Source organism: Salvia hispanica, chromosome 4, assembly GCF_023119035.1.
Source record: "Salvia hispanica cultivar TCC Black 2014 chromosome 4, UniMelb_Shisp_WGS_1.0, whole genome shotgun sequence".
Taxonomy (NCBI): domain Eukaryota; kingdom Viridiplantae; phylum Streptophyta; class Magnoliopsida; order Lamiales; family Lamiaceae; genus Salvia; species Salvia hispanica.
Window position 1 is genome coordinate 14,500,070 of NC_062968.1, and position 71,563 is coordinate 14,571,632.

The 71,563-nt window shown below is 33.9% G+C and overlaps 6 protein-coding genes and 1 long non-coding RNA gene across 13 annotated transcripts; 4 read left to right on the forward strand and 3 right to left on the reverse strand.

Annotated features, from left to right (window-relative positions):
* Positions 1–3,079: 3,079 nt before the first annotated feature.
* LOC125219598 (ion channel CASTOR-like) lies at positions 3,080–10,394 on the forward strand. 5 transcript variants are annotated; one of them, XM_048121618.1, is made up of 12 exons: positions 3,080–3,570; positions 3,681–3,752; positions 5,253–5,413; positions 5,631–5,813; positions 6,064–6,123; positions 6,226–6,429; positions 6,595–6,843; positions 7,995–8,093; positions 8,312–8,506; positions 8,673–8,765; positions 9,460–9,726; positions 9,839–10,394. In XM_048121618.1, the coding sequence occupies exons 1-12, from the start codon at positions 3,126–3,128 to the stop codon at positions 10,055–10,057; spliced, it is 2,247 nt and encodes a 748-aa protein (XP_047977575.1). In that variant the 5' UTR covers positions 3,080–3,125; the 3' UTR covers positions 10,058–10,394. The 5 variants fall into 5 exon arrangements, with proteins under 5 accessions (XP_047977575.1, XP_047977572.1, XP_047977571.1 ...); XM_048121615.1 differs by lacking the exon at positions 7,995–8,093 and adding an exon at positions 7,839–7,937 and having other exon boundaries at positions 3,080–3,566; positions 4,742–5,413; XM_048121614.1 differs by having other exon boundaries at positions 3,080–3,566; positions 4,742–5,413.
* A 1,198-nt stretch (positions 10,395–11,592) lies between these two features.
* LOC125219599 (protein FAM133-like) lies at positions 11,593–14,916 on the reverse strand. Its single transcript, XM_048121619.1, has 5 exons — positions 14,772–14,916; positions 14,049–14,150; positions 12,790–12,931; positions 12,670–12,716; positions 11,593–11,934 (listed from the first exon to the last, which is right to left on the reverse strand). The coding sequence occupies exons 1-5, from the start codon at positions 14,856–14,858 to the stop codon at positions 11,728–11,730; spliced, it is 585 nt and encodes a 194-aa protein (XP_047977576.1). The 5' UTR covers positions 14,859–14,916; the 3' UTR covers positions 11,593–11,727.
* Positions 14,917–32,606: 17,690 nt separating this feature from the next.
* On the forward strand, positions 32,607–33,042 carry LOC125222480. Its single transcript, XM_048125121.1, has one exon. It carries the CDS (start codon positions 32,759–32,761, stop codon positions 32,939–32,941), a length of 183 nt encoding a protein of 60 aa, XP_047981078.1. The 5' UTR covers positions 32,607–32,758; the 3' UTR covers positions 32,942–33,042.
* A 122-nt stretch (positions 33,043–33,164) lies between these two features.
* LOC125222479 (mitochondrial proton/calcium exchanger protein-like) lies at positions 33,165–40,106 on the reverse strand. 2 transcript variants are annotated; one of them, XM_048125118.1, is made up of 16 exons: positions 39,987–40,106; positions 37,993–38,595; positions 37,596–37,908; positions 37,060–37,206; positions 36,880–36,968; positions 36,699–36,791; positions 35,966–36,092; positions 35,617–35,681; positions 35,341–35,515; positions 35,042–35,236; positions 34,911–34,958; positions 34,383–34,529; positions 34,114–34,196; positions 33,638–33,753; positions 33,402–33,497; positions 33,165–33,293 (listed from the first exon to the last, which is right to left on the reverse strand). In XM_048125118.1, the coding sequence occupies exons 2-15, from the start codon at positions 38,577–38,579 to the stop codon at positions 33,430–33,432; spliced, it is 2,253 nt and encodes a 750-aa protein (XP_047981075.1). In that variant the 5' UTR covers positions 38,580–38,595; positions 39,987–40,106; the 3' UTR covers positions 33,165–33,293; positions 33,402–33,429. The 2 variants fall into 2 exon arrangements, with proteins under 2 accessions (XP_047981075.1, XP_047981076.1); XM_048125119.1 differs by lacking the exons at positions 33,165–33,293; positions 33,402–33,497 and adding an exon at positions 33,854–33,907 and having other exon boundaries at positions 33,663–33,753.
* Positions 40,107–41,986: 1,880 nt separating this feature from the next.
* On the reverse strand, positions 41,987–46,699 carry LOC125217850 (integrin-linked protein kinase 1-like). Of its 2 annotated transcripts, XM_048119409.1 has the most exons (12): positions 45,794–46,697; positions 45,526–45,600; positions 45,343–45,447; positions 44,995–45,080; positions 44,162–44,282; positions 43,777–43,856; positions 43,464–43,526; positions 43,236–43,354; positions 42,965–43,050; positions 42,733–42,860; positions 42,505–42,636; positions 41,987–42,229 (listed from the first exon to the last, which is right to left on the reverse strand). In XM_048119409.1, exons 1-12 carry the CDS (start codon positions 46,223–46,225, stop codon positions 42,223–42,225), a joined length of 1,434 nt encoding a protein of 477 aa, XP_047975366.1. In that variant the 5' UTR covers positions 46,226–46,697; the 3' UTR covers positions 41,987–42,222. The 2 variants fall into 2 exon arrangements, with proteins under 2 accessions (XP_047975366.1, XP_047975365.1); XM_048119408.1 differs by having other exon boundaries at positions 41,987–42,636; positions 45,794–46,699.
* A 2,939-nt stretch (positions 46,700–49,638) lies between these two features.
* Positions 49,639–50,785, forward strand: LOC125218712. The gene is made up of 3 exons (XR_007176006.1): positions 49,639–49,879; positions 49,968–50,068; positions 50,651–50,785. It is a non-coding gene; the product is annotated as an uncharacterized LOC125218712 (long non-coding RNA).
* A 15,619-nt stretch (positions 50,786–66,404) lies between these two features.
* LOC125223829 (polygalacturonase-like) lies at positions 66,405–68,454 on the forward strand. Its single transcript, XM_048127126.1, has 4 exons — positions 66,405–66,860; positions 67,133–67,422; positions 67,616–67,844; positions 67,921–68,454. Exons 1-4 carry the CDS (start codon positions 66,432–66,434, stop codon positions 68,137–68,139), a joined length of 1,167 nt encoding a protein of 388 aa, XP_047983083.1. The 5' UTR covers positions 66,405–66,431; the 3' UTR covers positions 68,140–68,454.
* The last annotated feature ends 3,109 nt before the right edge of the window (positions 68,455–71,563 follow it).

A 71,563-nucleotide genomic window follows, 5' to 3' on the forward strand; every position in this document is an offset into this window, starting at 1 on the left:
ATAAAGTAGAAAACAAGTTGAAGAAGAAGTGGAGAAGTGGGGAGGCGTTTTTCTTCAAGAGAGAGGGGGCGTGTGATTTTATTTCTAGGGTTAGGTTTCTCTCTTATTTATAGAGTGCAAGATATAATATCTTTAATTAAATAAATTAAAGATTTGAGAAGATTTGGAGAGATTTGATAGTAGAAGTTGGCGTGTAATTTGAGAGAAATAAGGGGATTTTCGAATTCTAGGCTATTTAATTAGCCTATGTCTATGATTTTATTTGGATATTTTACGGAGTAGAATAAAATATCATGGAGCAGAATAAAATAATAAATCCTCCCAAATAATTATGGAGTAGGCGATTTTTGCCTAGGATTTAAATTCAAATCCTAATTTAAATAGGATATGACAAGATCCTCTTAGATATGGTAAGATATGCTAGAATAATTTATATTTATTCATGAAAGAGAATAAATAAGGGATCAAATAATATAATAAATAATTCCTTCTTCCCTAAATAAGGGGATTTTCGAAGATCTCCATATAACAAGGTGGGGTTCGAAAATTCCATAGAGGAATTAGAGAGTATTTGAACTTTGGATTTAATTTGGATGATTATCCCAAGCAAATAATTAAATCCAAGAAAAATAAGATTTCTTCTCCAATAATAATAAGGGTCGAAAATTCCAAATAAAAGTGTAGGATATTTATGAAAATCCTATTTAATCTCACTCATCCCTTGGGAAAAATAATTCGTCACAATAAATTTCACCCCGCATCAATTATTCATATGATCATTTCACAATAAATTTCACCCCTCATATTCTCAACACATTGACCTTTCAACGGCCACGTCATATATTCCACATCTTTGACTATTCAACAGTCACGTCATATATTCAACATATTTGACTATTCAATCAATCTCAACTCCAAATCGCAATTAGGTCACAAAGAAATCATGCAATTAAATCACTCATCAATTAATCCGCATACTCCATAGCATCAAAAGCATTTAATGCGAAAATTTTATAACCCGAAAATTAGGGTTCGAAAAAGCGAGGCATTACAGAGATTGTGCCAACCATTTGGCACAATCTCATTGGTTGATATATAGTATGTTTTTTAAAAATTATATATCTTTAATATATATTAAAAAATTATAAAATTATACCAAAATTCATAATTTTTCACCCCCTATAGATAGAGACCACATTTGCTATAGTTTTGCATAAAAAATTAGTATCATATTTTCTCCTCCTATAATCCTTCTTATTTGATATAATTTCATATTTTTTAGTTTCCTTTGTTGCTAACTATGGAGGATGATGAGTTTAATATATTCTCCGGTTCTCCATATTTCAATCCTTCCCAAAACTTCAATCCTTCCCACAATTTCAATCCTTCCCAAGAATATTTCCCTAGCTTTGATGATATTCTGAATTCTGATCAATTTCAAAGTTCATTTTAAAACCAACATTCAAGTCAAGACAAATCACTAACCAACACGAGTGCTTCAAACAATCCTTATGGTTGGAGTGAGCAAGAAGACATGGCATTAATGTTTGCTTAGTGTTTACTGAGCACAAATGCAATTGTTGGCACCAACCAAACTAGTGCCAATTTATGACACAATGTTCTTGATATGTATGAGCAAACAAGAAAAGAAAATCCAAGAATGAGCTAACAAAGAAGTTCGGAGTCATTGAGACAATGCTACAAACGATTCAACACAAATGTCTCAAAGTGGATTGGTGCATACAAACATGCGCATGATCGAGCTACGAGTGACCAGTCTAATGAGGACATTGAGAAAACCGCTCAACAACTATGTGGTAAGAGCAAGTGTACTCACCATAAGGTGTTTGAGGAGGAGATGAGACACAATCCCAAGTGGAAATTAAAATTGAATAGCACCGGTTCAACGCGTTTCCAGCTAGATGAAGATAGTCTTAAAGAAATTCGTGGGAGCTGGAAGAGGTAGAGGACTAGTGAGGAAGGAGGACCTCAAATCGACTCCATTTCTGAGAGTCGTTCTTCAACATTGCAACTACCTATTGGAAGAGATCAAGCTAAGGCTAAGGCTAAGGCTAAAAGAAAAGGCAAAGAAGGTGCAACACCATCATATACAATTCCTAAAGATTTCACTGCAGCACCGCGTGAAATGAGAGTCACACGGGAAAGAGAATGTGTTATTTTGGAACAGAACATCAAGGCAACTATCCTTACTCCGCTGATGGCTAGGAGGGACTTAACTCCAGAAGAAGAAGATCTGAAACGCGATCTAATAGCAGAACTGTTTGGGAAGCGGTCGTAGTTTATCTGTTTTTAATGTATGTTTCTTAGTATGTAACTTTCAACTTCTGTTGCTTAGTATGTCAGCTTCAATTTCCGTTGCTTAGTATGTCAGCTTTAATTTATGTTGCTTAGTGTGTAACCTTTAATTTTCGTTGTTTAGTATGTAACCTTTAATTGCGTTGCTTATGTAACTTCTAGTTTATGTGATAAGCCCTTTAATCAAAACATGAATAGATGAAATGTGCTCACAAGTGGTGAAAGAATCCAATGACATCCCATGTGATCAAGAAAATTAAAGAATGACTAAATGACACGTTATTTTCTATCAGAAGTGGTGGTGGAATCCAATGACATTCCTGTGATCACGAAAATTAAAATATGACTACATGACAAATCATTTTCCATCACAAGTGGTGGTGGAATCCAATGGCAACTCATGTGATCACGAAAATAAAAGTATGAATACATGACAAGTTATTTTCTATTCCAAGTGGTGATGGAATTCTATGACATCCTGATCACGAAAATCAAAGTGTGATTCCATGACAAGTCATTTTTTTTATCACAAAAATGGTGGTGGAATCCTATATTTTTTAGTAAAATAAGATAGACAGAGAAACAAATGATTAAAAATATTTTTAGTAAATCCTATAGTATTATGGAGTAATAAGCTTTTAAAAAGAAAAAGAGAAGTCATAATTTTAAGATCAAAATGAGCGTATCAAAAAATTTAAACTACCTGATTGTGAATGATGTAAGAGGTAGGTTGGTGGATTATTGGTCAATCAATACTAAACATTTTATAGTTATCAAATTACTCTTCGCAGTCTCGTGGAATTCCAAACATGTCCACAAACACCGACGGATCGCCGCCATCGACCTCATCGGCGGCGGCAACCACGACAAGAGACTGGATTTTCCCTTCATACTCATTCGTCCACTCCACGCATAACATCCGGAGAACCCCTAGAAGAAGGAGATTCTCTTCCTACCATCCACCGCCGTCGCAGCAATTCAACTCCACCGCCGCGGCGTCTTCCACCGAAGACGCCTCTAATTCCTTCACCACTATCTCTCCGAGCTATAGACCACAGAGTTCGGAGTTTCGCAATTACCAGAAGTCAACGAGGTTGGTGGCTGGTCGTCCAGACGACCCCGCGCCAGCGCCTGTCAGGTCGAACGACGCCGTTTCTCCGGAGACTCGATCAGCATATTTGGAGAAGACATTTTCGAATTTTTTTAGAGGCGGCTTGAGAATTCGACCGCGGCTTGCCTTTTCTGTTTCAGTGAGTTAGTCCTCTTCTCTACTCCGTGTGTACTTAGCAACGTACAACTCTGATACGCTGAGGTACTACTTTTTATGTCCTCTTATCTTCTGATGTTGATGTTTTGCAATGCAGATAGTGACAACGGTGTTGTCTTCATTGTTGAGCAAAAATTTTACATTGCACAAAGAGGTTACTCAGTTGCAGGTAGTTATGGCAGCTACAAGTTCGTTTAGGTCACGTTTCTCATTTGCATCAATTTGATTTTGTGCTGTGTTATATCATTTCATGGGGATCTTTCACATGAATTTAACAAAATTGAACAACGCAATGTATTAACATACCGAAACAATAGTCGTTTCTATAATTGGCTGTTTGCTATACTATGATGCTACTCAGCTACTGGTGCTTTTTGTAACTTATGCATGATTTATAATGATCCTGTAAATTTGTCTCTATTGATCTCATTTCTTAAACAAAGAATGCTGCTGTAGGTAATATGGAATTATTATTTTCTAATGTAGAGTTCCAATTAATGCATTTGATAGAAAACTTAAAGGCAGAAAAAAACAGTTCTGAATTATGATTTGTTCCATTACTTAGCTGTTAGTACAAGAAGAAGCTACCATTTAAACCAGTTTTATTTGACTATAAGAGTTTGAACTCTGGATGGAAAAAAGTCTATATGCTCCCATCGGTAAGAAACAATATGTTACAGTCCACCATTCTGGTGGAGTTAAACATGTGTTTTTGTGATTAGTTACTTAGATACACAAAATAAGATACACAAACAACAAACTGTACTTGCATTTTCCAACTGTCGTTTTTCATCCTTAATGGATACAGGCTAGTAGGTCCTTTCTGTTTTGAAATTACACGTTACTACTGCCCTTAGATGTCTCGTACCCCGACAAATTGGTTGGAGGGGAAGAGTCTTACTAACTGACTTGAGTTTTGTCAACAATATATATGCTAGTAGTTATCAGTAGTGCTTCTTTATAAAAAGTACTACTCCATTTGAATCGAATTATAAAGAAACTAAGTTCTACAATGAAGTGATTGCATTGCCGGTATATATTCTCTGTCAATTGCAAATCCTTGAGTATAGATGTTCGCATTTTCTGTTACCTTTATGTAATCTCACATATGCTCTCTACTGTACTATCTAATTTTTATTTCTTCACCATCATCTGTAGGGTCAAATTTCCAAGCTTAATGTTAGACTCAAACTATGCAATCTTTTGGACTCCACAGACATATACAACTCGACCCTGCACGATGTTTCTCTTGATCCAAGCAAGAGCCTGAAAATTGCAGCATTACTTGTTTCAATCATGTTACTAGTCCTCCCACTCTTCTTCTTGAAGTATGTTGATTATATTTCAAGCTCAAGAAGACAGATTGATAATAACTCAGAGGAAGTTTCCTTGAACAAGCAGCTAGCATACAGGGTTGATGTCTTTTTATCAGTTACCCCTTATGCTAAGCCTCTAGCATTGTTAGTTGCTACTTTGCTGTTAATATGTCTTGGTGGATTAGCACTGTTTGGTGTGACTGATGACAGTTTAGCTGATTCCCTTTGGTTATCATGGACATACATAGCAGACTCAGGAAATCATGCTAATTCTGAAGGCTTTGGTTCTAGACTAGTGTCTGTATCCATTAGTTTTGGTGGGATGCTTATATTTGCTATGATGCTTGGACTAGTTTCTGATGCGATTTCTGAGAAGTTCGACTCTCTGAGAAAGGGTAGAAGCGAAGTTGTTGAGCGGGATCATACTCTTATACTTGGGTGGAGTGATAAGTTGGTAAGCTCTCGTATTGTGTGCCCTAAACTGAAGAGGAAACCACTCACGTTCATGCTCCTGGTCATTCTTCTGTAGAATGTCTTCAATCATTTTAAAGCACAGTCGTTTCATTCAAACATGGTTCTAAATTTGTATTAAAACTGCTAAATTGATTTTTTTTTTTTTATCGAATTTCATTTCCAGTGATCACTTTCAAATCAACTTACCATGGTTAATGAGAGTTTGTGTGAAGAATTTTGGTTTTATTGATTGTAATGGACACATATTTTGTTTTCAGGGATCACTTTTAAATCAACTTGCCATAGCTAATGAGAGTTTGGGTGGAGGAACCGTGGTTGTGATGGCAGAGCACGACAAAGAAGAAATGGAGCTTGACATTGGTAAAATGGAGTTTGACTTTAGAGGAACATCTGTCATATGCAGAAGTGGAAGCCCTTTAATATTAGCTGACCTAAAAAAGGTATGCTCTTACAATATCTATATTTTAATGCGTATTGTTCCATGACAGTTCTCTATTTCAAACTTAATCTCAGATGCTAGAAATTTACTTATTTAATTTAAGTTGCTTTTGATTTATGACTACACATCTGACTATTTAATGTATATGATCCATGTATTTACTTGTAAATGTTGTGTTTGTTAGTGTGTATCTTATGGCTGGTCTAACATTATAATTTTAATGAGCAAACTAACTGGAAGATGTTCCACAGGTTTCTGTTTCTAAGGCTCGAGCAATAGTTGTCCTTGCTGAAGATGGAAATGCTGACCAGGTTAGTCAAATGGAGAATGAGTGCACCCCAACAATAAAACAATGTAATTTTATTTATTTAGTTTGTAATTTTGCTAACATTTGAGCTTTATGATCCATGTAGAGTGATGCTCGTGCGTTAAGGACAGTTCTAAGCCTTACAGGAGTTAAGGAAGGATTGCAGGCTCACATAGTGGTTGAATTAAGTGATCTGGATAATGAAGTTCTTGTTAAACTCGTTGGAGGGGACCTTGTTGAAACTGTTGTGGCACATGATGTAATTGGAAGGCTGATGATTCAATGTGCTCGGCAGCCAGGGCTCGCACAGGTCACCTTCTACATTACTTCTTGTTTGTATCATTAAACAGAAAAATTGCTGCTTTCAACATCATGTATTGATTGTTAAATGCGACTCCCTGGCACTTCTACATAGTTAATATTTAGCTCTACTTTTCCAATTTTATCTTATTACCTTCTGTAAACCGCAGTGCAGATATGGGAAGACATTCTCGGGTTTGAAAATTGTGAGTTCTATATTAAAAGATGGCCACAGCTGGATGGAATGCAATTTGAGGATGTTTTGATAAGCTTTAAGGAGGCCATTCCTTGTGGGGTGAAGGTAGCATCTAGTGGTGGAAAGATTATTCTGAATCCTGACGATTCTTATGTTCTGCAAGAAGGGGATGAGATTCTTGTTATTGCAGAGGATGATGACACATATTCTCCATCAGATCTGCCAATGGTATTTCTCTTTTCTTTTCTTTGCTAATATTTTAAGTGTATTTTTCTCGGTGGCTTCCTATGAACTATTCTGTCGTAAGAGAATCTAGCTGATAGTCAAATTTGTTGTTCTTTTACCTAACGATAATGTCATCATTTTTCAGAATTAAAGAGAAAGCCATCATTATTTAAGCTAATTATACACTCTAAACTCATAAATAATTAAGTGGCTCTTCGAAAACTTTATAATCGGATGTGAATTCTAACCTGGAATCCATGAGATTCTCTTAGCACTACTCTATTTGTATTTTCTGCATCTACTGAAAAGGTCCATTGATTAATGTAGCATTTCTCTTTCCTTCGATGTGGGCACTATGCTGCTTTCCTTTTCCTTCCTTCAGCATGGGTACCATCTGGTAGCATTTGCATTATAGTCTTCACATGCTCCATATTGTTACTGGTTCATGGGAGAATGAAAGTATGTCACGATAGCTAAAACTTGAATAATGACTGGACTCGTACAAGCATCTTATCTGATAAGCCACACCTCAGCTACATGCTTCAGGCCTATGGATATGCTTTTCTCAACTGTGTTACCAGTTCCATATTGCGCTATGGATATTAAAACCCACAATCATTGTATCAAATGATTATCGAAACCTTTCTGGAAGCAAAGAACTGCTAGGACTTCTGCTATCTAGTTAACTTCAGTAGTTCCAGTTAAATTCCTGCTTTGCCCAATAGATATAACAACAATATACTCTTTTCGAATCAGATTACTTCCAGGAATTCCTATATTCCTCAATTTCTTGTAATGAGAATGACAATCTGGGGAGCTTTTATTTCATAGTGGTATATCACATTAAAGCTGACCTAATAATGAAGAACGTAAAGTGGAATGGTAGGCTGGCAACTGTTGAAAGGCATGGTTTAGGACCAGTTCCTACCATGGAATTCAAGTCAGTGGGGCATACCATGGATCAAACTTACAGACACACAATTAATTTTATTATTCAGGTCAAAGATGCCAAATTCCTACTCGTTACCCCACTGGCAAGGAAGCCTCAGAAGATTCTACTTTGTGGATGGAGGAGAGACATTGATGATATGATTGTGGTAAGCCCTGTTTATAGAAGCTCCTAATTTCTTTTCTTCTTCAACTGAATGCTGCAGGTTCCGGGAGGAAATTTACCGGAGCATGAACTAATTCAAAAGTCTTTTGAGCGGATTCTTCTTTGCGGTTGGCGGAGAGATATGGAAGATATGATAACGGTAGAGAATGCCTTCAGAACTTCTCCAGAAAAGTTGAAATTTCTAGGGAGGCAACTGGCTATTTGCTGTTCTAATAAACTTCCCATCATGTGACTACAGTCCTTCAGTGAAAATATAATCAAATTTTAATCTCATCTATTGTTGTTAATACATCCATTTAAATTTACTAGATTAACACTTTCCGCTATCACAAAAAAACTCGTGTGGGTTTGTTTAAGGTACTGGATGCTTCTCTAGCACATGGGTCTGAGTTATGGATGTTCAATGAGGTTCCTGAGAATGAAAGGGAGAGAAAGCTTACAGATGGTGGCCTTGAGATTGACCGTTTGATGAACATCATACTTGTCCATCGCGAAGGAAATGCTGTCATACGGCGCCACCTAGAAAGTCTTCCATTGGAATCATTTGATTCAGTAAGCTGCATTTACCTTCGCGTACATCTTCAGAAATTATGTACTGACAATTGACATGTTATAATTACAATACCATTGCTTTCTTCAGCAACTGATCATTGTTCACTGCTGCAAACTATGTTTCTTCCTAAAGTTTGTAGTTATCATTGTTGTTTCTACCCTGCAGATATTGATTTTGGCTGATGAATCAGTAGAAGATTCTGCAATTCAGGCAGATTCCAGATCTCTTGCCACACTACTGCTAATACGTGACATTCAGGTAGCATATTGGATAGGGGATCTTCAATGTAGTTGTCATGTGACCTATGAAAATTACACCGACTCTTCATTTATTTTCCATGTTCCCTTGTTGATATTGTGTGAATTTTGATTGCGATTTCTTCATGATATATTTTGCAAATCACAGATTTGGCGCTTAGCAAACTGTCTTTTGCTACTATTTGTTGGATTACTTCTGAAGTCTGGTCACACTCGTAATGAACACGATTTCCAATGCACAATCCTCAAAAATATTTCTGTTGGTCTTAATACCCTCTTGAACTATGCTCAATATTTTGCCTTTGATAAGCAGCTAGGATTTAAGCTATGCAGCTGGTATTACAATATCTACTACAAAGGCCACTTTACCTTTGTCCTTAAACTCATTTACTCATATCTACTACTCCTATGACCTGCTTTTGGCTTTCTTTTGCTTTTTTTTAATGAAAAAAACTTGGTACCTCGTGGACCTTTTCTTTGGAAAAGGATAAAAAGAGACGCATGGATAACTAAAATTGATAAATCGAGCTACCACTGTAAGCGGTTGTGTTGTGCATATGAGCTCAATTTGTGTAGAGAAGATATATAGGATAATGATGAGATCAAAACATATATTTGTTTTCTTTTGGACCTACTTGAAAGCAAAAATGGCTTTTGAGATGAAACTAAACTAAATTTCTGATCTGGGTTTGCAGGCAAAGCGCCTTCCATACAGAGAAGCTATGGCATACCAGACCCATAGAGGTAGCTTCTCGCAAGGCTCATGGATTGGGGAAATGCAGCAGGCTTCGGATAAGTCGGTTATTATCAGCGAGATACTTGATCCGAGGACCAAGAACCTACTATCAATGTCAAAAATCAGTGATTATGTTCTGTCAAACGAGCTTGTCAGCATGGCACTGGCCATGGTTGCAGAAGATCGCCAGATAAATGATGTATTGGAAGAACTTTTTGCTGAAGAGGTAGGTTTCTGCTTGTGAAATCAATGTGGCGCATCCCATCCCGTTTCTCAGTGGAACTTATGTTTTATGTTCCTTTGCAAATAAAATAACAAGAAGCTTTCATTTCTTACAGGGCAATGAGTTGCACATAAGAGCAGCAAACTTATACATTGAGGAAGGTGAAGAATTGAGTTTCTATGAGATTTTATTACGCGCTCGTCAAAGAAGAGAGATTCTGATTGGATACCGCCTGGCTGACACCGAGAAAGCTGTGATCAATCCTCCTGCCAAAGACGAGAGAAAAGTATGGTCACTGAAGGATGTCTTTGTAGTGATAGCTGAGAAGGAATGAGCTACGCTGCTCTATGCGTCGGTATGTGCTCTCCTTTGTACAAGTAACGTGCCTCGAAGGCTTGAGCTCTGGTTGTTGCATCCGAGATATTGAAGTCCGTTGGTTCATAGAGTTGAGTTTGGCTTGAGCAAAAGTGGGCGATCGATCACCTTTTAGAGTGAAAATTCATTTTTGCGTACATCATCACGTATATAACATGCAACACTTGTACAGCATTCATGAGAGGATATAAGATTTGGTTGTAAGTTTTGTGAATTCATTGTCTCCTGCGTCCTGACAACAAAAATACAGTTTTTCGATTCCATCATATATCCACATTTTTACAATTTCATTTTCAGCCTATTGGATTGTCAAACAAGAGCACGAGATTGCATAATGACAACATTTGCACTGACATCAAAATATCAAATCTAACACAAAAACAAATCTTTGATTGGACAAGTATGCGCTCACATAGTAACATCTTTTTTAAATGAGACACTTATTAAGAGGTGGGTGGCAGAATATCGTCGCTGAATAAGCTCACTAACAAAGACGCCAAAGAGTGGGAAGTGAGCATTGCTTGCTTTCTGAGGTTTGCTATCATTGAATTGGGTAACAGGGGCCCCACAAGATTAGACCTTATCACAGAGCAACGGCAACTAATGAAGTCTCAACACCAAATTGAAGCAAAGCCAACAATATTCACAAACCAAATTTCTTGGTGAACGTAAAAATCTCTACTCTTCTAAATCCCCCAAACATAAAACTAGGTACTAAATAACCATGGCCCATATAGTCCCTGTTACTCCCTCAATCTCTACATTCTCTAGAAAAACATCAAATTTCACATATCCATTTCACAAATTCTATGCTTGCACCACTGCAGTTCCACAACAGAAAACAGCTGTGCAAAGAAGGTTTGCATCTACATTTGCTTCTATAATTTTGCACATGCAAACTTTATCAGTACATAAATCATCTAGTGCAAACTCTTAAGATGTTTGGTTCCAATTCAACCTTACTACTATGATTTTGTTGATGGTTGTAAATTTTTAAAACATTTTGCTTTCTAAGTTGAAATATGGAGTGCAGGGATGTTGCACTAGGCTTAGACGGATTGGTGTTGGGACTCAGTATTGTTGGTGGAAAACTGGAAATGCATGGGGTACCGCTAGTCGGCCGCCATGGCCACCACCAGTAGAGAAAAAGGTCCAAATGTGACTGGTTTGGCAGCAAAGGTTCTTGCAAGCAAGAAGAGGAAAGAAGCCATGAGAGACACTATTGCTTAGCTTACAGATAAAGGAAAGGTCATTCAGGATACACCTCAATAGGGCATGTTTACCAGAATTAGCTTGCCTACCTGATTCTGTTCATTGCCAGAAGCTCGCCTGATTGTAGATGAACATGGTAGCATAAGCAAATGAAATGCAAGGGGGAAGAATAACAGCACATAATGGCGCAACCTTCTCGTTGCCAATCTCTTTTACCTACATTAACAATTGCTGGTATTGATATATCACAAAGTTCTGACCTGCAACTTACTGTTCTTAAAATAAGTAAATGGGAGAGTCATATGCAGAGACATTTTGCAACATCATTCAAGACATGTACTTCACATAGGGAAATGGGATGAAGGAATCTTGTGTTAAGAGTGATAAAACAAATATAGTATATCTTGACCAAATATATCAGCCTTTCAGGCTTCCAAAAAATCTAGAAAGGGGCAAGGGGCCATCAGCCTCTTTATCTGCTTTGCTCGAGTGCTTTGATCTTGATCTTGAGCTTTTCCTTTTCTCCTTCTTCCTTCTCCTCGATCTTTTTGCTTCTCTCTCGTCATCGTCAGTGCTTGATGTTTCCGATGAACTTGAACTAGAATCTGACGATCTCCGTGAATGCTACAACCAAGCCAAGTGTTGAGTATTCAGTTTGTAAATAATGCACGTATATACCAAATGATGCAGTGATTTAATGATGCAGTTTGTAACTCGAATATTAATAATGCATGTATACCTAATGATGCAGTGATTTAAAACTCGAATATTCAAATTGTTCAGTATCTCATCAGGTGTAAATGAATATATGGGAGAGGAGAATCACCTATTACTGTAAACTTTCCAAAATACCCAGCAAATCTCACATACTCCATATGATATAACAGGGGCAGGGGTGAAGTTGGCGGGACAAAAGGAAATGTACAAAAAAAATTTGGGGGCTAAATAAATAAGAATACATTTATAACTCCCCTACAATGCCTAAGAAAGATCCATCCTTGCAAATAACCAAAGTTGTTTATGTTGATAGAAGGCTCCCGACATCAGCTATAGCCTATGGTGGCGTTCGGTTGCCATGACTAATAATCATGAGACTATCCATCTAGGATTACGTTGTGGGATTATTTTAGCTGGAGGGGGGAGGGTATGACTAATTATCATGAGACTATCCATCTAAGATTGAGTTGTAGGGTTCAATCTTATGAACCAAACATGATACATATTTAATCATGAGATTTAATCTTGGCAACCGAACACCCCCTATATGTACTATGAAAACACTAATTTCCAATAATTTTTCATGTTATAAACTATGAGATGGCATTTTGGAAAAACTTAGCAGCTAAAAGGTTTATGTACCTTCCGCTTCTTGCTGCTATGCTTTCTCGAATCTCTCTCCTTTTTATCTGCAAGAAGTCAACAACACTCAATAATCAATAATTTCATAAAGCTAGAGGACAAAATTATCCAATTTATTACCCTTTTTGTGGCTTCCTTTGCTGCTTGAGTAGTTACTCCCGCGAGCAAGTTTACGTGCCCGTTCAGCATCCAGCTGAGCTCTATACTCAATCATCATCCTGTCTTTATCTGCTTCCAATTCTCCTTTTTTCAACGCTTCTTCCTAATAATTGCAGCATTAGATCTAGGCACATACAAACGACAAATAAATAAAACTTGGTAGAAATGAAAGTTTAGTCTCAGCAAGAAATCAAGGAGAAGTGGTAGAGTTTTAAATTAAACAATACTATGTGGTAGAATGAATACTGCAACTAGCAGTAGAGTAGTCCCATCATGAAAGGCACATGATGGTAGGTACTTTGCTCTAAATCTTACCATCTTATAGATTGTTTATAGTCTGTCATATAAATGCTGTTATAAACATCTCATTTGCTATAAAGATAGTTACACATCATGGATTTTCAATAAAACATGGAGTAGTAATTAATTTGCTTTAACCTAAATTTTCAAGTTAGTCATAATTATTCATAACTTAGATCTTCGATTTCTCCCAATTCAATTAAATCAGCCACAATTAGTCCTGACTCCTGAGATAAGTTTATCCCTCCCATCAGCAATTATCCTATAATAATAGATCTCCCGCAGCCCCGCTCAATATAGCATCCAAAATAATTACCAAAACCACCTCTAATTTACTCTGGGGATTACAGCTAAAAGAAGTCATTTTGTCAAGATTACTACAAGTTTACAACTACTGCAATGACAACCAGCTGCAAAAACAGTTATCAATTTATTTTGATTGCTCTCAATCCTACTACTACTAAGGTTAGCATAAATCACATGTAATTCTTTTTATCACACCTCATGTTTGAAAGGCACATCACCTTGCACCTAAAAATTTCGAGCCTTTGCACCTTGGTGCAGTTAGCACCTTAAATTACTATGGTGACAAATCATACTATCCAATGATGATATATGCAACAGTCTATCACGGTCCCTTTCAATTAGACTATCCCATCCAATAAGTCCAAGGTCACCCCAAATAGCACATGTTTGCTATCACTCACCCAAAATTTTCCAGTAGTTACATTGTTTCTATTACTCATCCCACAATATTAATGCTTCAAGATGTTATTAGGGTTTAGCAATATGCCAAAGAGAATAGGAGGAACATCGGGTCAACAAACTAATATGAGAAGAACAGAGTATAACAAAAATATGTCAGGAGAATGCATAAAGATTGTAGAATAGACATGAAAAGAAAGCTTATAAGTGATCACCTTCTGTTTCTTTTTATACTCCTCCCATGTAACTGTATGCGAAGTTTTGAGACTTGCCAATCGAGCAGCATGCCACTCTGGTGAATGAAATGAACTATCAACCTGAAACTTTTCTCATCAGATATATTTCCAAGCTTCTCCATGATGCAATTCTAAGTAGTATGCATATCTGTTCTAAAAAACAGTAAGAATTAAGTGAAGCAGTTTTCTTTTACACAATTATATTAAACGGAAAGCATGTCCTTTATTGAATGAAAAAACTGAAGAACTATATCTCCACAGTAAATCACACTGGTAAACAAGGTTTGTAGACACCCAATTGAAGCCTACACGCTTTGAAGATTGTATCTAAGCAACCAATTTAAGCCTGCACGCTTTGAAGATTGTAACTGAACAACAAACAACTTGACCAGAAGCAATGAGGAAAACTCAAAATGAAGTAAAAATCTCAAATACAATCGAGCTCCAAATACCTAATTCGAGCTCCAAATACCTAATTCGAGAAAAACTAGTACCACTAATTTCTTAATTATAATACTGTTCATCAGTTCCAATCATTTCAACCTAATCAAAAGTTTCTGCTGAAACCGACAAATTCATAAGGGTTCCAATTCAGATTCCTTATATATACAAATCACCGACATATTTCAATTCGTTCATCAACAAAACAGAGGTAATAGATAGTGAAGCAGAAAGGAAGGGAAGGAGGTAACGAAAACGAACCAAGCCATCCTCAGCCTCTTCAGGCCCGGCTGAGGTCGAGCCAAGCCGGCCTCTCTGCATAGCTTTGTAGGCTTGATTTTTCCCCATTTTCTTTGAGCATCAATTTTTGTGTATTTTGCGATATTTATTCACTCTCTACAAAAGATTGACGGGAGAGGGAAACTAATTCAGATTTTGAATATTTATAGGAATTAAATTAAAGCTAGGAGTACAATTTATTGAAAAACATATTATTAATACATTTTATTTTAGACTAAAGTCCAAATTAGTCCTATGCATTTACAAGAATAAAATTTTAGTCCTATACATTAAATCGTTTAAGATTTTACCTTTTGGTCACAAATAATATATTTTGATTCGGTAAAAAACTTGATGGTCAAACATAATTTGACCAAATTTGTGACTTAATATTGAATTTAAATAGCTTGATTAATCTAATTAATATTAATTCGATTGACCTAAACACAACTAATTAGGCTAATCAAGCTAATTAGATTCAAAATTAAGTCATTAATTTGGTCAAATCATCATTAAATTTTTAATAGAATTGTCAATTTTGGACCAAAATACATTAGTTGGGATCAAAAGATAAAAAGATTTAATGTATAGGATTAAAAAAAAATTAGGACATAGTAGGGGACCAATTTTGGCCTTTAGTATTATAAAAAGATTTAATGTATATTATTGGGCTATTCTACAATTTTTTTACCCCAGTGACCCCGTCCCACAAGAATATACACTCTTGTTTTTAGTCCGATCCACAAGAATATGCACCTTCTAAATTTGGAAACTCTATTATCTGTAATGAAGTTAATGAATTTTCTTTTTACTTCTCTTATTTTACTAATTGTGCATTAAACCCATGTCTAACTGAAAGGACATCTTTTTGTGGTGCGGAGAGAGTATTTCATTAGATATTCGTACTAATATATTTTATTTTATTAAATCCTTTTAAATTTTTTGTTTCAACTGTTGGGGTTTGTATACTAAAAGATGCTTCGAACGTATATGCCTTTGTACAGTCAACTTGTGCATGTATACGAGAAACGCCACGTCCACGTGTTTACCTAATTATGAGAATAAATAATATAATATAATGGTTTATTATTGAAATATGATAAATAAGTCTAAGGCTTTTTACTAAGAAGGTCAAGAAGGTAAATTCGATGAATCTCCTCATGAGTTTTCCAGTAGGGGACTTGGTCAGATCTAGTAAGAAGAAAAACGTATTCACAATTTAGATAAGCTTTGGCTACCTATTGGTACGGTTGCGGTGTTTGTGATAATTCTCTCTTACCCAAGACGAGATTAGTAACACCGGTGTGCTAAAGCACTGAAAGAATCTATTACGAAATGTATTCTTTATTGCTATCTATTGTAAGAACATATTTCAGAAATTTTAGTATTTTCTAGTTTATGAAATTAATATCAATATTGTTTATTCAGTCATACGCCACTTTGACTTATCAATATGTGAGAGTTTGTATGTAACTTAAGTTCATGATATCATGGGTGGTAGTAATTGAATAACATGAAGGTATTAGAATATTATTTCATAGAATTCGCGTGCCCAGTGTGGTATGATTAAATCCCTAAAAGGATGATCCCCAATGAGGTGTTTGAAAAAGGAATTTATTATTCAGAAATCTGCGCAATTGGAATTTATTCCACGAATAATAAATAAAGTTTCAAACTAGAAAACTTTTTGGAAAATTAATTTAATTGTAGTCACATAGCAGACAAAAGAATTAAATTGACGGATCAAGATAATATTAAACTCGGAAAATATTGTAAAATAAAATGGACCCAAGTTATTTGTAATTTGGTGATTTAGGTGGGAGTGCAATATTATTCTTTAGTGGAACAAAATAATATTACATTGATAATATATTAAATCACGTGTCATTTGATTTAATTAGTTAATTGAGCCCAACACCTAAATCATTCCATGGATCCCCTTACTAGCCCATTTAGTCTATTATAAATAGTGATGAGATGTGGAAACCCTAGAATACACAACACATTACATAACACACACAAAACCCTAGACCTAATAGCGGAAAATCGGCGCCTCTCTCTCTCACTTTCGTGTCTAGCACGTGGGAGAATTAGCCAATTAGGGTGTGATCTTTGTTCTTGATCTATCCTAATTCATAGGATTAGATCGAGGCAATCTCGTGTTTTGTGATTGGTTTTCCCTAGATCTCTTCAAGACTATTATTGATTATTCAAGATCTGCCCACACGGATGAGTGATCAAGGACAAGGGAATAGTACGTGGTCGATAAACCAAGGATCTCCGGGTGGTGCAGCTAGAAACGTCGATCCTTTGATAGATCAAGAGGTAACGATCGAATCTACATCAAATTGCATGATTATGTATTTTTGATGTGTTATATCTATAGATCTATGTTTATTGCATGAAATGAGAATCGAATGCATAATCACCTAAATAGATCGGTTAAGGACTTGTTTGTTTTCCGTGTCTTCCACTACGGTAGCCCCAACATCAACATATACTTTTAGTAATACATTTTTATTTAAAAAGGTCTTTGATTGAATATTTATTTAACAAATTTTATAATTTAATTAATTTTTTGTGTTAATTAAATAAATCAATGGCATCAACCGTGTGTTTGTATATGGGATAATGCAACCGTGAGTATATATTAAATTTGTTCAGAAATTAGAGAAATAGCCTAACATAAATCAACCCAAAAGAATAACCATATACTCTCTCCGTCCACGTAAAATAGGGCATTTTGTGAATGACACAAATTTTAATGTAGAATTGGTAAAATAAGAGAGAAGGGAAAAAAAGTAAAAGAGAAGGAAAAAAAAAGTAAAAGATCAATGTTTTAAAAATCGGATCGGCCGGTGAACCGGGGAGGCTACTGGTTCACGGTTCAACCGGTCCGACCGGTTCAATCACTGGTCGAACCGTTTTACCTTGCAAATATAAAATTAAATATGCTCTTACAAAATATACTCCCTCCGTCCGTGATTAGGAGTCCTGGTCACTTTTTTACACCCATTTTATAAAAATGATAAGAAAATAGTTAAAGTGAAGAAATGGTAAAGTAAAAGAGAGAATAATGTTGAGAAGACTCTTCTCAACATTATTCTCTCTCTTACTTTACCATTTCTCCACTTTAACTATTTTTTATTATTTTTATAAAACGGGTGCGCAAAAGTGACCGGGACTCCTAATCGCGGACGGAAGGAGTATTAAATTTAGTGAGTAATATATTACAATTAATATTAACATATAACAAAAACATATATTAAACATTTTAAGTAAATTAAATATTAAGAGTATTTAAAGTAAGTTAATGGTAAAATTTAAATATTTATTAAATATATAAATTTTTAATTAATGTAGCCAAAAAAAGTACATATTTTACATATAATAAACAGATAATATTCATATTATCTCAAAACATTTATGTGGTGAAATAATATTATAGACATTATATAAAACTAAACATCAATTTTTAGTTAATTTGGATAAATATATACTATAATAGTATTATTAGTTCTTACATAAAATTAAACTTGAATTATTAGTAAATATGGAGTAATAAACTATATTTATAATATATACTCCATATTACATCAATAAAAATAAAATTTAGTGGCTTATAATTAAAATTAAACATATCATAACTAAAAATTATTTTAAAGTATAAAACTAAACACATATTATTAATTTGTGTGGACATAAAATTATAGAATTAATATATAACAATAATTAATGTTCACAATATTTCATTCAAGACAATGTGGTGGAGTGGTAGATGTGTTGGTTTCTTACCTAGAGGTCTAGGGTTCAATCCCCTCTAGTCTCATATTTTAAATAAGCTTTTAAACATAAAAACCGGTTTCAAGTTCAACCGGTCCGATCGGCCGGTTCTGATGGTTCAAGGCGGCTTATACTTTAAAGACCCAACTAACACTACAAAACAAGCTTTTAAACATAAAAATCGGTTTTCGGTTCAACCAGTCCGATCGGCCGGTTCTGATGGTTCAAGGCGGCTTAACATACTAACGGTTTTAGGAGCCGAACCGGACCGGACCAGCTGCCGATTCGCGGTCCGACTAAACTATGCTTTAAAGACCCAACTAACACTACAAAAAGGGTGGCTTTGGTCTTGAATATACGATTTTAGTCCTGCACATTATCTTTTGAATTTTCACATCCCAAACATTTTAATTCGGATCACAATCGGTATTAAACTAACAGTTCCGTCAATTTTTAAACGGTCAACGTTTTTAATCCGATTTTGACCAATTAATACTGTTAAATATGATTGCTAACTCCCTAATTATATCATTAATTATTTTGAAATTGAAAAAGTACTAGGATCTAATTTTAAGGAAGGAGGATTTCTGGATGCCATCGACGCAAGCGCAGGAGACATGGATTTTGAGGAAGAGCTGGGAGGGGAGGATGTGGTTCCCGATGTCGGGGAGGGAGATGTCGATGGAGTTGGTGAGGAAGAGGGAGATGGGCTCGGTGGAGAAGAGGGAGGCCACTTCGGAGACTTTGAGGTCGGTGTAGGGGGTACAAGCCGACGAGGGCGGGGCAGGAGGCGGAGTTGGAGCAGGGCTCGATGGTGGATTTGGCGGCGGCGGGTGTGATTGAGGTTAGGAGGAGGAGGGTGGCCGCGGCGAGCTGCATTTTGGTTTGGGAAAATGAAAAATATTCTTTTTTATTTAGCTAAAAAATATGTTATTCTTTTTTAGCTAAAAAATTATCATAGTTAACAGCATTAATGGATCAAAATCGGGTTAAAAACGTTGACGGAACTGTTAGTTTAGAACCGATTGTGATTCGAGTTAAAATGTTTGGGATGCGAAAATTCAATAAATAATGTCTAGGACCAAAATCGTAAAATAGACATATGTTCAGGACTAATTTTGACCTTTAATCTAATAAAATTACCGATATGTTATGCAATAACACTCTCTCTAATGTAAAAATAAGAATTACCAACAAGATTTTTCGTCCATAAAGTTATTTTGAAATACTTCTGAAGATAATACATGTTTTTAATACTTCCTCCATGCCATAAAAATATGACATTGGATATATAATGTGAATTAAGAAAAATTGGTTAAGTAAGAGAGAAGACGAGAATGGTTTGGTAAAGTAAGAGAGAGGAGGAGAATGATAGTTAAAGTAGTGTTAGTGGATAGTGAGACCTACGTTATTAAATTGAGTATAACTTTCCAAATATAGAATGCACATATTTTTGGGATAAAAATGGAAAGTGCATATATTTCTATGGGACGAAGGGAGTATAAAAATACTCCATTTAGAGTATTTTCATTTGTTAAATACTCCTTTCGTCCATGAATGAATGTCCCATATTTGACCGGCTTGGATTTTAAGAAATTGTTTGACTTTGTAAAGAAAATTGGATAGAAAAAGTCAGTGGAATGTGAGTTATACTTTTATATATTAGTTTTATAATAAAATGTGAGTGAAATGAGTTAGTGGAATGGGAGGTCCATCTATCAAATATAGTAAAAGTAAAATGAGAAATTTATTGGCGGAATGGACGAAAAAGTAAAAATACAACATTTAATAACGAACGGATGGACTAATAATTAGTATGACACACCCCATTATTTTACCATCATATCTAGATTATTATAATTTTTACTCCAATTAATGGAGATTGGAGGTCATATTTAACAGCCAAATAGACTATATTAGATTTAATTATACTATACTCTCACATGTATATATTTGTCCTATAAATTATCATCTCATAAAAATAGTCATTTTTTTACTATTTTGATTGATTCAATTAAATTAGTCTATTTTTAGTTTTGGTTATTTTTTTTTATCTGACGAGGAATATGTTTTTTCTCTTTCTACTAATTATTTACACCATTTGTCCGATATGTATCTCATTTTTTTCTCTTTTTGCTGTCCGATAATAAATATCTTATGTCATTTTTATCATTTTTGACACATGATCCTTATATGCCATTATTTATTATACTGATCTTTTATTATAAAATTTATATAAGAAAAATATTCCCCCCTTCCTCAAAATATGCACTTTAGGTTTGAGTGGTTTTAATGTAAAATAGGTAAAATAGGAGAGAGGTGAAGAGAAAAAGTAGTTAAAGTACTGTTAGTGGAGAATATGTCATACCTCATTAGAGAAAAAAAACTTTTCAAAAATGAAACGAACTAAAAAAGAAAAAAGTGCATATTATTGTGGAACAGAGAGATATATTATATTGTGGGACACAGAGAGTATAATTTACCTTTCACTTACTTTTTCTGTCATTTTTTTTATGATCTTAAAAAAATGAAGATACATTTCTACACATTTTTACAAAACAAAAACTAAAAAATTCTAAAATTCGAACCACGTATATATATATAGGGGAGTGTTATATTGCTAACTTAATGCTTAATTGCTAACTACAACTCAATAATAGTCATTAGATATTCAAATTAAAGGCCTAGATTATTTTAACGATTTATGATTCAATTGATTCGAAAATTAGACTCAGACGATTTCAACGATTTCAACGATATCTGATTTGCGATTCAATTTTCAAAAAAGATTTCTATGTTGATTTTGAAGTTTTTCGGCCTGATCAATTTTTATTTTTTTGCTTTTTCATCTTTAACTTTGATTTCACTTAAGTAATCAACTTTAAGTGTTATACGATGGATTCTTCATCTTATTCCGAGTCTGCGTCGACGAATGGTGGAGGTAATTTGGTTTTGATTTTCATTAACATGATTTTTTTGTGTTATGTTGGTGAATTTATACTCTGTTGACATGACATGATGTATGTTACCTGTCAAATTTTGTGTTATGTTGGTGAGTTATACTCTATAGCTATACTCTTTGTTGATATTCTGTTTCATTAACATGATTTTTTTGTGTTATGTTGGTGAATTATACTCTGTTGACATAAACGTACTGTTGATATTTAAATTGATATTTTGTTGACATAAATGCAAATCTGTTGGCATGACTGTATGCTAAACTTTACAATCAAAATGTCACCCACAAGTATATGGGGGTATGTTAGCATGTGGCAAGTTAAATTATCGATCCTCAAAGACTAAGTGCCGGTTTGAGTACTACGAAGCAATTTAGAACACTATCTAGAAAATCCGGAGAGTTGGTTTTGATTTTGAGAAACAAATAAACATAAACAAGCTAAAAGCACGCAACCAAGAAAAGTTCCAAATAAGAGAACCGCGGTGAGAGCCTTGGATCAAACTACAACGAACACGATGCGAACAAATCAACAACTTCGATTACCCAATTAAAGTCTACTAGGATTACTAGGAAAGCCGCTAGTCTAGACTAAACCTACTCTCAAGTGCACATGTCAGTTGATTAATCATTAATATTGAAATCTCCTAATACTCAACAATTAACTCCTTAAAACAAAAGGCTAAAGCCCTCACTCTAGAATTCCTTCTCTCGAATGCAAATTATCTAGGTGTTGTTCATTCTTTTATCAATCCTAATTAGGTATCTCTCGATTACTCAAAACTAGGTCAACAAACCCAACTCTTCATCAACATTAAACAAATGAACAACAATGTTCAACAAGGCAATTAAATAGTTTAAAATGTGTAAAAAAAAGAGAAAGGGGATTAATAGAATGAAAGTGAAGGGGAAGGGAGAAATTAAAAGGGGAAAATCCCCAAATTTGAGAATTGGGGAGAAAAAGGTTCGAAATTGCGCCCGAGTTTTTTAAAAGCCGGGGGGTTCTCCGACGAATTATATACGCACAAAAACACCCGCCCGGGGTGTTTCGGAAGTTAAAACCCCGGGCCGGTTTTTTTCCCCGGAATTCGACGGTCTTTTCAAAACACCCGCCCGGGTTTTTCCCCGCGAATGGAAAACCCCCGGTGGGTTTTTCTCCCTTTTTGTTTTAAAAAAAAACACCCCCGGGTTTTTCCGAGAGAGGAAAAAACACCCGGGGGGTTTTTCCCAAAGGGGGTTTTTTCAACCCTTTTTTCCTTTTTTTTTTTACATTTTTTGTTCCTATTTTCCTGTTCCCACACTAAAACAAAGAATAATCCACAAGTGAGAGAAAAACACGTTGACCAAAATAAAATTGTACCTACTAGGGGCCCCCCCAAATAAGCAGTTTCCGTCGTTTCCCCGGGCGGTCTTCAAGCTCTCATCATTGGGGTCAAGGTCAAGCAAAGGGCCCTCACCCTTGTTCCCCCTTTTGTGTAGAACCTCTTGATGTTGGGGCCTTTCCCGCCATGAAAGAAACTTCCATTTAACCCCAATAAGCTCTATTGTTCCTTTGGGTCATCACTTTTTAAAATAAGGCCCCGACCTTTTAGATTTGAGTTTTCCCCGGAAAAACCTCAATCTATGATTGTAGGGGAAAAGCCCCGCCCCCCGGGGGAAGAACTCTCTTTTTCTCAATCAACTTATCGTGATAGGTCTTAAACCCTTTTTCCCTTGTAAATAGGGGAATTGACTTTGGCCTCATTCCTAAATTCATTTAGCAAATTGAGGGAAGCATTCTTTCCTTTCCTTTTCAAAAACCCAAGTTCAATTTCTTCACACCCCAATTGGCGATGCTCCATCTCTCCCGGGGAAAGGTGGGATTTTCCCAAATACCAATTGATATGGCGACATCCCAATGGGTGTCTTATAACCCGGCCCATATGCCCACAATGCATCATCAAGTTTGTGACCAACCCCTTTCCCGATTTGTTTTACCGTCTTCTCTGGGACTTGCTTCACCCCCCCGGTTTGGCTAACTGGGTTTTTTGACCATTAGCTTGAGGGGGGAGGGTGTTGTTCCTATGCCCCCCCCTATCAAAGTAACCCTTGCCAACCATCAAATTTTTAAAAGGGGAACCTCCATCACAAATTTAAAAGGGCTGGGGGGGATGCCAAATCTTGTGAAGATATTTTTTTGGACAAACTTAATCACAACCTTAGAATCATTGGTGTGGGTAGGAATAGCCTCTACCCATCAGACCTAGTCCCCCGGGGAAAGAGAATATATTGAAAACCCTGATGAGGGAAAAGGGGGGCCCATAAAATGACCCCCCAAAAAATAAACAACTCAACTTCCACAATAGGGGTCATAGGCATTTCCTTCTTTTTTTGACACCCCCGGTCCTTTGGCACTCATTACATCGCATCACGAACTTTTGGAATCCCCATGAAGGGGCCCAATAAAGGCCGTTTTAAAGACCTTCATCGCATTTCTTTTGCCCCAAAAATGCCCCCCACTTGGTGGGGGAGTAAAATGCATAATAATGGATTCCCATTCCTCTTGGGGAAAAGACATCTTCTAATTACCATGTCGGCACATCTTCTAAAGAGGCAAGGAAAAACCCCAAAAAATAAACTTCACATCATGGAAAAACTTCTTTTTTGCATAACCCCCTTTGAGCCCACCCGGGAACTACCTTAGCAACAAGATAATTCACTATGTTAGCATACCATGCCCCCTTCCCTTTGAGCCACATAGAACAAAGTGTTCATCCGGGAATTCTTCATTTATGCCCAAATTTTTAATTTCTCTTCTTCACTAGCATCCCCCCAATCTTGATAGATGATCCGCCACTACGTTCTCACACCCTTTTCTATCTCGATCTCAAAATCAAATTCTTGAAGAAGAAGATCCATCTTATAAGTTTTGGGGTTTCGCATCTTGTTTTGAAAAAAGATGACGGATGGCGGCATGGCCGGTGAAGACAATAGTTTTGGGGCCCCATGAGAAAAAAGGGGAACTTGTAAAGTGGGTGACCCCCGCAAGCTTTTCCCTTTTCCTGGGTAGTGGTGAAATTTAAACGGCGGCCCAATGTTCTACTAGCAAAAGATATCACCCGAATAACTTGTCTCTTTTTTTGTCCCAAAGCCGAGCCTACCGCTACATCATTTGTACACATGATCTCAAAGGGTTGTGACCAATCGGGAAAGATCAATATTGGGCTACCAATCCCGTTTTGAGCTTCTCAAACCCCGCAAATTCAAGATGAAATCAAATTTTACATCTTTAGCAAAGAAATGAAAAAGAGGTCTAGCAATATGTGAAAAATCTTTGATGAAACCCCTTATAAACCCCGCAGGGCCCCCTGGAAGCTCCTCCCCGGCCTTCTCACTAGAAGGGGGGAAATTTCCAAGGCCGCTATCTTGGCTCTATCCATTTCAAGTCCCCCCCGGATGAAATTTTGTGCCCAAACCCACGATCCCATCTCTAACCATAAAATGGCATTTCCTCCCAATTGAGAACTAGTTTGGTCTCCTCACATTTTCCGCAAAACCTTGGTTAGATTACCCAACACATATCATATTATCCCAAAAAACGGAAGGTCATCCATAAAAACCCCCATAATGTCCTAAAACCATATCATGAAAAAAAGACATCAGCATTTTTGAAAAGTACCCGGGGGCATTACAAAGCCCAAAAGACATTCTTCTATATGCATACACCCGGGGTGGGGGACCCCTTTTTAATTTATTTTGGGATCCGGGGGCTATAAAATTTTTGGGGTTATAACCCGAGTATCCATCAAGAAAACAATAATACTCATGCCCGGCTAATCTATCCAACATTTGATCAAAAAAAGGGGAGGGAAAATGGTCTTTCCTTTTGGCCAATTTTAAAAGTACGATGGTGATGAAAACCCCCAAAAAATCCGGACCCACCCCGTTGCTATCAACTCATCTTTTTTCCCCTTTTACCACGGAAAAAACCCCCTTTGGCTACCATTTGGTAGGACTCACCCACTCACTATCGGATATAGCATAAATGATCCCGGCATCTAACCATTTCAACACTTCTTTTCTAAAAACATCTTGCATAAAATTTAACCCCTTTTGGGTTTGTCCCTTGGGTTGTCCCCCTCTTCTAAGTGAATCCTATGCATGCAAATGGTTGGGCTTTTTCCCCCTTAATGCCCGGGAAGGGACCACCCAATAGCACTCTTGGCCAAAAACTCTCAACAACTTACTAATTTCGAACTAGAGAGGGAAGATGATACAATTACCGGAAAGGTATCATTCTCCCCAAAGGGAAGGCATATTGCAAGATGATGGAAATGGGCTTCAACTCAATCTTTTTTTCCACTTTTTTCTCGTTTATCTTCACTTTCACCCCTAAGAGGTAAAATTGTGGACGACGTGATCTGGGAACCTCCTTGGCCGGAGTCCAAAGCACCTAAAATTCCAACAACCAAGGTTAACATCTAAAATATCAAAAGAGTGAGAAGAAAAAAATAGAGTGGGGAAATGCATCTCTCCAATTGATCATCCAAGTAAGGGGGTTTTTGCCATTCTTCCAACACACTCATCCATCACCGGCCCCAACATTGCAATGTTGAAGACTTCCTCCCGGTTCCACATCATGCCTCTTCAAGGCCTCAAAATCGAAAATGTCACACTCTCATCATTAAGGCTTAAACTCTCCTTTGAAACATCTATCATGGGCCCTTTCCCGGTGCGGGGGTGGTCTCCCCTTTTAAAAAGGGGACAACCATCCTCTTTTCCCTATCCAACAAAACCCCAAAGTCAACGGGGGAAAATGAAGTCATTCACCCTCACCAAAATATCTTCAACTATGCCCCGGGGTATGATATAGATCTATCGGCCATTTGTAAAGTAATGCTAGTGGACTTCAACTTGCCAATATTCAACTTGTTGAAGAAGGACAAAGGGATAAGATTGATCTTTTGCACCCAGATCGCACAAGGATTTTCCACAAAGCAATTTCCAATAGTGCACTCAATAGTAAAGCTCCCCGGATCCGACTTCTTTGGGCCCGGGAACTTCTTTTTAATAATTGCAATACAACTCTCCGTTAAGTTTGGCCAATTTCAGCCCCTTTTTCCCCTTTTGTGAGACAACATCCTTGAAATTTGCATAGCTGGCATTTGTTGAAGTGCTTCAACAAGAGGAATGTTGATTTGAACTTTCCTAAAGATATCCCAAAAAACTTGAAAATTGTTCATCCTTCTTCTTCGATCATTTTAGGGAAAGCTTAACTTCCATGGGGTTTTTGGGGGAACAAGTATCTCGGGTTGAACCAGGCGGAAACTCTCCGGTGGTGTTTCCATTTTCTATTTCCCTCCCTTTTTCTTTTTCGGGGTTTAACAATAGCTTCCCTTTTCCCGGGGATAGTGGGACCCCCATAGCTTGTTCCACTCCCCAAATTAATTGTCTTGCAATCTTTTGGGGGGAATGTTTTTGCTTGGGAAAAATTCCCCCTTTTGGGGAAGGGCCCCCCCATTTTAGAATTTGACTCATTTGGTGCTCCAAAGCCCCCATTCTTGTAGCAACTTCTACCACCGCCGTCTCAACTTTATCAATTTCTCTTGGGGAAAAGGGGTTCCATAATCCCACGGCCTTTTTCCATCAAAGCTTTTAAAACTCATTTGTAACATCACTTGAAGACTTTGAAATCTAGGGGAATTGTTTAAACCCCCCTTGGTTAATAAAAATTTTAGGATTCCCATACGAAAGATTTGGATGTGTATTGAAGAAAGGACGGGGAAAAACCACCCCCCTTGTTGGGCCCATAATTGGGAAATTCCCTGATTTCCTCCTTATGAACATAATTAACATCCTCTTCGGGAGGGAGGCTCTACATTGGGAGCCATCCCCAAATTTATGCCCATCCACCTTTTGATTGAGAACCCTCATTTGTTGGTTGGGAGATTGAATGGATCCAATCAACCAACCAAGCTACCGGATAGAGCCATCTCACCCCAGCCCAACCTTTCTAGTGTATGCAAGCCTTTAAGCATCTTCTTGCACTCATCAACCCCTTTTTCTAAGAATGATCCCCCCAACCCCAAAATCTAGTTGATTTTTGATAAACTCCCAGCATCCATTATGAAAAAGGGTCACTTGATGGCCCGGGACAACCCATGGTTAGGACACTTCTTCAACAAAGCATTAATCTCTCCCCCGTTTGAACATAGACTCTTGGCTCTTCATTTTAAAGTGGGGAGATCTCCGCTTGTAGGTTGAGAGTAGAGCCAAGAGGGAAGAACTCCCCCAAGAACTTTTTGGGTAAGTGTCCCAACTTATAACCGAGCCCCTCAAAGGGTTTTCAAACCAATTTTAGCACATCCCCTCAAGAGAATGGGAATAGCCTAAGCTTGATTTATCTTTAGGAAAACCCCCCAAACTTGGTTGTTTGGGATCTCCAAAAATTTGGCTAAGTGCAAAAAGGGTCCTCCGTGGGGCCCTTTCCCCAAAAAAACCGTTGCTCCACAAATTGGATCAATGCCGCTTCAACTCAAAATTGTTGGCATTCACTCTTGGGTCAATGGGTGGCATTGGGATATTGGACGTTCCCAAAAAGCATTTCTAACCGGTGCCCTCTTCTCCTTTCCTCCTCTCTTTCCCTTTCATCTCCTCCATTTTTGTTGAAGGGGGGATGATTTGATCTTGATTAAGGGGAGGGGGGGGGAGGGGGGGGACCTCCGGTTTTTCCAATTTTATTTTCCATTTTTCCAAATAAATGTTGAGCTCGTGCTCTCCCCCTTCGTCCTCCTCTTTTTTCTATTGGCCCCAAACTCTAAATTGATCGGCCAAAAGGGGGGATGCCTTTTAGCGCTGAGCATAAAAACCTACACAACACAAGAGAAAAAAACAAAGGAAAATTAGAACCAAACTAGAAAACTAAACTAAATAAAGCAAGTAAATGTCTAAACTAGTATTCTCAAATTTTAAAACCAATATCAAACACAAAAGCAAATTAGTCCCCGGAACGGCGCCAAAAAAAATTTATCATGCTAAACTTGAATCAAAATGTCACCCACAAGTATATGGGGGTATGTAAAAACGTGGGGTTAAATTTCGATCCTCAAAAATAAATGCCCGGGTTTTAGTACTACGAACAAATTTTGAACACTATCTAGAAAATCCGGAGAAATTGGTTTTTTATTTTGAGAAACAAATAAACATAAACAAGCTAAGAGCGCGCAACCAAGAAAAAATTCCAAATAAGAGAACAAGGAGAGCCTTGGGGTGACTAAAAAAACACGATGCGAACAAATCAACAACTTGATTACCCAAATTTAAAATCTCTAGGATAATGGGAAAACCGTATTATACTAAGCCCCCTCTCGGTGCCAATCGGGTTTATTAATCATTAATATTGAAGTCTCCTTCCCAATACTCAAAAATTAACTCCTTAAAACAAAAAGGGTAAAGCCCTCCCCTCTAAATTCCCTTTTTCAAAAGCAAATTATCTAGGTGTTGTTCATTCTTTTTTCAATCCAATTGGTATTTTCGATTACTCAAAACTAGGTCAACAAACCCAAATTTAGAAAAATTTAAATTTAAAAAGGACAAAAACGAAACAAAGAAATCAACAAGAGCAAAGGTAATCAAAATTCCTTGAATTAATCAAAAAGGTTTATTGAGTCTTCACCAAAACTCTACGAAGATTTATTTTCTCTATTAATCAAATCCCAAAAGAATCCGTAAAGAGAATTGAAAAAAGAAACTAATAAAATCTCCCAAGGGGGAATTGAATGGCAAATCGTCTTTTGCCCTTTAAACTTGTTGATGAATCGGGCTCTTTGTCTCTTTTCGCTCTCAAAGGTGGAAAAAACCAATTTCTGTGGGGAAAATTGGGTTCTAAAAAAGGGTTTAAAAACCTTTTTTTACTCGGAATTTAAAATCGGGGCAATTAAAAAAAACCCGGCCGGGGGGATTTTTTTAGGTAACAAAACACCCGACCGGGTTTTTTTTCCCCAAGCCCGCTGTTTTGGGAAAAAAACCCGACCGGGTTTTTCCCCCGAGTCCACAAGGACTTTTAAAAAACCCGGCGGGTTTTTAGAAAATGGAAAACCCAGCCCGGGTTTTTTTAAGGAGAACTCCCCCGAATTTCAAAAATTTTTCCCCGTTTTAACCTGTTTTTATCACAAAACTACGATAAACCCATCAACTCACCTAATTAGTGTATATAAGGTGAAAAACTTGTATTTAACATCTTAAATCAATAAAAGCACTCTTTAATCACCCATAAAACAAGGTTAAAATATGAGTTTGTCAATGATGTATGTTATCTGATAAATATTCTATGTAGCTATACTCTTTGATGACATTTTGTTGATATACAAAATAGTTTTATGCAAAATGAACCCTCCCATGTCCAAGCCCTTTTGGGGGTGTTTGTTGGGGGAGGAAGGTTAGGAAATAGGTTGAGAGTCCATGATAGATGTCTGATGTATGTTACCTGTTAAATATTCTATGTAGCTATACTTTTTGTTGAATTTTGTTGATATACAAAATAGTTGTATGAAAATGCAACCTCCCCGCCGAACAACCCCCGTGGTGTTTGTTGGTGGAGGAAGGTGTTATGGATGGGGTTGAGAGTCCATGATATAATGTCTCAGATGTGGTGCCGGGTTAATTAAGATATGCTTTGTTGACATTATCTGCTTTGCTTTTTTTACATATTTTCCCATTATGTTGTAGGATTTGTTATCTTCCGGCTTCAACGACATGAATTTTCACATATCAATACCGAGAATATCGAATGTCAACAACTCGTATTAAAATGTCAACAACTAACAAATAACACTTACTATTCACATATCAATATCGAGAATATCGAATGTCAACAACTCGCATTAATATGTCAACAACTAACAAATAACACTTACTATTCACATATTAATACCGAGAATATCGAATGTCAACAACTCGTATTAAAATGTCAACAACTAAAAAATAACACTTACAATTCACATATCAACAACTCATATTAAAATTTCAACAACTAACAAATAACACTTACTATTCACATATCAATATCGAGAATATCGAATGTCAACAACTCGCATTAATATGTCAACAACTAACAAATAACACTTACTATTCACATATTAATACCGAGAATATCGAATGTCAACAACTCGTACTAAAATGTCAACAACTAAAAAATAACACTTACAATTCACATATCAACAACTCATATTAAAATTTCAACAACTAAAAAATAACACTTATAATTCACATATCAATAGCGAGATTAGCGAATGTCAACAACTCGTACTAAAATGTCAACAACTAACAAAATAACACTTATAATTCACATATCAATACCGAGAATATCGAATGTCAACAACTCGTATTAAAATGTCAACAACTAAAAAATAACACTTATAATTCACATATCAACTACGATGTCAACAACAAACATTATTCATGTCAACTACGATGTCAACAACAAACGTTATTTATGTCAACTATTATGTCAACAACAACATTTTACAAATAATTAATGTCAATAACAAATATTTTCATGTCAATGACCTATATTATTTATGTCAACAACAACGTTTTATATATAATTCATATCAACAATAATGTTTTACATATAATTTATGTCAACAACATTTTTCATAAAATTTATGCCAACGACCTATATAATTCATGTCAACAACAAACGTTATTATGTCAACGAGCTATATAACTCATGTAAAAAATAAACATCTTCATGTCAACAACTTATATAATTTATGTCAACAATAATATTTTAGGCAATATCACAAACACCTTATCTACACAACTCAAAAATTTCAGCAACACAATCGAATTAAAAGCTGCATTCATATATTCAGATCAAAGATTGAAACATTACTTCTCAACTAGCAGTATACTTAATTGTTCAGATAAAAGGAAGTTAGATCTAAACAACAGCTATTGTGATTCTGTGATGCAAGCAGTAGTAAAGAAAAATCACTCAATTGACTAAAGAGAACTTGAAACCCCTAACCTAACTGAGTGATGTTCTTCATTTCCCCAATTTCACCCTCCCACCCCAATATTCGTATAACTCAGCTCTAGCATACACAATTAATCAAACCATAACCTCGCAAACAAAAAAAATTCGACACACAGAGATCCGTTTGATTGAAGAAAACCTACCTTGGAAAGAATGTTCTCAAAAATTCAATCTCAAAAATTGCTGACGGCGGATTCTCCGATGCGGTCGATTGCGTCGGAGACTTCGTCGACGAGATCTCCCCAGCAGGAGTCGCCAGAGATGGTAGGGAGGAGGAATTGGAGCGCCTCGTACATATCGAGGTATTTGAAGAGCTTCTCGGCGGATCTCTTTGCCATGGCCGTCGTGTCGGCGAAATCGAGGAGTTGGATCACGACGCCGCGGATGATGTTGCTGAGGGAGCTCCAACAAATCGACGGGTAGTGAGCGAAGACGGACTCGCCGAGGCGTTTTTCGCCGGGGAAGATTAGATCTGAGCAGGATCTGACGACGTTGATCCACCGCGAGATCTCCGCCTCCAGCGTCTCCAGCGAGAAAGAAGGGGATTAAGAGAGAGAATGTAGAGAGGTGAGAAATCACGGCAGACTGCTTCAATTGGGTTTGTTTTCGTTTATTTTTTACTGAATTTACCATTCTACCCTTTCATAATAAATTAATCTAAAAATATATTTTGTGTGACAAAATCTGGACTACTCATTTTATAAAAATGAGTGGCTGAAATTGCATCTCATTTCTCATTTAGCCTAAAAAATCTCATTTAATCACAATCCTATATATATATATATATATATATAAATCAGGAAGTGGATAAGGCAAAACGAAACCACTAAATATTTGAAGACAACAATATCAATCCATCGTTTTGTAGATAAGAGACCAAATTAATAAAATAGTTGGAGTATATTTCTATTGAGTTGTGTGGACACGTGGGAGACGCTGGCATACCAGGTACCAGCCCAAGGTGGTGTCGACTCAAACAAAACGACAATCATTTACTAAAAGTAATAAAATTAAATAATTATAGTTGCAGTATCTTCAGTTCGCCGTTGGATAATTGAATACTTACACTTCAAAACGACACTGCCCTCTGTTTTAATTGTTCCTCCTGTTTTAGAACAACACCAATCCATATTCAATTGGAGCAATCAAGTCAACATATATATGTATATATATAGTAGTGTTGAAAGTGATCTGTAGTGATAGCAAGCAAGCATGATACTGGTGGCAATAGTAGCGGAGCTGCTGGAAGAGTACACGGTGGTGGTGGCGCGTGTGCTGGAGCACGTGCTGCAAGACGCGCCGCTGCCGTTTCCACGCCGGGTTCGTTTCCTCATTCTTCGTAATCTGCCTTTCGCTTCTCCGCCGTCTCTCCCATTCCGCCTTCCACACACATAGCTACTACACTTTTGTATGTATATAAGTGTAGTGTTTTGTGTACACTTCTCTTCTTCTTTTTTTTCCTTTTGGAAATAAACATAGCTAGTTTGAGAGTTGAAGTGAGGCTCTTCTTTACTAATGTAATTTGTTTCCAAAGCTTCGATTGTATTATTGGATGTATGACATCGCACATTTATGCTTGAGGAAGAGACATTCCTCCACACAAAAACACGTAAAAAAATGAAAATAAAAGGATTTTATAAGATGGGATTCTCTGTATAAAATTTTCTACCAGAATGACTGTATACATGATTTCTCCAGTAAACATTTTTTCCACACTAGTAAGCAGACCTCTCGTAGATCACTTTTCCTGCTCAAACACAGAAAGGATCATTCAACAAGGTTATACAATGTCTTCAAAAATTGTACACGAAAAGTGACAGAGCAATAAAAATGGGTATTGGCATGCGACTAGAACCTTCTGCCACCAAGATCAGCAAGCTACATCAGTCTGAGTTGCCACCTTCTACACGACTGCCCAATCTCACTATATCCTCAACAAGTATCTTTCCATCTGAATAAAAAGAACATAACAAGTAAATAAGAAACAAATCCAACCAGAGCTCTCAAAGTGGTATTGTGGAAGGTAGCAAGATCAGCAGATTGAATGTGTGCGAAATTTATGTTTTAGGGACATATCCATAGCCAACCAACCTGCATCTTTAGAAAGACTGCTGATCAATTCTTGCACCCCCTCTCTTCCTAATGTGTTCTTTAAATATGTAGCAGCTGCTGCAACTTCCTCTGGAGTCACTTTTCCGTCATAATCTCTGCAAGGATCACCATGGCCATGGGGAACTTTATCAACACAACTTATATACCATAAAAAAAATTACTCCTTTGGAGTATGTTATACAGTTAGATCCATACAAGACTAGACATCTCAACACTCAATTGTGGCTGTGGGTACCCAAATTTGGAGCCCTGTATTGATATCATAGATAATGTGACACTATATGTCAACACTCGAAAACAAGATGAAAACATTCAATTGTGACGAAAGGACTTATTATCTCATGAGGCTGAACAGGAAAAAGTAGCAACCATTTGTCGAAAAGACATAGTTGATACTGAAACCATGATCTGATTGAAGGAAAGAATAATAACTAACAAAATAGCTCATGGATTACCTGTCAAGTATTCTCCATTGATCACCAATTTTTGCATCAACGTCGTCAATTTCTTTCTCAAGCTTTTGAAGCATATCCTCAACCTAAAAAAAATTGGCAAGTTAACAAACATGCATTAGTTTAGCTGCACGGATATTTAAACATTATTTATTCACCCCAGTCCTGGCATATTCCTTATATAGTGCTGCCAGTTTTTTCATTTTCTTACTTCCTCAGCCTAGGCGTGAGGCTATCCATTACTTCTTATGGACTGCTAGGGAGAGACATACCTTATCTACAAGAGCAGAGGAAACATTGTTCTGTTCAGGAACTTCAGCATCATCCTTGCTTTCATCCCGAGCAGCTTTATATGCCTTCATTGCCTGCTCTTCGCCATCTGTTCCATCTCTATCCACCATGCTATTGTATAGCTCAATCTGAGAAGATGAAAAACCATCGATGTTTTACATACAAGTTGAGTTGAAGTTAAAAACATTAAAAAAAATGTTACGTTCCAAGTGGCAATATGGATTTTAAAATTTGAGAATTGAATACTATGAATGATTCAGAAGAATATTTGAAGTTCTGCGTAATGAACGCAGAGTTTTAAAGCCAATTCCGGAAGTAAATTGCACACAATAAAGCAATTACTTGAAAAAGGCCGATTTATCGCCTTTCCAGGCAACAAGGCACAAATTATAAAAGGTGTTATAATGGTTAAGAGTTGGTAAAAGAATGAGGTCAGCTAAATATTTTGTTCATCACCAAAAGTCAACCAATTAATATTCAACTGTAGCTGAATGGGAAGTCAAAAATACCTCACTATTCACGAGCCTCAGGAACTCTTCACGCTCCCTGCTCACTGACTGCAATAATAAAGCAAAGAAGAAATGTGGAAGGAGAACACATTTTATCCTCAAGAAACTCAAACAAGAAATTTCTTTATTACCGATGCAGAAGCCAAAACAGCTAATGCACGACTAAGTTGACAAAGCTGTTCTTGTTTATCCAGAGCTCTAGCTCTAGCTTGTTCTTGTGCTTCTCCTGCCGTCGGATTGCTCATTTCTTTCAAAGCAACATCAACTTCAGCATCAGCAGATTCATTTTTCCTGACTAATTCTTCTTCCTGTTTCTCTTCCTCCTCCTATAGCCCCATAAACGGATGGAAAAAAGGAGGAACATAAGATCAAGTGTTCTACAGTTTCAGGAGAAAATGTTCATAGGAACAAAAGTAAACAAATGATCAACCTTGATAAGTTCCTCCTGCATTTCAAGGTAGTCCAGCTTCCTCCTCCTTTCTGCAAGAGAATCTTCAGACGGCAATGACGTAACACCCACAGTATCCACAACCTCATCTGGAAGCGAGGACAAAGTAGCTTGAACTGCTTCCTCTGGCCTCATCCTTCCGGTCACAGTGAAAGCTCTGCGAACAGCATTAGCAGATGTATCAGAATTACACTGTGCAAGGATGTATAATGATAATTTTCGAATCAGACAGTGAACAATCTAGATGAGAAATTTAACCTGGAAAGAATTAAAAGTGAGGATGGAACAGAGTGATTCAGAGACAAATCTAGCCAATCTCGCAACTAAAAAGAGAGAGGTTAGTGGATGTAGGTCAAACCAATATATGTCCTATCACTGGCAAATCTTTCATCAGCATACAAATTTCTAATACAGTATTCACCATTTATAGAAGTTCATTCTTGAGTTGTAGTCTGTGTTAAACATTTCCATCCAAGACATTGTCAGAGTTCATGCTCAAGCAATATAACCAGTCATCTCATGCAATTCATGATATGTAAGGTTGCCACCCAGAAACCCTATAAACCCTGATAACAATTAAGTGATGTACTTGTGTTGTGATACAGACCTGTTGACGCATTTCCTCCACTGAAAATTCCCCAAGCATACCCCTCTCTCTACAATCTTCACGAAGCTCTGCCTCTGATAGAGATTCTACGCCCTCTGCTTGGATCATTATGTCATCTTTTTTTATGCTAAAAAGAGAACCCAAACAGACTTTAATAAGTACATATTCACATATAATACAGTTTGATTTAAAATTTTTTGAAGTCGGCTAACTAAGTAAAACAACAGATAATATTTCAAAGACCAAACTATAGCATAAAAGTTGATATCACCCACTAACAGAAGAAAGAATACAAAAGGTTGGGAGTATCAGGATTTATTTCAAGAGAATGTGTGGAAATGTCAGTACTATCATAGAAAATATCCTGTCAAAGGTAGAGCAGTTGCATAGTCAACGCAAGTTACGCTCATACAACACTCAACAGTTAACTTAAGTGATACTCCCTCCGTCCCCAAAGAATATGCATTTTGGGTTCGTCATGAGTTTTAATGCAAAATTGGTAAAGTAAGAGAGAGGTAGAGAGAAAAAGTAATTAAAGTATTATTAGTGGGGAATGGGAGTTTACAAAATTGGGAAGTGCATATTCTTGTGGGATGGACTAAAAAGGAAAGAGTGCATCTTCTTGTGGGACGGAGGGAGTAATACAGTGGCCTAAGCTGCAAAAATTGTGCAATATCTAATAGCAAAACGTCTATGTATCAAACAATTAACACAGGAAGGGGAAATAGCACACCTCTGCAATCTCTTCCGAAGCATATACCGCAAATAAGCATCGGTCCCGATAGGGCTCACTCCCATATACTTGCACATATTAACTAAACGAGGCCTGTCGAAAAGAAAATTGTACCAAATAGATTAATAATGGATTCAACAGAATGGCAATGAGACACAATCATAATCTTGAGAACGCAAACCTGCTGATATTATCTAGAGTGAGTTCATCATTGAACAACTTAGCAAATCCTAGAATTTCATCATTTGAGACACGAGCACCAGTTCTAATCTGTATAGAAAACATTAAATTTCATTGAAACTGGTGCCTCAGGAGGACTCTCTTTTTACTAATGATAATGATAATGATAATGTTCACTGACCCTGTTCAGAAACCCATCAAGATCTTCAGCCGTTCTCTTCACTTCTCCACTCCTTGAAGTTTGGACTTCTTTTGCCATCTCTTTGACAGTCTCTTGGAGAAACTTTGCATATTCTATTTTGGCTTTCAACCTCCTTTTTAGTGCTTCCTGCAAGTATAACATTCCAGATGAAGATTGCTTCTAGAAATATAACCAAATAAAGAAAGAACACTCAGCAAATATCTGCAAGACAGTGCGTGGAAACATACTAGTGATGATGATAATGATGATGATGTCACAAAATCTTACTTTCATCAGAGACGGAGTTAAAAGTTCTCATGACATATAAATCATCATTAAACACTGAAAGTATCTGGATTGAAACAAACAATTAATGACATTGTTAACCAAAAGATTTCATTTGATTCGACCACGAAGTGCCTCTCAGTTGGTAAGGTTAAGATGTTTCATGACATATAAATCATCTTAATGACAGGGATGAAAATACACGTAATTGAACAGCATCCCAAAGACGCCAATTGCCTTCTGATCCATACCTTTTCTTTCATCTTATCCTGGAAGGTTGAAGGTAGCATGTTAGGGAAGAGCTTGAGGAAAACAGGCAACAAAAATTCCATGAAAGGAACGATGATGAAAACAGCTACTGGGACTAGCCTAAAAACATCAGCAGTAGTTCTTGTAAGTTGTTGCCTCTCCCTTCTGGAGAGACTTCTTCCGCCAGCCAATTTCATTAATAATCTCGAACTGATCCTCACATCAGCCCCTAGAAGCTTAAATCCTAGCCAGTAATGTTTTAGCGTTGATACAAACTCACTTCTCCAGTGTATGAGTTTTTTGGCCCAGTCTTCCCTGTTTACATGATCATAGATGACACCTTTCTTCATTAGTTTAACATAAAAGTGGAGCATATAGATAGATTAAAAAGAATCTGACCTGCTCATGGAAGCCACAGCCCTTAGAGCTGGACCAATACCTAAAAATGTGGCCCATAGTTTCTTTAAGATCGGCTTAACAGTAATCTGAGATTCATGCAGTTTTTTAGCTTTGGCTTTGGCTTTTGCAGTACTTAGGCCCACAACAGCCTGATCACATTCTTCGGGAGAAGCTTCCTTTTTCCTTTTTGCAGTCATTTCTTCAATATCCTCATCATCATTTCCTGGGTCAGGCTGCCTTGCATTCGCAGTTGAAGCATAGCATCTAGATTGTGATATCATCCTAGCACCCATCAGGCAGTTGAAATCCAACCTTCCATTCCCATATCTTAGAGCTGTGATTTCATAAGCTTTAGGACTACAGACCCCTAAGGCTACAGGATTCAATGGTTTCTTGCAAAAAGTTGAATTCTTCTGTTTTTCTCTCAATAGATCTATGTTATGAGGATTGTGGTCTGTGATGGAGGCGTAGCTAGGAGAACAAGATTGACCACAACCAGATGTATGGAAAGTTTGAATAGAGCGAAGGGAGAGACTCAAGTAATCTGAAAGAGTCTTTCTCCTTCTCAAAATCACTCCAGAGGCCATTATCTCCTCTCTTCACCTGAATAAAATCAAAGACAGACTTCACCAACCCAAAAGGCCAAGCTACGAAACAAGAAAGATAAATGAATAGGAAAACTATATCAGAACGTGTATCATCATATTACTTATCTGAATACGATATAATATAAATATAATATTATAGCCCATTCGGTTATAATTATATACTCCATCCGTCCACCATTATGTGTCCCAGTTTTCCATTTTGGTTCGTCCCATATTAATTTTCCTACTTCACTTTATACCACTTTTGGTAGTGGACCATACAGTCCACTAAATCATTCTCACTCACATTTTATTATAAAACTAGTAGGTAATTAACTACTGAACACGACAAAACATAATCAGGTAACAAGCACCTATCTAAAGAAGTGAATTTTGTTTACAAAGGTCATGATAGAAGATAGATTAGACTGTAGAAGTTGCTCAATCTTTTATTTAGAACAGAAGTTGTTATGCTTTAACAATAGCTTACCATCGATTCGCGGTACTCATGTCAGTCAAACAAAAAGGTACGGGGTTATATTTCATTCCCATCAGTAATAATTAAGATTTCACATGCAAGGTTTCAAAAGTAATTACTTGTACCCTGGGGAGCATACCAGAGTTGAATAAAAATATATATTTTCAGTCTCAAGTGGCCTTAAAAAAGACAATTGATGAACCATTCAACAAAAATGACGTCAATTGCCTTGCACAATACTCCATCTCTCTCAAGGCAGTTAAGCAGCAATCAGATTCATCTGCTTATAGATATTGCAGGGGCGTGACTTGTTAGATACTCTACTGGATTCATACACCCCATAGGGCATCTATTAGGTGTGGAACGAATTCCAACCGTTGTTCATTAGTTAAATAAAGCACTAACTCTGTCATATAGAAATTACCAAAACAACAAAGAGAAACTAGCGAGTACATCCAGAGAGATTCAGAAAGAAATTACAGAACATACGAACACCTCCGCTATATGTGCACATATATGCCTAGAAATTCAACAAAACAATGAAACAACCCCTTGGTACATCGACAAACCTAGAGTCAATAAACTATAGAAAAAACATAACAGGAGCGTATATACAACGAAATTCGACTGATACAGAGCTGCAATCTTGGAGTTGAAAGATGATACATTTTGCAGTAACAATCAGTAAGCCAAATCAAATATAAACAAAAAAAAAAACAAAAAAAATGAACATAATTGAAACTATTGACCATCTAACCTCGAGAGCAAAAAAAACCACAATCGCAAGCAATCGACAAACAACTTCTTAAAATGAAAAAATATATTAAAAAAAGAAAGAAAGAAATTCAGTTTTCCAGCACATTAGGTGCTTATGCGAACGTGTTATGTGTGTGTGAGAAAATGTAGGGAGGGAGAGAGAGGTTACTCACAGATTGTTAGGAAAGCAGCAAGAAAATGATGAACGAATGTGGAGAAGAAAATCGACAGGATTTGGAACTATTTTGAATGAAATAGAAAGAGATGAAGTAATTGATCAGGGGTTTGGGGAGGTTTTGGAATGGGGAATGTATACTTGTTTTTGCTTATATGCCAAATTTGTTCAATGTTACATTTGAGTCATCCCATTTATCACACATATCATTTCCCTCCTTTCATGTATGATATATTAGAAATTCAGCCCCAAAAGGTTGTGACTTGTGACTATCCCATCCAAAAGCATGTCACTAAAATTTGTTCTTTTTCACCACACTTATTATCTAGTAGTAATTCTTTACATCAAAACAATATCCATAACCCATCTCTTCATTAACTCTTCATAGATCCCACATCAATTTTCTATTCATTTTTTATTTGAATTTGTTTATTATAAAATTTAATAGGAGTATACAATTAATTATAACTATATGATTAAAATACTTAATCATCCTCTAATGAGATTCGAATTGTTGTGAGCAAATTGTGCTCATTTGGGTACTTATATCTTTATGCAAAAGACTAAACAAGACACTTCTATCCATCCCGCTCCTCCGAAGGTATCGGGGGTGCACTGCTCGAACCGCCGGTTTTCCCTTGCCTCATACCCATGGATGTAGCCTCGCTGCTTGTTGAATAATGACTCGTCTTAGTGTGCTTTGAGCATTTCAGCCCCAGCCGTGAGCTCGAAGGCGATTCTATGTCACCCGCCCACTTGTCGATGCGAGAAACTTTTTTCCAAGTTAAGATACATTTGAAAGTCTTGTTGTTGTCAGTTTTATAGATTTTGAAAGCAGATTTCAAACTATTTGCATCAGTAGATCCACAAGCCAATTGTTTTTCCTCGTTGTTGTAAATGATGCAGAAGTTTTGAATTTCATAACTCGCTCGACCAAAATGAGTCTGAATCTTCTTGTAAGAGTGTATAGGAGTCCTATCGGGTCGAATTGTATGCCCCAATAATTCTCTCTAAAATATCTTCTCCTTATGGTTGTCTCCTACGATTGGATCTTCTGCGACGTAAACTTCAAAGATCATCCTAGTTTTATCTAAGGACGTAGGAAACACAAGCGGAAGAGATCTCGATGACGGAAGAAAGCTTGTCATATAGATGTTGACCATTTCCTTTAAGGTTTTTCATCCAAATTTTTAAATCTAAGTACATAATTTTTTTTTGTCACAATTGTTTTCTCCAAATGGAGCTGGCGTGTTCATAACAAGTGTCAATATGAAAAATTCGTTGTATCATCATAACGACTTGTTTTAATAGAAGAAGATAATTTGTCTATAAATACACAAACTTTCATTATTTTTTTGTGTTCACCAAAAAAGTTTTAAATATAAATACTAAGAACTTTGGATTTTTATTATTTTTTCCTATAAATTATTTTTTTTTTCAAATTAAAGTTGATGTGTTCATCGCAAGTGACAAATGACAAAATTTTGATAATTAGTTTTGATAAAATAAGGTAATTTAGATTGAGAATTAGGGATTAGGGTTGAGATTTCACTGTGAAAACTTGTGTACCCCAAACCATTTTTTTAATATAATAAGGTACTTGAGAATTTGAGATTGAGATATTAGGATTGATAACTGCTTCGATGGGAAACTTGGTTTTCAAATAATATCTCAAAATCATTTTCTGATTGTTCTATATATAAATTTCAAACCTAAAAAAATTGCTAAATTTTTTCTAAAGGTGGCCTCTTTAATTTTAAGCCTCAAAATATACATTTCTTAATTTCCATATACTTATCCTTTTAAGACGTTATTAATTTAAAGAATAGTAAGAACTCAAATCTTAATTATATATAGTTAGAAATTTGCCGAGGTCGTATCAATATGCAGAAAGGCAAATATTTGGATCCCTCATTATCAATATAGAGTAGGAATTGAATTTATATTAAATACAACACTGTTTATGTGGTTGGAGTAATAAATAAAATTTGTAAGGCAAAGAAATGAAAGGGTATTAACATTAACTCACATACAAGTACGGCAACAAAAAATATGCACATATAAACTCAACTCCGATTATATTACAGTGTGTAAATACAAACGCTCTTGGGCTTATGTGTGTGCCCCTTCACTGGCTCATAATCCTGCATTACTTTCTTTGAACGTGGCGTACTGTACAGGCTTCTTACGTTCAAAGAAAGTAATGGATTATCGTCGGATACACCCCCCCCCCCTTATTTCCTGCACAACGATACATCTTATTAATCATCACACGCCTCATTTAGTCCATTTTTGTTTCTCAGTTTCAGCAAAATCCCTTATTAGGCGTGCTTCTCACTTTAAATACTCGCCTTATCTCATGTATTTGTATTCGAAAAATTTAATAAAAAATCTTTAGCTTGACAATGCACCCAAACATAGTCACATAGTGACAAACTGGATAGCCAGTTTTATCATGTTTTCGTTTTTTGCTTTGTGCTATAATTCGTATAAAAAGAAAGAACGTGTGAGCATACCAGGGGAGTTTGAAAGTGTCCTTCCACCATCCTTGCTTGGAGCATGTCATGACAATCTTATCCAATCGTATTATGATCTGTGAGAATGTCGGCCTCACACTGGGACTTGAATGCCAGCATTCCTCGATCAACCTGGGATACACCACCAGCATTAGACGTGAAAAACAGCAGCCGTTTTTGTGAAACTCAATTCTATGCCTTTCTTCTTTGATCAAGTGAATAACTCACTCTTTCAATTCTGGAGGAAAAGATTTATTAGATCTTGACTTAAATGATGGTCTCTTCCCTTCTAAGCAAATCACCTTAGCAGCGTCCTCAGGAGATTTTGAAGAAAATGGCGGAGAGCCCTCCATCATCTGGTATAAGAAGTGTGGCAGACGATTTTAAACTTTAATCATATCATATATCTCAAATACATTGTTCAAATATGTGTACTCTTCAGCATTTAGTTGAAGTATACCTCAAATAGCATAACACCAAAAGAGTACACGTCCACACTTCTGTCAAATGCTTCGTTGTTGTACACCTCCGGTGCTAAGTACACATCTACATATAGCATATATATAGAAAACAAAAAGATCGTAAACTACTTTATATATGATCATGTTTAATCAAGCATAGCCTGGAGAAACTAGCCAAACTGGTAGAAATTTCCATTTACTGAAAAGTAACTTGAACTAGAGAAACTAGTAATACTAGTTATGTGAGAACTGTGAAGACTGAAGACTCACTTGAACGATCTGTGGCTTCAGGCTGCAAAAGTTTTACTCTATCAGGTGCCTGTGCTGACAACCTAGTAACACCGAACCCTGCAACCTTCAGCTGCCCTCCAAAATCCAGCAAAATATTTCTGGCACCTTACAAAAATTGCAAATATTAAAAAAACGTGTATTGTAAAGGAAATACTCCGTCTAAGTGGAAAACATTCAGACACTCTAACCAACTTAAGCATTCCTTACTTTGGCTTTAAATCGCAATGTATGATTGGTTCGGGCTTGCACTCGTGAAGACAATTCATGCCCCTGCAAAAAATGAACATCATATAGAAAAACAGAATGCAACAAATATAGAAGTAACTTAGAAGTTCAACCAGAGAGCTGGAGAAGAAAAAATGTTTCTCAACTGAGCAAAAAGCACTATGAAAAAAATAATGAAGCAACTAGCAAAGAGCAGCAAAAGAGCAATATAGATAGAAAAAACAGCACAAGCATGCACTTATTGAGCAGATTAACAGCACAGGTGGAGTATCTCTATGTGAATCAGCACAAGTACCTGGCAATTTCAAGAGCAAATCTTAATGCCTTAGACGTGGATAGACGCCCTTTCTTTTGAAGGTAACTAGCAAGGTCACCCTGAAAAAATTGAAGCATAAATAAGCAAAGTGGTTACTAGGGGGAAACTATACACAACATATTATCTGTCGATCCCACGAGAGACTCTAAAAACTAAACAAGCCAAACAATACTGTATAATCAAATTCATCATTACATACGAATGCGCAAAGCAGAAGTCAAAATGCCATAAGATGGTTAAGATAGCTAATACTAAAGGAAGCAAACAACAAATACAGAGCTACACCGGTTTATAGAGGTGCAATGTATATATGCCTTGGAAGTGGGTTAGAGAGAGAGAGAGAGAGAGAGAGAGAGATGATTACTTTTGAATTATACTCCATAACAATCATCATAGGTATATTTTGGGTGACAGCACCAATAAACTGAACCACGTTAGGGTGCCGAACCTTTTCTAACAAGGTTAATTCATGCCTGAACACATTTCTGCAGAGTAGGGCATAATAATTAGTTCAGTTCATGAAGTCATACACAGACAGGAAAATAAAATACTAGGTACTAGTATAACAAAAAGAAAGAAAACATGATGATTTAATAATACTCTATCAGATTTCATGGCAGTATTAATGCACATTTTTTACAGCTTGCATTCAGACTACAAATTATGATAACACATCAGAGTATGCTAATTGGTAAGGAAGCCGATGTCAAATATAAAAGAATATGGAATTATTGTTCAGCTTTTTGCCTCTAAAAATTGTAAAAAGCCTATTTTATTATCCAAATAGCCCCTTTCCATGCCAATAGATAAAAGAAAACCAAGACTGGGAACTATTGTGAATGACATATGAGTACTAAACAGTTTCTAGAATTTACTGAAAGATTTCGTTCTTAGCAGGTAACTGTGACATGACAATCTCGCAAAATAAGGATGCCGATAATGCATTTCAATGAAACATCACTGCTTTGTGAAACACTATCTACACATTCAATTCGTTAAGTTCATCTAACTCCCATGCACATTAAGAGCTCGCTCATTTCTCTTTTAACATAGTACTATAAATTGGCCAATACTGCTTTAGGTGGCCAATTTAGTATTTGTATAAAGATGCATAGATATACAAAATGAGATTTGTTTACTAAAAATGAAACTAAATAGATAAGCTAGAACTAAAGCTGGAAAGAAAGCAGCACATACATCGAGTCATGATCTGCATGGCTATCCTTGTCGAGTATCTTCACTGAAACTTTAGTGCCATTCCATTTAGCAACTTGATAAGATCCCTGTTCACAGATACCATACGTAAAATCAGCCTATCGAATTAACTAAGCATGATACCATGCAATCATTTCCTTTCATGAGAACAATTTGAGACATTTTGATAATCAACAACATAGAGAAGCCACAATAGCTCTTTATGCCTGATAATCCATTAAGTCAAAGCAATATGTCATACATATTACATACAAATATATTGACAAGCCATTAAATTTCTATTTGGAGTACAAAGGTACAATGTTCTGGTAGTTGCACGGAAGACCATACCTTAGATATGCCATCACCTCTTCGTATTTGAATATCTAATGGATTGAGCTCATACTCTGGAACTTCACGAGGATTTGCAACCGTCATGGGTGTCTTTTTGGTTTTCTGAGAATACGAAACAAATTTATATTAGTGACTGTAAAAAGGAAATAAGCTTCTCCACAAAATGATTTTCATACTTACTGGAACGTTAGCTCCACGAGATTTCAACATATTAAAAACTTCCACATTTCCATAATATTTGGCATCAGCGGCAGCCTGCCATGATCAATATGTAAATCTATCAAAATTAATATGTTGGAAACCTCATCAAGTTTCATAAGAAGGCGAATGATACTCAAGTGCATCAATCAAGTTTCATCAAGTCCAGTGGCACAATAAAACTATCCATCAATCAAGCACCATTAAATCTTAGTTTGGCAAATGCAGAGCACAACAAATTAATCAGTACCGTGCTGCCCCATCGATCCCGAGCATCGATATTGGCCTTCCTGCTCAATAAAAGCCTGGCGACCTCGACGTGACCCTCGCAGGCAGCGATGTGCAGCGCTGTCCGGCCATCCAAATCAATGCTGTTGACATCAATCCCTTCATCCAGCAAATCCCGCAACCCATCCACGTCGCCCTTGCACGCCATGAACAGCAGCTGCATTGTGCTGTCGAGGTTGCTCGGCACAGTCATCTCCTCCTCGGCGCAGTCTTCCGTCACCGGAGTCCGCCGTATGGGGTCCATCGACGACTGCCGCCCGAAGCTGAACCGGAAATTGTTCCGCCGCGGATCCATCGAGTTCTGCCGCTGGAAACTGAATCTCCGGCTCATCTTCAACGACCCCGTCGAGAACTGGCGCGAGATCCCGCGCTTCAACTGCGACGCAATATCCATCACTCACAATTGATCGCCAACTGTTTCGAATCACAACAACACCATAACCCCCACCCGATTAATATTAGGGCCAGGGAAAATCCCCTTCTATTACGTTAAAATGAGATTGAATTTGCGGCGTTTCGCCTCAAAATAAATTCCGAAAACAGAGTGATTTCTCTTCAAAGCAACACTGTGCCTTGAATTTCTGTGTCAAATGAAATGTTGTGGGAAATGAGGTAATCGATATACTTCCGTTGAAGAATTTTCAAGGAGAAGGGAATTAGCAGTATTTTTTTATTTCAAGTTGTTTAGGTTGGAATTTGGGAGAGTGGATCGATCGTTAGAGAGCTGGAGAAAAAAGCAGCCCTCAAACGAAAAGGGGGAAATGAATGAAGGAAGGAAAAAGGAATGGATCTGATTGAGTGAGTGAGTAAGAGGAAGAGGGGCCAGAAATTAGGGGAAGAGAATAGAAAGAAGAAAGGTGAAAATGAAGAGACCATATTTTGCATGTAATTTATTCCACTCGATCGCCGATAATCCGGAAAGATCTTCTTTGCTACGTACCTACTTCACATTGCAACTTGATCACCGTTTACTCACTCTACTTCATACTCTTTTTCTTTTTGTTTTTTTCCCCACATTTTTTTCTTAAATGCAAATAATAATCTTTATTTTCAACTCACAAAGTAATAATGAAATAAAATTAGGATGAAAAGGAATTGATTCGCTTTATGAGGGGTAAAATCAAACAATTCTACTACAAAATTATCCTATTTGATATGTGAGTGAGGTCTGTAAAAATAGAGTGGTTATTGTCATCCAATATCGTGGTTCTTTGTAAATTTTAATTTTATTTAGCAAAAAATATCACCAACTTTGACTACGATTTTAATTTTCACCCGTTAGATGTGGCAAAATTTTGCACAGGCGGCTTGTTGAGACTAGTGAGAAAGTTGATGCGGATTATGAAGAACTATGTTGAAGAGAGAAAAAGAGAATGGTGAGAATGAGGTGGAGGTGGAGATGTAGATGAAAGAGAATGAAATAGTAAAATCCTAATGATTAATTATATGTCATTTGTTCTTTTTAATTAGTTTATGTTCTATCTCATCAATTAAATGCCAATTCGCTTTCCATGTTGTTTTTAATAAATTGGAATCTGTCGTTAGTGGGAATTGATACTCCGATAAAAAATCATGATATTCTTTGTTAAGTTTAATGTTGGTAGGCCTTTTTTAAAAAAACTACGTGATATTATATGTTAATAACCAAAAAAAAAACAATGGAAAAAAGAACTTAGATTAGCAATAATGAAAAGAGCATCAAAAGCGAAATGATATTATTGAGTAGTATGATTTGTAGGATCGCATTAGCAAAATTGATGAAAGCATAAAAGAGACGTTTGAAATGAAGACACATGGGACTGAAGTCCGTGTAGGGTATAGTTTGAAGTGGACAAAAGTAGTAAGTTAACCAGCTAGAAACATGATTTGTTGCCAACTTGGCTAAGATTAAAACATGGTGGGAGTTTGACTTGGTCATTATGATATCTATTCATTATTGCAAGAATAATTTAAACTATTACTCTAAAGTCTACTCCGATATGGAGTATTCAAGTCAAGTAAGTAGCTCAACTAATTTTCCATTATTATCATAGATAATGAATAATAAGCTATCCGCTCAAGATAGTTTGGACATTTGTTTTGGATATAAGAGTTAAAAATTGATGTATTAAAGATTAAAGTGGAGAGAATAATGTAAGAAATGAAATAAAGTTTTTGTAAAAAAAGAAAATAATTTAACTATCTTGTAACCACTAAAAAAAGAATAAGACTCAACTACTTTGAGACGGGGGAGCATAAATATATAAAACTAGCCAAAACAAAAAATACATATGAACTCACATTGGACTTGGGAATAACCACCCTCTGATTTCTACCACGTCAAGGTGATATTCCATTTGCTCTTCTAGTTTCTACCATCAAAGTAATATCACCCTGATTGCAGAATATATCGGACTAGTAGAATATAACCGATTATTCGAAAGTCATTGTTCTTAATAACCTTCATATAGCTATCCAAAACAAATTTTTAATAAATACTCCATCCATTTACAAGTAGGAGTCCATCACTTTTTCATCATAAATTTTTAAAAAGTACGTGTTGATGAAAATTCCTGGAAGCTTTATAATAAAAAATGAGTGATATGAATAAGTGGAATATGTATAAAGGTGAGAAATATACCCAAAATCCGAATATTTAATCCGGACCACATTGATTTTCAAAATTTGGATTGAATTCTTTTTTTCGAAATTCGGATTGATTTGGATTTTATTTTAAGCTAATTATGGATTTTCAAATCGGTTCGGATCTAGTACTCCAATCGCTTTTTCTTTTTATATCTCTTACTCCCTCCGTCCCATCTCAAGTGATTGACTGCTTTTTGGCACATGATTGGGGAAAATGCTAATAAATAGTTAAAGTGAAGGGAAAGTAAAATAATTAATAGAATAATATATATACAACTCTCTTCTTTATTATTCTATCTTTTACTTTACTTTCTCTCCACTTTAACTATTTATTATCATTTTCGCAAAACAATAAAACACCGACAAAAAAGAAATCAATCACTTGAGCTGGAATTGAGGGAGTATTATATTTTATTAATTTTGTATCAAAACTCGTACTATTTCTAAATTTTTTTATTTTTATGAGAATTTTGCTCGTACTCAAATGTCCATCTTAACAAGATGGACTTTCTTAAGAACAATAGCTAAAAGAAATTAATAATGGCATACCGATTGATAATATAATTAAGATAGAGACTCACACGTGAATTCCACCACATGTATGTCTTGTGATTCAGCAAACAATTCATAATTACATATGCATATTGGGGATGTTTGGTTCCCATGATGGGATATTATTACGTTAGATACTTTATATAGTGTTTGATTGCTGAGACTGTAAAGCATGAATAATTAATCATATGCATTTGCTATTTGTGTTGTAGCATGCAATTGTTGATTCAAGCCAATTTTGCCCCTTCACATTTTATTAGTAATACGTATAGATTTAAAAACACTTCAGACCGGGCCTGGGCCTATGGCCCTAACAATTTTAAATAATTTATACTGGCCCAATTGGTTAAGGTATGACCTCCTGTGCATTTTTATTTTCAGTTATGTTTCCACTTATTAATTTTCTCCTTATAATTATTATTATTGACAAATTTTCTATTTTTTATGCCCCCAGACAATCCACTAATAAACTTATTTCGGATGCTATTCATTATTTAAGTTAATTGACTTTGCAATTTTTAATTATTAAGAAAATTAAAATATTTGCATAATCGAATAAAGAGCCCCCATTATATGCAAACCCATCCAAACCAAAATTACTCTTTCACATTCCTGCTGCTGCTTCTTCTCCAAATCTCCAAATCGAGAGCCGATTCATCTCCATCTGCATTTCATCTCAATCTCTACTGTATTTCATCAACAAGCCGATTCAACTACAATCGAGGACATCAGTTTACTTCTCATTCCCTCTCTGCCTCCATCGACGACACCGTCGTCCACCCCGGACTTCATCACCAACTGATTCAACTACAGTCATCCCCAATCCAATGATTCGAAATGGTTGACACACACAAATCATCGACCGAAGAAGGTAATACACCTTTAAAGCTTTGCAGAGTTCTTAATCTTAACTTACTTCATATAATTTCTAAATTGGTTTCTGATTTTTGTCAAAATAGTCCACAATATACTCGTAAGCTGGCGGCTAAATCAACGCCGGTCAAACAATCAACTCGCAAGCCCGATGCATATACTAGAAGCAAAGTTCCTGAGCCAGAAGGTGAAATAAAGTTAAAGCCTATTTGTTTTGAAGTAGTAATTTGATAGATTGAAGTTAAAGCCCGGTGCATTTTTATGGATGAACTATATATAATTATGGATGATATGTTGTATTTTTATGCTGTGTATACAAGAAAGGAATTATGTAATTCGACTGAAATACCTCATAAAGAAGGTATAAAAATGAAGTTAAAGTATATATGCATAGGTATAAGATCTAGAGGATGTGATGTGTGAACTCACTGTGTTGTAACAAACCTCATGGAATGAGATGTTATACTTATTATATGAAGTAAATGCACATATTACTGAATTATTGATATATTTTGATGGAGTAATATAATTATTATAAGTTAAAATGTCCTGTTTTATAAATATGAACTTAACTAGTTAAAACCTATTTGTTCTGAAGTATTGAATTGGTATGATGAAGTTAATTGTGTATTAAATGAAGTAATATAAACTAAATATCCTATTTGATAGAAGTATCAAGACTCTATCAATGAACAATCTATAATTGTTGATCATGTACAGTTGAAGCTTTCATGGTTGTTTTTTTGCTAACATCAATGCAACAATGCAGGTTTGGAAGCTAAAGGGATCCTCATTAGGTCATGATGCACAACAATAGATATTAAATCAATTATAATAAATTAATTAAACTATCTGCTAGCTTAAATGTCAACATTTTACAAATCAGATACACCATGGAGGTCATGTAAACCATTTTGATGCTAATTTTTGGGGATCTGGTTTATAGTCTGTTGTGCATAACACAGTTTATTATGTTCTATTTTGTGAGATGATTTTCTATATTGATTTTTTTGAAAAAGAGAAAAATAATTTAAATTGAACTATGTAAGACTTTTAGATGGGATGAAATAACTATTTGAGTTGTGAAATGCAAATTAAATGGGATGAAAGTTATGAAAAAATCGAGTTGTTAATATAATACTAGAAGCTAGCTAGTAGAAAAGATGAATTAATAAAATATGATAAAAATATATAATTTAAATTATTTTTAGTCATGTAACTTTAAAATGGATGGATTATCTACTTTATTAAATTGCTTAATTGCAAGGGTTAAATCGTTATTAGGTGAAATAAAAGAGTTATAAACGTATAGACCGGGCGTTGATTGAAAAAATAATCCTACCAAATCAAACCACTACCACTTACTCACTTGATCCTCGACTCACCTTATATAGGTCGAGTTAACAAAATGTCAATGATGCAAATATAAGAAAAATTAACTGTTGGAAGAAGTGGTCTAATTCTATTTTTTCTCCCCATTCTAATTTATAAGCACAACGGATAGACAAACCTTCTCAATATGCAAAAATATATTTAGAGCAAAATATACTAGTAATACCTAATATAGACAAATGAATGAGATGACAATGAAAAACAATAATAGAAAATAGAAATACCAAGATTTTGCATGGAGAAAACCCGCCACTCTACCAAATCTGCTATCACTAAAGTGAAATTACAACCAAGAATTTTATAATGATACCTACTCTTTAACAACACAAAAAATTTACACAAGATAATCAACACAACTCCAAAATAGATGAAATAAAAATCTTAAAAAATATAAGCCACATTAAAAAGTTAATAACTGAAGATCTAAGTCTAACTATTAAAGTTCATTTTTTTCGGTTAGAATGAAGCTTGACGTCCTATTAAAATTTCAAGATGATCGGACAATGTTTAAACATCCGATTTTGACGAAAACCTAGGTATGCTGTGGAAAAACTTGGAAAGCACAATCTTCTTTATTTTTATATGTTTTTCTCAATCTATTTCTCAATATGGACGGTTCCTACACTAAATATTTTTTTGTAACTTTTCATTTGACCTAGTTAAGTGATTGGATGCGCCAATTTCATTAAATGAGTTTTTTTTCCTCACAAGTTAGCATCCCTAACTCCATATAACCTAATTTAAGAGATTACATTTTTTTAGAGGGCTACGATATTATCCAACGAAATTCATGCAAAAAGAAAGAGTTCGATCGTTTACCCGAAAAGTCACGAAAAGTTATCTGCTCTTATAATATATTAGGAGAGAAATACTGCTTGGAAAACTTAGATACATTGAATTGTTGGAAAAGAAGGATAAAGTATATTGTTTGGCAAAGGCCAAAGGGTGTAACTCCCACGTCTTGATTAAAAGTAATAGACAGAATTGAAAGTCAAAAGGTTCATGATCACTTTGATTAAAAGTAATAGACAGAATTGAACCCTAAACCCTTTTTCACTTTTTAAATTTACCAAACCTAATCTCTTCATTTAATGTCATGTTTCAAAATCACCCAAGTCTAACAATTAATACGGCACAATTGTGTAAAATCATCTGTATACTAGATTGGGTACATTGGAAAAATTGTTGGTTTAGTATATAACTAAAATACTTTTTCTTTTTGTTTACACGATGCTTGTACATATAACCAAATGAGTGTATACGAAAAACTCTAAATAAGATTAAATAACATCACATAATAGTTTCATTTATAATATAATATGTGGAAATATATACTCCTTCTGTATTAGAAATGAAACATTTACTTTTCAACAAGAAATTTTATGTACTGTTATTTTTAAGTTAATGAGGAGAAGGAAGAAAAAATAGAAATACAGTTATTTCCATTTTACAAAACGTTTCATTTTCAATGGGAAAAGACAAAAAGGAAAACATTTTATTTTTAATTATTCTCTCCCTTACTTTGACATTTCTCTACTTTAACTATTTATTATCATTTTTACAGAACGAGTGCAAAAAAGTCAACGAAACACCTAATGGCGGACGGAGGGAGTATACGACATATGTCATTTAATCATAGACTACATTGACTTATTAATATGTGCGAGTTTTTTGCAATGACTAAATATGATATCTTGGGTAGTACTAATATATGTCAGTTGTGTTATTGCAATGAATCGTGTGCTTGCGAGGTTTGATAATATTGCCAAGAGGTGTTTGGAAAAAGAATTTATTATTCAACAAAACTGGCCAGTTGAAATTTATTCGATGAATGATAAATAAAGTTTCAAACTAGAAAACGGTTTGTAGAATATTTTAATTTAATTCACAGTCCATCGCAGACTAAGAATTAATTTATGGATATATTGACATCTTAGACACATGAAATATTATACATAAAAATGGTACCCAGATTACTCGTAATTTTGGGATTGAACTAGAAATCAATATTATTTTCTATAGTGATACAAAATAATATTCTATTAGATTAATATTAATTTATGGGTTACTTAAATTAATAAGCACATATCAAACGAATGTCCAACTCTAACCTCCTCCATGATCCATAAGTTAGTCCACATACATAACTCTATAAATAGGAACATAATAATAGAAGACAAAACTCTAACCTTAGAGTGAGAAAGAAGAGCCGACACTCACTTTGTGTGTGAGGTTGATTTCGACTCTCTCCTAGTACATACATTCATTGTTCTGCTCATCGGTTGTAACTAGTAGTGGTAAATGTTACTCCTTCCGTATCCGAAAAGTATGAACTATTTTCTTTTTAATCCGTTCTTAAAAAGTATGAACATTCTAATTTTGGAAATCCTTTCTCTCTAATGAGGTGAGATCCATTCTCCACTACAAATACTTTAATTTTTTTTTTCTATCTCTCTCTTACTTTTTCAGTTATGCATTAAAACTTGTACCAAATCAAATGTTCATACGCTTTGGGGACGGAGAGAGTAGTATAAAAGAAGATGATGTTGTAAGTGATTTTTTAGTATTGTCAATAGATGTGGAACATTTTGTAAAAGAAGGGACAAACTACGACATTGTGAGCATATCAAAGGTCTAGAAAGTGGAGAAATTAAAAGTAGAAGAGGCTTAAATCTACATATGAGTTTAACGCGACCGGGTGACACTCGATAGGGGTCACACTTCACTACTTTGTTTGTTTAAAAACTTGGTGGTCGTCGATAATTGAAGTACTTGAAAATATGCATGAAGATGGTTCTAATCCGTTTAATAAATTTATATAAAAAAACAGGTGTCATTACATCATACATGTTTTAAGTTTAGATAGATCATACAAAAAGTTTCATTAATGTTTCAAGTTAAGGCTTGTTTGGTAGACTTATCATCCCTTCAAAAGACACTATTTGAGCCCATTATATTGTGTTTGATGGGCTTGAAACATGAACACTATTGCAAATTTCATATCATTCTAACACGTGACGTTTTCAGCGTCGCCGACATTTAATGCTGAAAATGCATCAAATTTACTTAACACTTCTTAAAATCTGTGCCGAGTCAAAGTGGGATACGAATTGAGGAACGAAGAGAGTGCATTTTATTTCTCAGTCAAAATTACACTTAATTATCCATTTAATACAAAATTCACATTTTTTTCATCGTTGTTAGATTCTTGATTTACTTACTCAAGAGATCGAATAATCACTTTCCAGAAACAAATACATAATTGCTTACTTGCATGAATTTCATTAATCCAAAAAACCCATTTGCTAGCTTCAATATGGACAAGTTGGTTCGCCTTGGACAACTTTATATGGATGACTTTTCGTCTACTGAATGTATGACTCTTTCCTAACAACTTAAAACTTATACTATTAATTATACAGTTGATAAAGTTGAGTTCTCTAGCATTAAAGATTTGAGAAGTCTAACAAAGATTTTGGTTTAAACATTAAGAGATAAAGCTTTCCCCTTGGTGTACCATTTAATTGAGTTGTCACTTATCCTTCTGGTTGCAACAACTTTTATCGAGATAATATTTTCTTCAATAAAACTTATTAAGAAAGATTTGTGAGAATGGATTAATGATTTTAAGAAATATCAATTCGTTGAAAACAATTATCACACACAGTGTGTCATAAAAATTGTACAGAAATATATATAATATTAAATATTTTAATAATATTACTATTATATTTTTGAATTTGATTTATTTAAATTTCAAATTTCGTCACGTGATGGGTTCAGAGCAGAAATGCCTAAACGATGCATGTAATGTGGCCAAAACAAATTAATGGACATATGAATTCGTTGTTCAATTAGTTCCACGATAGTATATAAAAACAGTAGTGATTTAGAGACATAATGTCTCCAAGTCATAATACTTTTATGGCATTTTAACATAGGTATATTTTTTATTAGAGGGAACATCTTTTTTGGTCCGCGAACTTTGCCAAAGTATCATTTTAGGTCCGTGAACTTTGAAAATATCATTTCAGGTCCATCAACTATGGGTTAATATCATTTCAAGTACTTTTTTACTATTTCTAAGTTTTTTTGGACAAAAATACCCTTAATACCTTAAAGGGTATATATTTTTAATAAATTTATCCTATACTCATAATTTTTTATAAATATCTTTACTATATATTTTTGATGAATTTTCTAAATATAATTTGACCTTCAATATTATCACTTAATTTTGTGACATGCAAGAATAGATCCTTATTTAATATTTTATTATTAAAGAAAAGTTCTTTATTCAATTTTAAAATTCTTTAATATAAAAAATTGAAGAAAAACAATTTTACTTGCATGTCACATAATTAAGTGATAATATTGAAGGTCAAATTATATTTAGAAAATTTGTCAAAAATATATTATAAAGATATTTATAAAAAAATGAGTATATGATAAGTTTATTAAAAATATATACCCTTTAAGTTATCGAGGGTATTTTCGTCCTATAAAACTTGGAAGTAGTAAAAAAGTACTTCAAATGATATTAACCCATAATTGATGGACCTGAAATGATATTTTCAAAGTTCACGGACCTAAAATGATACTTTGGCAAAGTTCGTAGACTAAAAAAGATGTTCCCTCTTTTTATTATGACTACTTTACCTAATATCATATTAAATGGATACAAATCTAATTAAGGAATATTAAATCAAATTAAATATCTTTATCGGAATGCATATTTATTGATTTGATTAGAGATAAGCTACAATCATGCTCGAAACTTTTTATATGTTTACATATCATTTTTTTCATGTTAATTTTATACTATATTATTTATTTAAAAATCATGAATTTAGATTATAAATTAGTTACTATAACAAAATACATACTAAATTGTTATTTAATAGTAATTAAAAATGTGATAACTTCATATATTATTATTTTTTCAAATAAATTTTTATCTAATCAATTGATAATTTAATTATGAGTTATTTTCTTTTTTATGTTGTACTTTTTTTATTATTACTTTTTTGTTTAATTTCTGTATGATCGTTTGAATATAGTATATCATATTTAATTTGTTTCATGGTATAGTGAATAACGCTAAGGATTCTAATATATTATAAAGTAAATATTAAATATATAGCTTTAAATTGAATAGATAAGTTAGGAACACGATTGATTTTTATTTATTTTTTTTTATTTATTTATTTTTTGGTTTGATTGTATCTATCCACAAATTACGAATTGAACGAATAAAATTTTGTAAATGAAGAATTTTTTTAAAAAGATAAATTTCTTTAAATTAAAATCATAAAATCAATTAGTATTAATATAGCATATACTATCAAATTTTGATTTTTTGGATGACATAGTAAAGTGAGCTAGAACTCTAATATTTTAGAAAGAAACAGAAAAAATATTAACTTTATACCCTTATAAGATTTTAAACAAATGAGTTAAATATTGCGATTACTTTTTAGTAGACGGACCAAAATAAATGTTACAAAAATGGAAGTATTAAATTTTTATATTTTTATAAAATTTTTAATATTTTAGAATTGTCTGTCTGTTTTACTATTACAGTTTCCAATTTTAACAAAAATGGTAAAATTCATATATATACATTTTCTTATCCTTTTCAATATTCTTTAGTTTCAGCAAGTTATAAATTTTTTTAAGGAATATGAGAAAAAGAAATAGTAGAACTTAAACGCATGCTCAATGACAAAAGTTGTGGATCCCAATTACTTTTATAATCAAATTATCCTTATCAAGATCTTAATTAATACTACTTTCACATATAAATACAGGGTCAACAAAGTACATATACAAAACTTAAATTTAATTTAATATTAAATGTAAAATAAAATTACTATTCTAACCCCATTGTCTTGGAGACGTTATGTCTCCAAAAACAAATTAATGGACATATGAATTCGTTGTTCAATTAGTTCCACAAAAATATATAAAAAAATAATATGGATCGGTGTTTTAATTTAGAGCAGTGATAAACGTAGAGAATTTCTACATACATAATTGGATATTTTAGGTATTTTCACTTCAAAATCAGTTTATTATTTTTAATTGTTTTAAAGTAGATTACTATATTACATATCTGTCCTTTAATATAATACATCCGAAAAATTTAAATTTTCAAATTAAAGATTATAGATTTGGAAAAAGATTTGCTTTTCTAATGTATATCTATTTAATTATATCTAAATCAAATGCAAATCATTATGAATCTTACAAATAGATTCCTTCAAAGCATTTCCGTCAATTAAATGTTAGTCATATAGTTGTACAGAGAAAAAGAAAAAAATATTGTTGATATAGCTTTAAAATATTAAAATCAGTCCAAAAAATTAAAAATTATACGGAGTACTATAATTCTTATAATCAAAATCGAAAACTCAATCAATATTCATACACTATCAAATTTTCATTTATTCCCTCCATCTCTAGTAAGTGATACTCCCTCCGTCCCATGCTACTTGCACATTTCATTTTCAGACTGTCCCCAAACTACTTGCACTATTTATATTTTAGTTAAAAAAAATTATGGTATTTAATTAAGATATTCGAGTTAGTTCGTGTTTTCTTTATCAAATGTTGTCTTATTGCGCTTAAAATTTTAATTAAATTACACTAATTACTCGTGTTCAAATTTACGCTGTTAAAGTGAAAAGTGTGAGTAGTATGGAACAGAAGAAGTACAATTCTTTTCCTCACGTGTATTTTGAGAAAATGATAATAAATAACTAAAGTACATTATTCTCCCACTTACTTTGTTTTTTCATCATTTAACTACTTATATTAATTTTTCAAAACACTTGCAAAAAAAATGTGTCACTTACCTTAGGATGAGTGGAGGCAAATTATAAAATACTCTATATAGCTTTAAAATATTAAATACATAAGTCCGGAACATGTTATTATTATTTTATCAAAATTTCACTGTAACGTTCTTAAAATTAAGAATTTAATGGAGCTAAAAATTTGGAAAGTGAAAAGTTAAAACAAAATTATGAAATTCTTAAATCAAAATTGTAAACTCAATTGTTGGTATCTTTAAATCATAATTTTCCAATTTTAATTTCTTCTATGATAAACTAAAATGAGTTAAGAAGTCTAATATTTTTACAAAGAAACAGAGAAATATTAAAAATATAAATTTAAAATATTAAAGCTATGCCAAAAATTAAGAGTTTAGTTAGAAAACTGAAATTTGGAATGTCAAGTAAATTGAGCTAAGGTATTTAAATAAAAAGATATTTAATATTTATTTTTAAAATAATAATTGGACAAGTTAGGAACATGTAATTATTTTCTAACAGAATTTGCCTGTAAAATTCTAAAAAATAAGAATTGAATAATATTAAAATTGAAAAATAAAGTATTAAAATTAAATAAAGTCAGAAATAGCCAGGGTATGGTTTATTTAGTATGGGATAGTAATTATAGGATAAATAATTAAATACTTAGCTTCAAATATAAAATAAAAGAGTTAAAATATATGATTTTTTTTTATCAGGGTTCAACTATAGCATCCCAAATATTAATAATTTAATGAAATTAAAATTTTAAAAGATAAAGGTATAACATGAAAGTGTATGAAAATATTTAAAATAGAATGGTATATTCAATTAGGATTTCAATAACATATCTCAAATTTTAATGTGTTACTTCATATAGTAGTTCGAGCTTGAACTCTAATATTTTATGAAGAAAAAGTTAAAATACTAACTATATAACTTTAAAATACTATATTAAATAGATGAGTTATGAACATATGATTTTTTTTTTATCGATGTTCGACTGTAACGTTTCAAAAATTGATAATTTGTAGAAATTAATCTTTTGGAAAGTAACGTATTCAAATCAGAATCACAAAATTTTAAAAAAATTAAAATTGTAAACTCAGTTAGTAGTATTAAATTTTAATTTTTTTTGCATATTATAGTAAATTGAACTAAGAAACCTAATACTAACCTAATACTTTATAAAAAAAAAAAGAGAAAATATTAAATAGAAGAGTTAAGAACATATTTTCGACTGAGGTTCAACGTTTTGTAAAAATTAAGAAGTTGAAAAATGAAAAATTTGAAAGTAAAGAGTTAAAATTAAAATTCTTAAAATCAAATAGTAAGTATTAAATATTAATATATCTCAAATTTCAGTTTGCTGCATGATAGAGTAGTGAATTGAGCTAGGACCTATAATATTTTATAAAGTAAAAGATAAAATATTAACATATAGCTTTAAATTAATATAGAAGAGACGAATTAAGAATATGTGATTTTTTTTTGGGTACAATTGCAACATTTGAAAATTTAGAATTCAAAGAAATTAAAATTTGAAAAATAAAAAATGACTATCAAAAGTATGAAATTCTTAAATATAATAATCACAACCTCAATTAGTATTAATATATTTTATATTAAATTTTAACTTGTTACATGTTATATTGAATTGGGTTAAGAATAACAAAAATTGAAATATTAACTATATATCTTAAGATAATTTGATAGATGAATTAAGAATGTTGATAATTTTTTTTAGTTGAGGTTAACGTAATGTCCTAAAAATTATGAATTTACATAAAAGAAAAATGTAAAGAATTAAATCAAAATTATAAAATTCTTAAAATCAAAATTGTAAAATTCATTAATAAATAATATATAATATGTATCAAATTTAAAATTATTTGAATTCTTTTTTTTTGGAACTTTACTTTGAACCCCGATAAAAAATAATCAAATACTTTTTTAATTCATTTAATTAACATTTTATATATATAACTAATATTTTACTATCTTATTAAAAATAAATTGAAATTTGAAAAGTAAAGGTATATACCTTATTGAAATACTAATCCATGTATTTTGGAAATTAAGATATATTTACAATTTTTATTTTTGAAAGTAAACGTATATAGTTAACGTTCCAAAATTAGTACTCTTATAAACAAATAAATTGTTTTATGAATGTAGGAGTAATTAATAAGGTATATGAACAACTTAGAAATTTAATTAAAAATAAAATACGGATATAATATAAAATTACAAAACATCATTTCCCATTCCATTGCTTCAAGATTTTAATTTGTACGTTCATAAGATTGAATAATTGATTTGTTATAGGTAGATTTATAATAGGGATAATTTAGTAAATAAACAATATAATTAATAACAAAAATAATTGAAATAAAACTGATTTTGTCCTATTTAAAAGGTAAGGGTATTATGTATGTAGAAATTTTGTACGTTTATCTTTTCCCGAGCAGTGATAAACGTAGAGAATTTCTACATACATAATTGGATATTTTAGGTATTTTCACTTCAAAATCAGTTTATTATTTTTAATTGTTTTAAAGTAGATTACTATATTACATATCTGTCCTTTAATATAATACATCCGAAAAATTTAAATTTTCAAATTAAAGATTATAGATTTGGAAAAAGATTTGCTTTTCTAATGTATATCTATTTAATTATATCTAAATCAAATGCAAATCATTATGAATCTTACAAATAGATTCCTTCAAAGCATTTCCGTCAATTAAATGTTAGTCATATAGTTGTACAGAGAAAAAGAAAAAAATATTGTTGATATAGCTTTAAAATATTAAAATCAGTCCAAAAAATTAAAAATTATACGGAGTACTATAATTCTTATAATCAAAATCGAAAACTCAATCAATATTCATACACTATCAAATTTTCATTTATTCCCTCCATCTCTAGTAAGTGATACTCCCTCCGTCCCATGCTACTTGCACATTTCATTTTCAGACTGTCCCCAAACTACTTGCACTATTTATATTTTAGTTAAAAAAAATTATGGTATTTAATTAAGATATTCGAGTTAGTTCGTGTTTTCTTTATCAAATGTTGTCTTATTGCGCTTAAAATTTTAATTAAATTACACTAATTACTCGTGTTCAAATTTACGCTGTTAAAGTGAAAAGTGTGAGTAGTATGGAACAGAAGAAGTACAATTCTTTTCCTCACGTGTATTTTGAGAAAATGATAATAAATAACTAAAGTACATTATTCTCCCACTTACTTTGTTTTTTCATCATTTAACTACTTATATTAATTTTTCAAAACACTTGCAAAAAAAATGTGTCACTTACCTTAGGATGAGTGGAGGCAAATTATAAAATACTCTATATAGCTTTAAAATATTAAATACATAAGTCCGGAACATGTTATTATTATTTTATCAAAATTTCACTGTAACGTTCTTAAAATTAAGAATTTAATGGAGCTAAAAATTTGGAAAGTGAAAAGTTAAAACAAAATTATGAAATTCTTAAATCAAAATTGTAAACTCAATTGTTGGTATCTTTAAATCATAATTTTCCAATTTTAATTTCTTCTATGATAAACTAAAATGAGTTAAGAAGTCTAATATTTTTACAAAGAAACAGAGAAATATTAAAAATATAAATTTAAAATATTAAAGCTATGCCAAAAATTAAGAGTTTAGTTAGAAAACTGAAATTTGGAATGTCAAGTAAATTGAGCTAAGGTATTTAAATAAAAAGATATTTAATATTTATTTTTAAAATAATAATTGGACAAGTTAGGAACATGTAATTATTTTCTAACAGAATTTGCCTGTAAAATTCTAAAAAATAAGAATTGAATAATATTAAAATTGAAAAATAAAGTATTAAAATTAAATAAAGTCAGAAATAGCCAGGGTATGGTTTATTTAGTATGGGATAGTAATTATAGGATAAATAATTAAATACTTAGCTTCAAATATAAAATAAAAGAGTTAAAATATATGATTTTTTTTTATCAGGGTTCAACTATAGCATCCCAAATATTAATAATTTAATGAAATTAAAATTTTAAAAGATAAAGGTATAACATGAAAGTGTATGAAAATATTTAAAATAGAATGGTATATTCAATTAGGATTTCAATAACATATCTCAAATTTTAATGTGTTACTTCATATAGTAGTTCGAGCTTGAACTCTAATATTTTATGAAGAAAAAGTTAAAATACTAACTATATAACTTTAAAATACTATATTAAATAGATGAGTTATGAACATATGATTTTTTTTTTATCGATGTTCGACTGTAACGTTTCAAAAATTGATAATTTGTAGAAATTAATCTTTTGGAAAGTAACGTATTCAAATCAGAATCACAAAATTTTAAAAAAATTAAAATTGTAAACTCAGTTAGTAGTATTAAATTTTAATTTTTTTTGCATATTATAGTAAATTGAACTAAGAAACCTAATACTAACCTAATACTTTATAAAAAAAAAGAGAAAATATTAAATAGAAGAGTTAAGAACATATTTTCGACTGAGGTTCAACGTTTTGTAAAAATTAAGAAGTTGAAAAATGAAAAATTTGAAAGTAAAGAGTTAAAATTAAAATTCTTAAAATCAAATAGTAAGTATTAAATATTAATATATCTCAAATTTCAGTTTGCTGCATGATAGAGTAGTGAATTGAGCTAGGACCTATAATATTTTATAAAGTAAAAGATAAAATATTAACATATAGCTTTAAATTAATATAGAAGAGACGAATTAAGAATATGTGATTTTTTTTTGGGTACAATTGCAACATTTGAAAATTTAGAATTCAAAGAAATTAAAATTTGAAAAATAAAAAATGACTATCAAAAGTATGAAATTCTTAAATATAATAATCATAACCTCAATTAGTATTAATATATTTTATATTAAATTTTAACTTGTTACATGTTATATTGAATTGGGTTAAGAATAACAAAAATTGAAATATTAACTATATATCTTAAGATAATTTGATAGATGAATTAAGAATGTTGATAATTTTTTTTAGTTGAGGTTAACGTAATGTCCTAAAAATTATGAATTTACATAAAAGAAAAATGTAAAGAATTAAATCAAAATTATAAAATTCTTAAAATCAAAATTGTAAAATTCATTAATAAATAATATATAATATGTATCAAATTTAAAATTATTTGAATTCTTTTTTTTTGGAACTTTACTTTGAACCCCGATAAAAAATAATCAAATACTTTTTTAATTCATTTAATTAACATTTTATATATATAACTAATATTTTACTATCTTATTAAAAATAAATTGAAATTTAAAAAGTAAAGGTATATACCTTATTGAAATACTAATCCATGTATTTTGGAAATTAAGATATATTTACAATTTTTATTTTTGAAAGTAAACGTATATAGTTAACGTTCCAAAATTAGTACTCTTATAAACAAATAAATTGTTTTATGAATGTAGGAGTAATTAATAAGGTATATGAACAACTTAGAAATTTAATTAAAAATAAAATACGGATATAATATAAAATTACAAAACATCATTTCCCATTCCATTGCTTCAAGATTTTAATTTGTACGTTCATAAGATTGAATAATTGATTTGTTATAGGTAGATTTATAATAGGGATAATTTAGTAAATAAACAATATAATTAATAACAAAAATAATTGAAATAAAACTGATTTTGTCCTATTTAAAAGGTAAGGGTATTATATATGTAGAAATTTTATAACCTGGAATAATCTTATTAATGGATATTTTCGTAATGTTGTATCCACAATTGCACGTTGTCATGTTTCACGGATCCCTGATTTCTCGCATTAAATTCTTTTCCATATAATTATATTCTTTGCATGTGCTCTACGTTGACGTTTTAAATACTTTTTTGTTTTCTAGAAAGTAATTCATCTTTGTTCTGTAATAAAAGAATTTTATGCTTTCTATCATCATTATTAGGTGTGGAGATGAATATCAAATCAAAGATCGAGAGTTTTGAATTTATTGCTTGCGATTGACCAATTTTAAGAACGTTATATGTTATTATGCTTATTGATTTTCAATTACATTAACTCATACCAATTGTGATTTTGATCAAAATGATGATATGCTAACATATTGGCCGTCATCCGTAGGAACAGTTTAGACCCCAACTTAATTTAATCACTTTCAAGCCTATTCAACCGTTTATTATGATTTTAATTTATATTTTTACTATACTTTACCCAATAATCATGAATAACATAATTTATACTACATGAATAAATGAAATGTAGGAGTTTACGACTTACATTACTCGATATATATACTTTTAAGTTTTAAAGTAAAATAGGATAAGTTTGCATGATTGCAATCACCTTGGGGGCATAGCACGTTGGACAATACGGAATTTGGGTTGTCTGGATTCACACTATCTGAATAAGAACGAATTTTAAAAAATATAATAAAAAGTGAGCTAAAAAAGTTAATAAAAAATATGTCATACTTTAAATATTAGTTTTATAATAAAATGTGAGTATAAATATGATAAGTGGAATACGGAGCGGATCCCATGCCACAAATGATATAAGTGAAATTTGACAAATTTTTAGGAATGTACGAAAATAAAAAATATGAGACAAATTTTTAAGAACATAATGAGTAATTAATATCCTCTATTTACGTAATAACATAAATATATATGCATTTAACCTTAACTTGTTGGTCCTTAACATGCGTGTCCAATGGCGAATCCAGAAGTTTGAAAATAAGGGGCACGGAATTCTAAGAGTGACTAATTGAAAAAATCACTCTAACATATTTGTACACAAATTTTCTTCAGGTTTTCACTGTGCGACAAACAATATTGTCAAATTGTCTAAGAATTAGAGTATAGAGTTTGGATCCATAATATAAGTACTGTGGAATTGTGCTCTCTTTTTCTTTTACTTTAATGAGAGTGAATATTTAAAATTTATAACGTAATTTTTTTTTAAAAATCACAGAATGATATCATTTGATGTCTTCTTAACACTTCATCTGCGCGCAGCATGAATTAGGAAATGTAGCTCCTAACTCTACTCACTCGTTTTCCATTTAGTGATCACTTAATATAACATTTGTTTAGTTTATAATTCAAACCCAAAATAAAAGTTTAATGAAATTAAATTGAATATGCAATGTATGAATTTAACTAATTGCCCAAAATAAAAAATGGTTTGATTAGTCTAGAGATTTAGTCTAAATTATACTCATTCAAATAAAGAATGTCACGTAAAGAGTTAGAAAAATATTCACTATTAGAAGAAAAATAAAAATAAATCTAGCATATTAGTATGTGAAAATTTGATAAGATTTTATTTAGCTATTGTATATTAGATCCGTACAAAAAGTATATATAAAAATGAAGTAATAAACATTTTAATTATGATAAATAAAATATACTAATTAAGGTTTATTATAATACATAAAATAAAATATTGACATTCTTCCACCTTCCAAGTAACCTAATGCTTCATGGGAGTATCTTTTTTCAACTGTTAATTTATCAAAAGTGCACCATTTTATTTTATCATTTCCCCACTCACACGGTAAGTTATTTTCTCATACTTAAAAACATTATCTTCCAAATACTTAGTAAATAGTATTATCTCAATCTGTCACTTTTTTGGACTGATTGATGCATACAATCTATAATAACAGAAATTACGTCTTATATTAACTTTATGTATGTAGAAGAATTTTGAAAACTTTAATAAAGGCGATGTTGTGCCTCAAATTAACCATTGAGAAAACGTAGAAGCAACATCATAATATAACTGTTGCAACTTGCAACCATGTTCGTGTTTTCCCAATTGCAAATGAAGAGTAACATCATATTTTAGCCCGTCCCAACTTGTTTCACAAACTTAATTAGTGCCATGATTTCCTTTTCAAGCAAACTTTGAATTCTTCAATTCTTACTAAAACTAATATATATTCTATGTAACTAATTAGTTAATTTTTTCAAACTGAAAACGAGGGGAATTTTGGCTAATTAGGGAGTCTATTAATTATTAAAAAGGTATATTGACTATTGTGAAATTTGATTGTAGAGGGAGATTGAGTACTAGTACATTCTTGGTTCCAAATACTGTGCGATTATACTTTGTTTGACTCTCTACTTTCCTGCGTTACATTTTTCTAATATTTGTTAATAACGCATAATAAAAGTTGTAGCCATCACAAAACAGTTTTAGTTAGTTGCCCAATTTAGGCAGCCCATTTTCTGATATTTAAAGTAGCATGAAGCTATAAATAGAAGCTCCTTCATCCCACTTCAAATCACCCACAAAAACACAATCCTATACTAACACACAACCTAAGAATAATGAGAATTCTTATTCTGTCACTTTTTTACTACTCTTCACAATTGGTTCTTGCAGCCAATCCCACCTACAATGTGCAATCCTATGGTGCAAAATCCGATGGAAAATCCGATTGCACCAAGGCCTTTCTGAGCGCTTGGGGCGCAGCGTGTGCCACCACGGCCGCGTCCACCATATATGTGCCACCGGGGAGGTACCTCTTGCGAAATGCGTATTTCAGTGGCAGTCTGTGCAAAAACACAGCCATAACCATACGTATTGATGGGACTCTTGTAGCTCCCTCTGATTACAATGTAATTGGAAATATTGGGAGCTGGTTGAAGTTTGAAAGGGTCACCGGAGTTTCTATCTATGGAGGAACCCTAGATGGCCAAGGGACCAAATTGTGGGCTTGCAAGAACTCCGGCAACAACTGCCCTAAAGGCGCTACCGTGAGTTTCGCATTAATTCTATATACATATACAGGGTCAGTTAACATCACATAACATATCAGTTCCTTCGGTATCAGTTTATTGATTCATGAATATTAGTAAGGTTTTGTGATATAGAAAGATATATATTTTATTTTATGAAGCCAATTGATATTAATGAATCAATGAATTGATCTAAGATCTCATATTAATATAATTCTCATTTGATCACAACTCTACATGTGTATATATCTTTTGATTTATACAATTTCGTTTGTTGGTTGCAAGTGCAGTCATTAGCATTCTACAATTCGAACAACATACGGATCAACGGTCTAGTGTCGTTGAACAGCCAAATGTTCCACATTCTCCTTGATGGATGCCGGAATGCAAATCTGGCGAACGTGAGAGTATCAGCCCCGGGGAACAGCCCCAACACCGACGGGATTCACATACATCAGTCATCTGGTGTTACCATCATCAATTCACACATCGCCACAGGCGACGACTGCGTCTCCATCGGCCCTGGCGCCTCCAACTTATGGATTGAGAACCTCGGCTGCGGCCCCGGCCACGGAATTAGGTAATATTCATCGTCCTAACTCAGATCCAGTTATATTATCATAAAAATTTTTAAAAACAGAATTGGTTACATATTGACTTTTGATGACATACTAAATTCAAAAGGGCACATGCATGGTTAGTGTCACGTGGGTGATCTATTTAATCATTGAGCTGCTAAATAAAGAATTTAAATCAAATTCAATTTTTTGCAGTATTGGAAGTCTAGGTTGGGATATGAACGAAGCCGGAGTGAAAAATGTGACTGTAAAAACAGCTACATTTACCGGAACCGAAAATGGTGTGAGGGTGAAGACATGGGCAAGGCCTAGCAACGGATTCGTTACAAATGTTGTGTTTCAACATCTAGTCATGGTTAATGTCCAAAATCCTGTTATCATTGACCAGAATTACTGCCCCGACCACCAAGCTTGTCCCCATCAGGTCAGCAAATAAACTTTTGCACTCGTTCCGAAATTGGGATTATAAATTAAAATTGTTAATTTTGGAATACTTGTAGGGTTCGGGTGTGAAAATTAGCAATGTACGATATGAAGATATACATGGAACATCCGCGACACAAGTTGCAGTAAAATTCGATTGTAGTCAAACGCGGCCTTGCAGTGGAATCAGGCTGGATGATGTGAACCTCACCTTCAGAGACAAACCAGCCACCGCGTCGTGTTCCAACGCCGGTGGCTCTGCTGATGGAGTTGTCAACCCTACCAGCTGTTTATAAGTTATTACTAATATATACCTACTGAGGCTAATTAATTAGATTATAGGGCATACTTTTACTTTTAACAAAAGTAATTAGAAAGAAATTTATGCATGACATGTAGAGACTTCATTTTACATGACATAAGGAAAAACGAAAACGCATGTGGCTGAAACGTAGCCCGGCTACGGTTTGTCGAGATAATCATTGGAGTGATGTAAAATGTGTTATCATCAATTTATAATTTATATGTAATGGTTTTACTTTGCAATGAAGGAAGCTGTATGTTTACTTTATTTTTTTGTTTTTTCTACTCCATGTTAACTGTTTGAGTTATCCGTTCTATAGTAATGAAAGCGTTTCTTTTTCGACACGAGTATTAAAAAAAATTATATTAGGTGAGTTAAGTAAATGAAGAATAAAGTGGAAAATGAAAAAGGTAGAAAGATGAAGAAAAGAAAAAGTAAGAGAGAGTAAAGTAGGTGCGGAAAAATGTGTTGACTTTTACTAAAAAGTGAAATGACTCTGTTACTATGGAACGATGGGAGTACTATTTATTAGTTTGACGATTAATATATCGCTCTTTAATACTTTTAATAAGTCTCGTTGTAATTCTTTTTTCTTACGTATATCCAGCTCGATCGTTTAATTTTTAGAGGAAGTGTGGAATTCTCACAATTTAATTGCTAGCTAGGTACATAACTAAATACGGTGGATTTGATTGGACAACTTATTTAGGAGAGCGGACACAGAAAATATTAGTAGTAAGGGTTCTACTATATATATTTTTTTCATAGTCGATAATCCATATGTATATTCTACTAACAATGAATAAAAGTTTCACTTAACTATTTTCACAATCGTGCGCCACTCTTTAAAAGTGATGATACTTTTATAAGTTTGAAAGAAAAGGAAAAATAAATTTTGAAAAGGTCAAAACGTGGCATCACGTCACTTTGGGTCAATTTTTCACTTTTAATATTTATATATTAATTTACTATAAATTTGTCATCTCCTTCCCCCAAACTGGAATAGGTGCTAACTAATTTTTTTTGGCAATTTTTTATTTTTGCTATTAATTTCAGCCCTATCTATCATTCATTCCAATGCAATTAGTTAGATCTTCGATACTATTAAATTAGTAATGGGTTAACATGATTTTTCAAAATTTTAAAAAAAATTAGAAGTAGAAAATAAGAGCATCCACAATAGCGGTTAGCCGACCGATTAGCCGATTCGCGTCGCTAGCCGGTCGGCTAGCCGAACCATTGCAACCGGCCAACTGAGAATCGGCAAGAAAATCGGCGTGGGCTAGCCGATTCGCGTACGCTGGCCGATGCGCTGGCCGCCATTGTGGCGTGCCGATCGGCCAGCGCCAATTTTGTTTGATTTTTTTTTTAATTTTTTTGAAAACCTATATATACGCGATTTTAGTTTCATTTTCATTGCACCACTTGTTTTAACGAGTTTTTTCTCTCTCTAAATTTCTGTACAAGAGCAATATCGAGCGATGGACAACAACAACGAGTCCAGTCCGGCGACAAGCGGCTCTCACACTCCCACGGTACTCGTGGGATCTGGATGGGGCCAGATGGGCGGACAGATGGGCCAAGGGTTTAACGTCCCTTGGCAATAGTTGATGGGGATGATGGCTGGAGCGCCGGGGGATGCAGGGGGGGTTGCAGAGGGGGAACCAGGGGGGTATGTCGGGCGGGGTGCAGGCGAGCGGCGGGCAGGCAGCGCCGGGGTGGGGAGGTATGTTGGGACTACCGCAGCGGAAGACACAGAAAACAAACAGGTCCTTAACGGATCTATTTAGGTGTTTATGCATTCGACTCCAATTTAATGCAATAAACATAGATCTATAGATATAACATCAAATAAACACATAATCATGCATATTCGATGTAGATTCGATTGTTACCTCTTGATCCATCATTGGATTGACGTTGCTAGCTGCACCACCCGGAGATCCTTGGTTTATCGACCACAAATCTTTCGTACTATTCCCTTGTCCTTGATCATCAATCCGTGTGGGCGGATCTTAGATAATTAATTAAATAACTTTGAATGGATCTAGGAAAAACCAATACAAACACGAAATTGTCTAGATCTAATCATATGAATTAGGATAGATCAAGAACAATAATCAAAACCCTAATTCTCCCACGTGCTAGGCACGAAAATCGAGACCAAGAGAGAGAAGGAAGGACGCGCTGATTTTGCCTCCTAGGGTTAGGGTTTGAGGTGCCTTGGATTGTATGCTAGGGTTTTCATTTCATTCATTATTTATAGTGGACCTTATTGGGCTAGTAAGGGGATCCATGGAATGACTTAAGTGTTGGGCTCACCCATTAGATAATTAACTAATTAAATCAAATGACCCATGATTTAATATATTATCAATGGAATATTATTTTGTTCCACTAAAGAATAATATTGCACTCCCACTTAAATCACCAAATTACAAATAACTTGGGTCCATTTTATTTTATAATATTTCCCGCGTTTAAGATTATCTTGATCCGTCAATTTAATTCTTTTGTCTGCTACGTGACTAGAATTAAATTAATTCTCCAAAGAGTTTTTCTAGTTTGAAACTTTATTTATTATTCGTGGAATAAATTCCAACTGCGCAGTTTTCTGAATAATAAATTCATTTTTCAAACACCTCTTGGGGATCACCCCTTAGGGATTTAATCATACCACATTGGGAACGCGAATTCTATGAAATAATATTCCAATACCTTCATGTTATTCAATTACTACCACCCAAGATATCATGAACTTGAGTTACGTACAAACTCTCACATTGATAAGTCAAAGTGGCGTATGATTGAATAAACAATATTGATATTAATTCCATAGACTAGAAAATACTAAAATTTCTGAAATATATTCTTACAGTAGATAGCAATAAAGAATACATTTCGTAATAGATTCTTTCAGTGCTTTACCACACCGGTGTTACTAATCTCGTCTTGGGTAAAAGAGAATTATCACAAACACCGCAACCGTACCAATAGGTAGTCAAAGCTTATCTAGGTTGTGAATACGTTTTTCTTCTTACTAGATCTGGCCAAGTCCCCTACTGGAAAACTCATGAGGAGATTCATCGAATTTACCTTCTTGACCTTCTTAGTAAAAAGCCTTAGACTTGTTTATCATATTTCAATAATAAACCATTATATTATATTATTTATTCTCATAATTAGGTAAACAAGTGGACGTGGCGTTTCTCGTATACATGCACAAGCTGACTGTACAAAGGCATGTACGCTCGAAGCATCTTTTAGTATACAAACCCCAACAAGGTATGCCCCAGATGCAGCAGCAGATGATGGGGATGATGTGGCAGGGAGGGATGCAGCCCGGTATGCATCCCGGGATGCAGGGGTCACCGGGGGGGGACACGGTCTATCGTCCCTCTCTTGATTTTTGACGG

Coding starts and splice junctions, on each gene's coding strand:
- LOC125219599 (XM_048121619.1), bottom strand. CDS start 14,858: ATGGGGAAAAATCAAGCCTACAAAGCTATGCAGAGAGGCCGGCTTGGC. Junction 14,151..14,771: donor AAGAGGCTGAGGATGGCTTG/GTTCGTTTTCGT, acceptor GAAAAGTTTCAG/GTTGATAGTTCATTTCATTC. Junction 12,932..14,048: donor AGTATAAAAAGAAACAGAAG/GTGATCACTTAT, acceptor TGCAATTATTAG/GAAGAAGCGTTGAAAAAAGG.
- LOC125222480 (XM_048125121.1), top strand. CDS start 32,759: ATGATACTGGTGGCAATAGTAGCGGAGCTGCTGGAAGAGTACACGGTG.
- LOC125223829 (XM_048127126.1), top strand. CDS start 66,432: ATGAGAATTCTTATTCTGTCACTTTTTTACTACTCTTCACAATTGGTT. Junction 66,861..67,132: donor ACTGCCCTAAAGGCGCTACC/GTGAGTTTCGCA, acceptor TTGCAAGTGCAG/TCATTAGCATTCTACAATTC. Junction 67,845..67,920: donor ACCAAGCTTGTCCCCATCAG/GTCAGCAAATAA, acceptor GAATACTTGTAG/GGTTCGGGTGTGAAAATTAG.
- LOC125217850 (XM_048119408.1), bottom strand. CDS start 46,225: ATGGATATTGCGTCGCAGTTGAAGCGCGGGATCTCGCGCCAGTTCTCG. Junction 43,857..44,161: donor TTATGGAGTATAATTCAAAA/GTAATCATCTCT, acceptor CAATTTTTTCAG/GGTGACCTTGCTAGTTACCT. Junction 43,527..43,776: donor TTTGCTCTTGAAATTGCCAG/GTACTTGTGCTG, acceptor CATTTTTTGCAG/GGGCATGAATTGTCTTCACG.
- LOC125219598 (XM_048121615.1), top strand. CDS start 3,126: ATGTCCACAAACACCGACGGATCGCCGCCATCGACCTCATCGGCGGCG. Junction 3,753..4,741: donor AAGAGGTTACTCAGTTGCAG/GTAGTTATGGCA, acceptor CATCATCTGTAG/GGTCAAATTTCCAAGCTTAA. Junction 6,430..6,594: donor GGCAGCCAGGGCTCGCACAG/GTCACCTTCTAC, acceptor ACCGCAGTGCAG/ATATGGGAAGACATTCTCGG.
- LOC125222479 (XM_048125118.1), bottom strand. CDS start 38,579: ATGGCCTCTGGAGTGATTTTGAGAAGGAGAAAGACTCTTTCAGATTAC. Junction 35,237..35,340: donor TGCAGGAGGAACTTATCAAG/GTTGATCATTTG, acceptor ATGGGGCTATAG/GAGGAGGAAGAGAAACAGGA. Junction 34,959..35,041: donor CTGTTTTGGCTTCTGCATCG/GTAATAAAGAAA, acceptor TTATTATTGCAG/TCAGTGAGCAGGGAGCGTGA.